Source organism: Arachis hypogaea, chromosome 6 (genome assembly GCF_003086295.3).
Source record: "Arachis hypogaea cultivar Tifrunner chromosome 6, arahy.Tifrunner.gnm2.J5K5, whole genome shotgun sequence".
Lineage (NCBI taxonomy): Eukaryota > Viridiplantae > Streptophyta > Magnoliopsida > Fabales > Fabaceae > Arachis > Arachis hypogaea.
Window position 1 is genome coordinate 24,669,299 of NC_092041.1, and position 72,089 is coordinate 24,741,387.

At 36.0% G+C, this 72,089-nt stretch overlaps 1 protein-coding gene and 1 non-coding gene across 3 annotated transcripts; one reads left to right on the forward strand and one right to left on the reverse strand.

Annotated features, from left to right (window-relative positions):
• Positions 1 to 40,336: 40,336 nt before the first annotated feature.
• LOC112696484 (APETALA2-like protein 3) lies at positions 40,337 to 43,579 on the reverse strand. Of its 2 annotated transcripts, none has more exons than XM_025749283.3 (10): positions 42,674 to 43,579; positions 42,486 to 42,511; positions 42,344 to 42,374; positions 42,165 to 42,252; positions 41,876 to 42,021; positions 41,614 to 41,658; positions 41,404 to 41,507; positions 41,154 to 41,296; positions 40,954 to 41,064; positions 40,337 to 40,847 (listed from the first exon to the last, which is right to left on the reverse strand). In XM_025749283.3, exons 1-10 carry the CDS (start codon positions 43,135 to 43,137, stop codon positions 40,605 to 40,607), a joined length of 1,401 nt encoding a protein of 466 aa, XP_025605068.1. In that variant the 5' UTR covers positions 43,138 to 43,579; the 3' UTR covers positions 40,337 to 40,604. The 2 variants fall into 2 exon arrangements, with proteins under 2 accessions (XP_025605068.1, XP_025605067.1); XM_025749282.3 differs by having other exon boundaries at positions 41,602 to 41,658.
• Positions 43,580 to 66,234: 22,655 nt separating this feature from the next.
• LOC112699606 (small nucleolar RNA R71) lies at positions 66,235 to 66,342 on the forward strand. Its single transcript, XR_003152551.1, has one exon. It is a non-coding gene; the product is annotated as a small nucleolar RNA R71 (small nucleolar RNA).
• The last annotated feature ends 5,747 nt before the right edge of the window (positions 66,343 to 72,089 follow it).

The window sequence follows — 72,089 nt, forward strand, 5'->3', positions numbered from 1 at the left end:
GTAAGAATTTTGATATGATTAGAGGGTAGAGTAATAATTTAAAACCAAATTTAACCCAATAAAATTATTTCAAGAATATTGTTTATTTGTCAACTTACAACTTATTTTTAAATAAATACTCTAATTTAAAATTTAAGATAACATAATTAATTTTCTTTTATTCATAAAATTAAACTAAAAATCTCAATTATTCAAATTAAATAATAAAATTTTCACTAATTTTAATTATCCAAATCTAAATTTTCATTAGGCAAAATATCTAACTAAATAGAATAAGATTCTTAATAAATTTAAACTTATTCTCATAAAAATTAATTTAAATACCTTGAATAAAATAATTTCTATAATAAAAAATTTAATTTAATAAAATAAAACATAACTTATTCATAATTAAATTTTTCAAAAATAAGGGTGTTACAACTCTGATCTTCAGTTTTGTGCTTTCCACATAAAAAAATATTAAGTTTACACATTGTTAGAAAATACCATTGAAAGACCAACACCAAAATTAAAAAGCGATTATTTTTAAATGGAATTCTTATTATTTCTTGTTTATACGAATTTTTTTTCACCGTTCTTGTTATTTATTTATTTATTTTTTGTATGGAGCTTATTTTGTTTTATTTTATTTGCTTTATACTGTGGTTCTATTAATTCTATTATAAAGATTAAATTAAATAAAAAACTAACATAAAAGTAATATTAGAATCATAAATAGTAAAAAATATAGCAAAAAGCATTTGAAAGAGTATTGAGAGTACTAAAAAAAGAGTATTAGAGTTTATTTAAAAATCTAAAATAAAATCATAAGATAATAAAATATAATAATTTAAATTCATGTCATTTTTAATAATTTTCATCTAAAAGTAATTTTGAATAACATAATCTAAACAAAATTTAATTTACTACAACTCATTTTAATATAAAAGTTATCCAACATAAACTACCTGCTTTAACACCAACTCACTTTTAATCAAAATCGAATTTGTAAAATCAATTATATAAATTTTTTGCAAACTTCCTTTTACAAATTTCGATCTAAACACACAGAAAAAGATACATAACAATTCATTGTCTTTCAAACACACTTATAATGTGATCATGGAACAAATATACTATATTATTGATATATCAATCCAACTTTTGACATGTCTGGACAACTGCCAATCGTCAGGTATTATCATTCAGTTGACCTATGGAATTCTAGATTCTGTATTTAGTTATATAATATTAAGCATGTCGCACTCATCGTATTCGAATTTATGTATCATTTAACGTTAGCGTGAGTTAGTAAGACAGATAAAATTATAGTAATCATAAGCACAAAAATAAACAGATTACAACACATAATATTGCTAAAGCTTCATGTAAACATATAAATGGTAAAATCAGTCATACATACCATACGACACGTCAACCAAGTTATAGACTCTATTAGTATATCATGTATATTTATTATACAGACACTTATGACAAATAAGACATCCCATGTTTAGGCCCATTCAGAAAGCCCTCAGTATAAAACCTGGTGTTACTAAAAATTAGTAAAATCTTATCCCTCAAAAAATGTTAACAAGTATAGGAAAAATACTATATTTTTCATAACTTTACTTGCATAGTAATGGGTGTTTTCCAAAATGCTAACCTACTCCATAGTATGGATTATAGCGAACAGCAACCTCAACGCTCAATGAACATCATCATCGGCTCCACTTGTAGGAAAAGTGAAAGAAACGGAGTGAGAATCTACGGTTTTCAGCAAGATACTAACAAAAAGAATGAACCGTATATCGGTCTTAGGGCACAGCTCTAGTAGTTTATATTGTCATGTGTTTCGTCGTGTTAATCCTAGGTTTAGGTCTTAGTCTCTGTTTATCTATCCTAGTCTTTGTTTCTCATTAACTAAACCCCAATTTATCATAATAAACAAGTAGAAATAATACTAAACATGCACAAATTAATTATAAAGAACAAAGAATATAATAACAGAGAATATGTATAGAGTATAAATACAAAAAAAATATATTAACCAAAATTATGCATGTCTGTCTTAAGTAGATCATGAACTCATCCGTCGGTTGACTACATGTATAAAATTTTGGATTTTTAAAAATTAAATGCAGAGTGATTTACTATTTATTATATTTGTTAATAATTACAAGGGAACCGGAAAATAGCGGCGGTTTCTGAAGTGATTTGCGGCGGTTTTAAACCACCGCCAAACGAGATTCCAGCGGTTTGTTAAGCGTCGCCTATTAGGGGGTGGTTATATGATTTTGCGGCGGTTCTCAAGAACCGCTGGCACAACCGCCGCAAAACCCAGGATTAGTGTCGCAATGTTTAGCGGCGGTTTGAAACCACCACAATATAGAAATCTGTGATCCACACGAAATGTTCGGCGGTTTGAAACCGCCGCTATTTAATGGCCACGATTTAAAGACTAATGCGTTTACCGGCGGTTTGAAAACGTCGCGGTTTAACGGTTTTGAAATGTAACTGGCGGCGGTTTTACCGCCGCTATCTCCTAACCTTAATTTTCAAATTTCTAACGGCTAGTTCGCAACCGCCACTATTTTCCGGCTAAATGGCCGCAAAAATACTGTTTTGTACAATGGCAATCCACGCTGTTTTTTATTTCAATGTACATTTTTTTCATTTTTTTTAATCGTTCTTAATATTAGTATGTTAAATTATTTAAAATCCCGAAAAATAAATTGCAGGGTAACCGACAATAGCAAAACCAATAATTTAATTAATATAATTATCCGAATATCAATAAAGTGTACTCCTTACTAAGAGTTACATAATCAACTAAATAAAAGTGTATATCTGAAAGAAGAAAAGGTTCCACAATCCTAAGATCTACTTTCTATTCTGTCCCTCCAACGCACTCATCTATGTGGCGACGTCTGATGGCAGCTTCCTACCTTGCCCTTGAAGTAGACATATCAAAGCACTCTCCATTGCCTGCATCCTGACCTTCCCAGCTGCTACTTCATCCTCCACTGCCTGTCTTTTGGTTTTCTTCCACTGCCTGTCTTTTGGTTTTCTCGGCTGCTACTTCATCCTCCACTGCCTTTCTTTTCAATTTCTCTACTGCCAACTCTGCTTGTAGTTCAAGCAGCACCCTTTGGGTCTCCTCCCTTTCAAAACCATTGCTCGGCTGATGGGAATTCATACCGAAGACTTGACTAGAAGTCGGCCCCAACCCCATTCCACGCACCCTACCCGGGCGCTCTTTTCCGAGAGCTTGAGCAAGCGAATCATTCTGGGATAACAGTCTAGATGATTCATCGCCTTGCTCAATAGCCTCAATTCTTTCCTACACACATAGATAAGCAATTAAGAGCATTTATTAGTTAGTCGCTAACCGCACAGACTTCCAATAAAATTTTAAAAATTAAAACATAGGAGAAACTATAGGAGAACATATTACTTACTCCAATAGCGTGAGCTGCATCATGGATATAGGAGCCATTAGTTTTTTTGTGCGTTAAGAGATACAACTCTCCTCTACTAACTATCCTCCCTTGTCGTTCAGACTGTACCAATAATGATGAAATGTTATATGGTAGAGGAACAGATAGTTAAAAAACATTCCCAAAATTAGATTACCTCTTCTTGTCCGAGCCTTGCCAAGCTTTTCGATCCACCGGTGTGGGTGTAAAGCTGCTTTGATCGATTCTCGGCATTTTTCTTACACTTATCCTGTCATGCCATCAAATTAAGAGTTACTAGACACTAGTTCTGACGAACTAAATGTGACTTAAATGGACTTTGTCTGTTATGAAACAAAACTATATTACCTGTGTCTCTTCGCTGTTGCGATAATCGAGAAACCTTTTCCAATGGTCTGCAGTAATTCCATCTGGACGGTTTTCAATATTTGATGCAAGTGAAAGTTCTGGGTCATAGCAGTAATGGTATAATCTGTTCCTCGTTTCCTTCCAAGACCTTCCTAGCATTTTGAATATTATACCTTTTATAATTCCTCTACTATCTTCTTCAAAATGGAACATTTCCTGTAACATTAAAATTAAGCTGTGAGTATTGTTCAAAGTATGAGTTTGGAATGGTACGAAGAAATAAAAATAACATTTTACCTTTACTATTTCATTATAGACCTTGTCCCTGGTGCGAACCTTTCTCTCCAGTCCCTCTTGCAGATTGGGAATTTGGTGTAGTCAGATCCTAGCAGTCCCATAACGCCGCTCAATAGACCTGCTTCATCCTCAACTGGTTGCAGTGCATTGTTAAACTTGAGTACGACCTTTCTTCCGTTAGGTGGCTTCATAGCTTCCTTCACACTCAGTTTGACCTGTTTGATTGTGCTATCGGATTCTGTAAAACATATTAATTCTTAGTTAGCTACCATTGGAGTCAAGCTACGAATACACTTAGAAAAATAGGGCAATGAAAAGTAGAATTAAATAAGTTCTCTTATACCAATTGTTTTAACATCCCAAAGTTCTGTGGTCTTGCGTCCCTTGCGCTTTTGAGCATCCTGTGCAGCCAAAAGGGTATCAACATGTTCGTCAAAAGAATCTACCTCATCTGCTGGATCTACCTCTTCGGCGTCCGGCTCCGAGTTTTGAACATCATTCATGGAAGCCCGTGGAGCAGGCAGTGGTTCGGTTCTGGGCGGGTGAAAGGGGCGTAAAGACGAGGACGTGGGGTCACTACTACCACTGGGCGGCGGAATTGGGCAGTCCGCCCTCTGCAAAGTTGAAGCCGCATGACCTACCCGAGGCATCTTTTTCAACTGTATTCGGATTAGAACGAAGTAATAACAACTAATATGTATATAATAATATAAATTAACTAGCAAAAAAACATTGATGTATTCACAATTTATCTATAATGCCTAGAATAAAATTATTAATTTATGTTAAATGTAATTATTCATGTTAAATATAATTATTCAATTATTTATGTTAAATATAATTATTCATGTATCATTTTTATTAACCCAAATATAGCTTAGATAAAAAAAATAGTAAGGCGGAAATAGCTAAGTAATAACAATTAATATGTACATCATAATATAAATTATCATCTTTCTCAATTGCATTCAAAAAATGCGAGAGTACATGAATACATCAGTTAAGAGAGTATATTAACAAGGAAATCAAATATGTTAGACACAAAAAAATATGGACGTACTCACAATTTCTCTATAATGCCTAGAACCAATTTCTATGAACAATCAATTTAATCAAAGGCTTGATAAGATTGCTAAGGGTTCCATTCAGTCTAATGAATTTCTAGGTCCCTTATATACTTTTTGTTAATAACATTGCCTAAGTTGGATGCTGTGAATATTGAAGGGAGGAACCAGGATTAATCGTGTGAATATTAAAGGGAGGAATTATGATTAATCGTGTTTACTTGCAGTGGGATGACTGGAGTGAGGGTGAGAGAGGAACCGCCGAGGATCGGGGTGAGAGAAGGGGCTCCAGGACGGTGGCAAATCGGAGAGACGGACGTGGAGGAAATAAACCTGGACGAAGCAAGCTACAATAAGGATTATTGGTATTAGGGGAAAAATAAGGATTTAAGGGGCGGTGGCTTATCTAATTTAAAATTTAAGTTTGTGTTTTTTGGTTTTTTGTAATTTTTTTAAAAGTATTAGTAGGTATTAAAAGAAAAATTACGTTAAAAAAATATATACTTAACGAATATATTAGTTTGTTATGTATATATTTATAAATAAATATTTATATTAATTTTATTAACTGATTTAAGTATATATTAATAAAAAAAAATTTCGTATATCTGTGTTGAATATTTTTTAGTCCGTAATGTTTTTAAAAGTATTATAGGTTATTAATAAAAAAATTACAAAAAACATAAATACTTACCTCCCATATTATTTTGTAAAGTATATATTAGTTTTTAAGAAGTATTTGAAACTATTTTGGTTTTTTATTTTATTCAAAATTAATTTATCTAACATTTTAAAAAGAGAATAATTTGTAAAAAAGATTTTATTCAAGACTAATTTATACATATAAATATTATTAGATACCAATTTAAATATTATTCTATTTAAAGTTATTAATTATTAATATAAGTGGAATTAATTTGAAATATAACTTGAACAAAACTCGAAAGAAAAAAAAAAGAATAGAATTGTAGAACTCAATCTCTTGGTTCCTAGCTACAGGATACACTTGTCGTAATAAAGCTACTTGCATAACTCAATCATTTCACTATAAAATTCTTCACATATACATTCATGAGGATAGAAAATTTACTCTAAAATAAACTGCAAATCACTATCTTAACTTTAAAAAAATATAAAATTTACATACATTATTTGCCAAACTCTGTGCTCTTTTAATAATTTAATTTCATCTACTTCATATATTATTATTATTTCATTTTTTTTATTCAGTGAGTTAAAAGGAGGCAGACATACTGTTGTTTATATTGATTCAATCAAAACGTTTATCAAAGTTAAAAAATATAATGTTAACGTTATATTTATTCTGTTATCTTTTTCTACAAGTTTAGAATTTTGGAAAGAATAATTTTATGACATGATATTAAAATTCTATATCTAAGAGATCTAGAATTTGATCACTGGTAAATTAAAAGTGAAAAAAAAATAGATAAAAAATAAAATAAGATAAAAAATAAAGTAAAAAATAAACTTATGCACGCAAAACTTAAGTAAATCTAATGTTAGATATATAGTAATTTGAGATTAATCTCTTCCAAATTCATTACTACTTCATTAAATTCAACACGCAAAGGAAAAATCACAAATAGTCACTTTGTTCAATTGAGTCCTAATATTTTGTGAGATAAGGCAGACTAATAATAAAGAGTTGAGTCAACAGATATCATTCTCCTCTGGAGATTTATTGAAGTCAAAAGTTATGATGGAAGGTTGGTGTCCTTTAGAGACAACCTTATCAGAACTATCTGGCGCAACGTCTTCTTCGAGTATTGAATCTTGAACTACCTCGCCAGTCTCTTCCGAAACGTCTTGAGTCTTTTCCCGAGACAAACCTAACGGATACACCGTAAGCAAACAAGTTATTAGAAGTCACAAATTTTACAAAAAAACAAAGAACAAAATAGCGCCATGTTATAAACTGCTGGTTTGGCTTACGTTCCCATAGTTTTGTAAGACCTCTTTCTATAAGAGTGAATTCCTCCCGAGACGCCGTTTCAAGTTCAACTTGCAAACTATTCTGATATCGTGCCTGCACAAGTTTAGAGAGGTTGCAGCTAATAAGGTGCAGTAGTTGGTAGCTAAAAGTCATCAACAACACTAACCAAAGGCAATTGCTATATACTTCAACAACATTTAATGCTTCACATCTCAAATTAAGAACATGCCAAAATCAGCCAGACCAAACAGAAATATAAATCAGTAATGAACATGCTTGACAAATTTGAATGGACATCGTGGTATAGATCAGAAATATAGGTCAGTAATATAGACTAACTTAAGAACATGCTTCACAAATTTAGCCATTACAAATGGATCTTCATTCAATAAAACAGAAAAAAAAGAAGAGCAAATTACGAGGCTGCCAGCAAGTACATACAGTCAACAAGAGCTAGAATCCAACCCGTTACAAAGGGATCTTTTTTTCTTCTCACCTTTGATTATTTCCTTAAAGTTGCTGTTGTTAACTCAAACTTTAAGAAGAAAGACTCTAAAAAGAACATAATTAACTCTAATAGTTAATTATTGAATCTTGTAAAATCAAGAAACTCGCATTAATTCTGAGATACTACTAGTGCTATATATGCTAATATAAAAAAATTAATAAGAAGTAAATTATTTAACAATTGTTTCATATATAATTATTCGTATTTTTTTATTTTTTCTATTAATTAAATTTGTTATAATAAGTAGTTTTATAATATGGTATCAAAATTTATAAAATATCTTATAAATTTTAGGACTTGTTAAAATTCAAAAAGTTAAAAAGAAAGTAATGAAATGCAAATATGAAATATGTTCCTCCATTTCTTTCTTTCTTTCTTTAAATAATATCACTGAAACTCATACTTAGGAGCGTCCAAGGACAATGCATGGTATAATTTCAGAGTGGTGATTTCTTAGTCGTCACATCAAATCAAAATGATGAACTAATTAATTAGTCCTTTGAAACTAACTAACAATTTCTAAAATACAAGAGAATCTCAATCTGTGAGGTCAAATTAGATTAACTAAAAACACCAAACAAACAAAAGTTTCTTAACGCGAATAAACAATGACAAAATAATTGTACCTAATAAATAACAAACATATTTAGTAAGCAATCATAAAGTCGTCACAATCAAATGGGAAAATGATGGGAGAGAAGATGGTAAACACCTCCCCCTCATAAGTAACGTACTGCCTCCTCCAATCTTTAATTAGAAGAAGAAACAACAAACAAAAACCGAAACCTGAAAACAAGCCACACCCATAATCACATAGACAGCATGTTCAAAAGTTTGAGAATTTTTTTCTTATAGGAAAATAAATATACTTATCAACAGACCAAAATACCTAACTCATCGGACAAAATTATTATAATCCCACTCACACTCTTTGCTTTTCTCCTCATTCACTTACTCCCTTATTATTATTTTTATTTATTTTCCTTAAATCATACAATCACTAGTTAAAAAGATTAAAAACGGTACCTGCACCTCCTCCAGTATTTGTTGCGAACAGTGCAGGTTCGTGCTAGTGACGAACCCGAAGCCAAATTTTTTGCGGTACTTTGTTGCGAATTGAAGCAATCCCTGCAATGTCCATTTTTTCAAATATGTTAGCCCCTTCAGTAAGTGCCTTTTAATTAAAGACAATAAAACATCTGAATTTGCTATGGCAAGTTGAAATAAAGCCAAGCAGCGGTTATACGAGCAGACACATGACAACTTACCGTCCTAATATCCCCACGCGCAATAGTAATAGCATCACATAAGTGCATGTGTGCTGAGAATGTGTCCAGCCATGACTGAATGGGCAACTTGTTGAACCACAAGTCTCTTGCGAATGACCTTGCGTGCTCCAGTGAGGAGAACGGGGAGGCCTCAATCATCGCCTTGCAAAACAAGACGCTAGAGGCACAAAGGAAGAGGTCCCTCTCTTCCAATTTCCCTGGCAAAAAAGATCATGTCAGTCAATATATAGGGTCAATTACAATCTAGTAACATCTTAATTGATTAAATAAATTCTGCAATACATATGTTTAAAAAATCACATTCTCCAGGTAAATTAATTGTAAATAAATAGGAAAATACATCAGGTGTATCCAATTTCTAAGATTCTATTATATGCTAGTTGCTAATTAATATTTATGCAATCTTATAACCCTCAACAGTGATATACACTATAAAAATAGCGCACATGTCCAGAATTAGTATCCGAATACATCTATATATAGGCAGCCTCGTCGCAATTATCGATGGCATCAGTGGTTGGTTCCTCCAAATCGTCGTCCCGTCTTAATGACAAACCTTCGATGTCAAACTCAGCCAACCCAGTCAGGATCGGTTGGGGAGAAAATTTGAAGTTACACTGTCCTATATCTTCACCCATTTCAAACATGTCCCTTGGGTTCACATGGATTACCACACTCCATTCTTTATCAGCGTCATCTTCGACATAGTATACTAGGCGACTCTCGGATGCAAGAATGTACGGTTCATCATCTTCTCGATCACCGGCATGAATTGGATGAGAGAAGTTAACCACCGTGTGTCCTAAAGAGTCTTGTTTTATACCTCTACCAGTTGTGGTGTTTGCCCAGATACATCTAAACAAGAAGACTGTGAATTGACCAGTGTAATTTAACTCAATGATGTCCACTAGTTTTCCGTAATACGAGACGCTACCAACGGCAACATTACTATCGCGCTTGCTTGCGTAACTCCTAGTGTCAGAAGTGACATACACCCCACTATTTTGGGTTTTCAACCCTTCCTCTCTCGATAGGGTTCTGAACTTAAATCCATTTACGTTGTAGGATGTATAGCGGCTAACTTGAACATTGGGCCCGCATGCAAGCCACTGCAATTCGTTTGGGTGCATGCTGCTTCCCAATGTAACCTGGAAGTGAACAAATTGAATATTCACTATCTTGGGATACGAATAATATGACACCATTATTAATATGTATGTGTATAAATGAAAACATGTTTCACCTTATGCTTGAACCAATTGGAAAATTCTCTGTGCACAACACTGTCTATCTTAGAGTCTGACCTTGTCCTACTTCGTAACTTTCTCTTTGTGATCGCCCTAAACTCACTACAAACGTCACAAAAATGTCACGTCAGGTTCTCCAACCATAGAAAATCAATACGAAGTAGATACTTTCAAATGCACTTACTCAAGATATTTTTCCACGGCCAGGCAATTGACCAATACGTGACGGTGAGCTTGTAATTTTTCAACTGGTGTGAGGGTGTAAAAAGAAGTAGCCCCGACCGCCTTTCCAACCTCTGGGAACATGGTTGCACTTTCATCGGGCATGACTTCACGCGGTCGATCGTCAACACGGGATGGTCGATTAATCATACTCTCAACATTATCTAAGTACCTTGAACAGAATACGAGAATCTCCTCGGATAAGTATCCCTCTGGTTGTGATCTGTTACGCACGTACTGCTTGAGACGGCATAGGTACCTTTGGGAATATAACACGTGTCATAAGCACTAATTAAATTGCAAAATTGATAATTCTGTTTGATAATTACCGTTCAATTATGTACATCCACCGATAATGCACTGGGCCACCGAGACGCACCTCCTCGACCAGATGAACTGTCAAGTGAACCATCACTGTGAAGAAAGAAGGAGGGAAAATCGTCTCCATGCGACACAGAGTATGAACCACGTGATTCTGAAGGAGAGGAAGTTGTTGAGGGTCTATGGATTTGCTGCATAATCGACGAAAAAATGATGACAAATCCGCCAGGACAGAAGACACTTGGAGAGGCAATGCATTCCTTAACGCGATTGGAAGTAGATATTCCATTAAAATGTGACAGTCGTGGCTTTTCAGCCCCGACAACTTGCGCTGTCGTAAATCCACACAGCGGGAAATGTTGCTAGCGTATCCATCTGGAAAGATTACGTTCTTGATAGTCCTTAGAAAGAGCTCTTTCTGTGGATTTGTCATAGTAAAGATGGTAGATGGGTATTTTCCATCTTCCTGTGGCCACAAATCATGCTTGATTCTCATCGACTGGAGGTCTCTTCGAGCTTTAATGTGGTCTTTAGACTTACCTTTCTTGTTCATTATGGTGAATACTATGTTGTCGCACACATTCTTCTCTATGTGCATGACATCAAGGTTGTGACGCAATTCATTGTTCTCCCAATATGGAAGCTCAAAGAATATACTCCTCTTCTTCCAAGGAGTCTCGTCTTGCATGGGAGTTTGCTATCCGCGTGTCCTTTTCCCCGTAACCGATTGCACCTTGCCAAATTGGACATGCACACCCTCTAACTGCCGGATAATGTCTCTACCAGAGACTCTAATAGGCGGACCTCTATCCTCTATCTTTCCATCAAAGGAGTACCGGTCTTTTCTGTATTTGTGGTCATGATTCAGAAAGCGACGATGACCCATGAAACACCATTTTTGGCTGTGTGTAAGGCGGTTAGTTTCAGCATCCAAATTGCACGCAGGACAGGCTCTCCCACCGTACGTGTTCCACCCAGATAAGTTCCCCAAGCCTGGAAAATCACTGATTGTCCACATCAACGCAGCATGCATCTTGAAGGTTTTTTTCTCGACTGCATCATAAGTTTCAACACCCCTCCATAATTGCTTCAACTCATTGATCAACGGCTCTAGGTACACATCTATGTCATTTCCAGGCATTTTAGGACCAGCAATAATCATAGAGAGGATACACGAAGTGGGTTTCATGCAAATCCAGGGCGGCATGTTATACGGGATAAGAACCACTGGCCAAATTGAGTACTTCGAGCTCATGTTCCCAAAAGGGTTAAAGCCATCGCTAGCTAATGCTAGGCGAACACTACGCGGATCACGAGAGAAGTCGGGATATCGTACGTCAAATGACTTCCATGCCTCGGCGTCCCTTGGATGCCTATACATACCATCAGAGTTAGGACCTCTCTTATGCCACAGCATGTCAACGGCTGTCTTACTAGACATATATAACCTCTGCAATCGTGGAATAAAGGGGAAGTAACGAAGAATCTTCGCAGCTTGTGGTTTGCCGTTCTTCTTGACAACCATCTTGATCCTCACCCTCTTGATCCTCACCCTAGAGTCTTATGCTTCCATCTCGATGTCCCACACTGCTTGCATTTTGTCAGCTCTTGGTCGTTGCCCTGGTATAGCATGCAGTCATTTGGACATGCATCTATCTTCTTGTACTCGAGTCCGAGTCTTCTTATGAATTTTTTTGGCATCATGCACAATGGATGGAATCCGGGCATGCTCAAACGCGTCCGCGAGCAACTCCAATATCATTCCGAAGGCCTTATCGCTCACTCCGCACATGGACTTAATGTGATAGAGCCTCACCAAGAAAGACAACTTAGAGAACTTTGAACATCCTGGGTATAACTCCTGCTTCCCGTCTTCGAGTAGGTCGTGAAAGTTGCGGGTCTCTCGACTAGGTTCATTGTATAAGTTAGGCAACTCATCCATAGCGTCGCCGTCCGGTTCATTCTCCGAGTCTTCTTCGGGACCGGGAAGTCCTGGGAAGTTGAATGCATCGTGGACCATATCAAGCATCGGGGCGTTAAAATGTTGTTCAGATTGATCTTCTTGTCCGTCAGAAGAGGGCTCGACCTCGCGTCTCTCACCGTGATGGATCCAAAATGTGTAAGTAGACGGGAAAGGGTTGATCACCAAGTGATCGAACGCATCCTCTCTATTTTGTAAGAGGCGGAAACCACACTTCGGACACGGACAACGTATCATCCCATCAGATGATGCATTGGCAAATGCAAAATCTAGGAATCTGGTCAAACCGTCCCTATATTCTGCACCAACCCGTGACTTTGAAATCCAGCTCTTATCAATATCTAGTTTGATGAAAAAATTGGAACGACGACAAATTGTAAAATAAAGTCCAACCACGAGAAAAAAGTAAGTAATTAACACTTGATATAGAATGGGCGATTGACTGTTAAACCGAATAATAAAACACGCATTTAATAGCATATAGGATAATACACAAGCACGAGAAATGTAGGAGAAATTTGCTTACTCATTGAAAAATGCTGCACTTTCAAAAAAAATTACTGGAAGAAAGAAACTCTGGGTCCGATGGCAAATATTTGAAATGGAAAATAAAATTCCTTCCTTAAAAACAGAAAAAGAAAAAGAGGAATATTATATTAATATGAAAAATAAAAATATATAAGTATATATAACTTGTAATAAATTAATCTTTGACCTACTGGAGGAGATTATAATATAAAAAAAAGGCTAGTTATTTTTCGAACCCACTATATATTTATGTGTCAATAAGCTAACATGGGCAGGAAAACTTTTTTTTTAACGTGTAATTTCATTAATCAAGCACCAAAGTACACACCAAAATGCATAGTTTTATTATCAAATATACTGCTATACTACTATTGTATATATCTACTAGTATACTTGCATTTTTAACCTATTTCTGATACAAATGGATAATGATATTTGGACAAGCTTTTAGGTTTTTCAACTAAACATACCTACTTCCCATGATATTATACTGATGGAGTCTACTTGGCAACATTTGAATAATACTGCAGAAATGAAAATTACAATTTTTCCCTAACTGATGCATCTTATTATGTTAGCTTAGACTATTAATTGTTTAACAGTTCACCCACAGATATACGTTATATATTTTTCACTACAAGTTATAAAAGAATGAGAAATTAGTATACTATTAAAATATAATGTATGAGTTGGCGAAGTCACTATTATAGAAATGGAAAGGGGTAAATCAAAATGGTAAAAGTGATGACATGGAGGATAGTTTTATGCTTGACAAATTGGTTCTACTCTATTGATAATACCTGTCACAGCTGCATGTACAGGAATACACCCCAAGTAAATTATTCCAGAGCTCTGATACACCCGCTCATCAGAGAACCTGATTCAATGCAAACAAATTAAGTTCAGAGAAAGTCTGAATTTAACTCCGAGAATTAGAGAAAACATTGAACAATGGTAACCAAGATATTGATAAGCTGATGAGAGATCTTGAGATTAAAACCATGGAAAATAAACATTCATAACAGATTCTGGAAAAGATGTTACTAAGCTGGTAAATGATCTAGTAAAGAAACAGATTCTTGAAAAAATATCCCCTGGTTGGTCAGTTTATCATCCAATAAAGCTTGTTAGAGAGCGAGTAAGGCCATTGCCTTGTGGTGGAGAGCTTTCACTTGGAGAGTTGTTGCAGTACAAATCACAAGATGGTCTTAGAGTTGTTATGCTCATTTGGGATGACAGAACTTCACATGACAAGTTCCTTATCAAAACTGTAATTGCTCTTTCATTCATTCATTCATTTCTGTTCAAGTGCAAGATGGGTTCTAAAGCTGATATTGTTCATTTGCAGGATGGAGTGATGCAAACTCATGATGAGGAAACCAAACAGTTCTTTAAAAACTTAGCTGTTCATTGCGTGCTATCTCTGCGTTATGCAAGCAATAAGCTCAGTATTTTCAAGCAACAGGCATGGATTTCCTGCACTTGATATCTTCCTTCACATTCACATTCACATTATGACATTAGTCCTAGTTTAATTGATTGAGTCTCTTGGTTCAGGTTCTGTGAACCCTCTTTACTCATCATCAGAAGTGTGTGCTTGTTGACTCATAAGGTGCAGGGAATAATAGGAAAATATCTTTGGAACCATGGTTGTTATTCAATCAAACTATTTCATAATCCTACATTTCAAGTTAGTGCTCACTTTGCTTCTTTGGAACCCTGGTTCTTATTCAATCAAACTATTTCATAAAACATTTCAACTCTCGAAAATGGTTTTATCTTTAATGTATTAATAAGGTTCTTAAATGTGAAACAGACTCAGAAATTATTTTAAAAGAATTCATAACCTCTCCAATTTGTTCAAATTTTACAAATATATATATACAAATCCATGAAAAATTCTGCCTTGCTTTTTCTTATCCTTATACCAAACACAGCCTTGACTTTCACTTTGAGAAGATAACAATGCAATCATGAAGTGACAAAACAAGAAATAAATTTAAAATACTTAGTACATACATATATAAACCTGCTCCAAACCAAATATAAAAGTTTGATTATGCAGAAAAGGAAAAAAAATGTGATGCATCTCCGCGAAATTAACCTTATTTAAGAATTAAGAGCTCTTAGTTCCTGAAGTTATAATACATTACCCTAGCATTGGGCTCTATAAATATGAACATCAAACAGATCTTTTTCATTGGTGAGCTCAAAAACACAAACATCTCCAACTTCAAAACATGAAGACTATTCAGAATCTTATTAATCAACACTATAAAATATAATTTCATTAATACTATGTCAGTTGTTCTACTTTGATTTTAAAAGATAACGTTGTATTGTAATTAGCTCAAATTAAAACTCATACAAAAATTTCGAAAAAAAAAGGACTTGACTCGATCCCCATGTTATTCCAAAATTATCGCCGATTGATAACGTGAACAGAACACAAAACCAGAAACATACATAGTGAAACCCACACAAGCAAACGGAAGGGAAAGTGCAACAACCCCTTTACTCAACACGACCTTAGTTGCAAAACCTAATCGAAGCAGCTATTGAACTGCCACACCGAACAATAAACGCAAAAAGAGCAATGAACTCACCAGAAGCCCTCGCCACACAAATTCAACTTCGACCCAGAAAAGATTGAGAAATATAAATGGAAGAAATTAAAGGATTACAAAATAAATTCAGATAGCCAGTGCATGGGTCTTGATATGAAAGAAAGCAATCACAGGTTCTACGCAAAGCGAGCAGGTTTTTCAGCATTTAACAAGTAAATCAACTAACTCCTAAAAACACATCAAGACTCAGGGGTTCAGATATTGGGGAAAAATTCAATCTGAGTGTTAAATTGAAGAAAAAATTGGCGAGAATTAATCAAAATACGTTGTTCAGACTAAAATTAATAAAGCATAAAGATTAAATTGATGCTCGAGTAGTTTTCTCAAGAGCTCCGAAACTTAAATTGGGACGAGAGAGAGGAACTAACCACTTAGAGGGGAATCTATTGCAATCGGCAATGCGAAGCACCGCCAAAGGGGAGAAGGCTGCCAAGGATGACACAGGAACGGATGGATTGGGATAACGCCGACGACGACACACACATACACAGCAGAAGGAGAAGACTCCGACGACCCATTCTTCTTGACCTTTGTGTACGGGAGCTACACGGCTGAGGGAGGAGCCTGGTGACCGGAACAACGATGGAGCGGACTCGGTTGGATCTGACAGAGGGAAGGGTAAGGACGGCGGGGAAGGAGCCTTGTTGATTGCTATACCTTGGCCCTGAGGAAGGGTTCTCGCGCTAAATACTTGAAGGTTATGGCGCGAAATCAATTTGCTCTGGGTATTTTAGTGAGGCAAAATCCCATTCTCCCCAATGTCATCTGCTGCGGTGAGGGCCCAATACCGCCTCGGTTCAGTTTATTTGGAGCGGGGGAGTATTCACGCAGCAGGAATCACAACAAAATAGAGCAATCTGGAGCAGTTGGGGAGAACGGCCGGCAATTTGGGCCGCCAATAAAATTATTAGATGCGGACCTTCAAACCGCATGAAGAACGGCAGCAGATCCCTCGAACAGCAGCGCTCTGGAAAAGAGGCTGGTGTTTTAGCGCAGCTAACACCCGGTTCTTTTGTAGTAATTTATTTAAAGAAAATTATTTTTTTAAAATTAATTAAATTAAATTTTATGATATTTTGAGTTTAAAATTTATTAATTTTTTTAAATTATTTTTATTATAATGAGATATTTAAAAAAAATAAAAAAATTGTTATTATTATTATTAGTAGTAGTCATCGTCCATTATATATATATATATATATATATATATATATAGGAAAAGAAACATGGCTTAGCTTAATACATATGTATATATGAATAACGATGACACATGTTCTCTTTCATTTTTTTAAAACATGACACCTAATTAGCTTTCATTAAATTAATCATCATCGTCATCAATGTTTCATAATATCTCTTTAGCGTTACAAGAAGAAAGAAAAGAGAGAGAAATGGACCGTGAGTGAGAAAGAAAATTCATGGCACCTCCGACTTCGATTTTTTGCGATATGTAATTTCAACAAAAAATCTGATTTAATAAAAATGTTCGTATTATTTTTTTTTATACGTTAGCGTTATTTTCATCTAGTAGAAATTGATAGTGACGAACTCCTCTTTTTTTTGAGTTTGACTAATTAAAGTTTTAGGAGATATAGACGATTTCTGACGTTTTTTTTTTCAGTAGCTCGGTCATAAAACTTTTTCGAAGCTCCTATTGGTTCGATTTCGTACGAAAGTAGGGTTTGGTAATTTTATAATAATTAAATATAAATTTGATAAGTAAATGTTGATTTGGTTGATAATTGTTTGAGTTTAAATGAGTTTATGTTGAATTATTGTTATTGCTTGTGATTTGTTGGTTTGGCTTTGAAAAATAGCTCAGCGATGGTTGTTTTAATGATTTTGGGACTGTTGTGATATGATATTTTTGAGAAAATTGATGAGATTTAGTAGTTGAAAGATTAAATTAAAAACTAAAAAAAATTGGTAAAAATAAAGCTTAAAAAATAGACTTAAAACTTGAAGAATTTTGGAAATGAGATTTAGTTCTTTGATAAAGTTATAATCAGAGAATTAAGATTTATATTTGAGAATGAAATAGTAATTTTATAAAAATCGAAGTTAGTTGTGTAATTATATACGTTTTTTGAGTATTTTAGGTAATAAGTAAAGTTTAATGTAACACCCTAACTACCAAAGCTCACGCTTCCGGCTGCGTCACTCTGATAGTTTGGACATTACGACGACACTTATACTATTTAATACTAAAATATGAGCCTGTTTAAAACTTTTTACCGCAATATCGCTTCCAAGATACTTCATTTGATAACATACATCTATAGATAGCATACAACTTACAAAAACTCATAAAGAGTACATCCATATATATAAGCATTAATCAATATAATTCCTACCCCTCTTACAGAATAAATCAAGATAAAGGCGAGGGTACAATAAACCATAACTAAGACAATACAGAGCATCACAACAATAACTAAATAAACTCTTTGTGACTTTTGCGCCCATATCCTGAAAGGGAAAAAATGTAGGAGGTGAGAACATCATCCTCGAAAGGGTTCTCAGTAGAGGGTTTTTGGGAATTACTGTAATATGATACGTGAAGATAAACCGCACCAGTGATTAATAACCATCTTATGCCTCTTTTCAAAAACAATGATTTTTAATAAAAGTAAAGTCGGAAATCTTTTCTGAAAGAGAAACCATTCAATTCTTAAAAACATCAAAAGCCTTTCAAAATGTTTATCTATGCTGGACCAATTTAGCCTTTCATACTTTTCCAAACCAGAAACACAAAACCGAAACCAACCATCGGTCCATCTCAATTCAACAACGGCCCTAGGCCCAAACAATCTAATAGAGTCCCAGTCACAAACACAAGTAGGAAGGTTCAAGAATAAACAACAGTTACAACAAGTAGAACAATTAACAGTTAATCTCAAGTAATCACACAGGCAAACCAAGTACAATATGCCCACCCAAACAATGTCACATAGATGCATATGATGCATGCCTGTTTCTAGTGGCTGATGATATCATTTGTCGATTATAGAGTCAACCCGACAAGTCCTGTTAGCTAACCATTGGACTGTCCCTCTGTCATGCATCCCCAACTCGAGTTATACTCATCATAAACTTGATCATAATCATGATCCATATCCATCACCCTCACTGGTGAATATTTACGGGGGCGAGCTTATCTGGGGCTTTCACAATGCCTGGCCACACTTACGACACAGGGTCAGCAGAGTCTCGAGTCTCCATCTAGAGCACGTGGTGGCTAGCCACTGCTTTCTTCCAGGGAACTCGTGTCTCTGATAGTGGAAGTGCAAATAACAATTATCAACAAACAGCATATATGCATTCATTCTCAGCCATGGATCAACATCCATCTCAACCATCCGGCTCACAGTTCAATCCAGAACCAGCCAATATTAATATCATACACAGCCATTTTGGCTCACGGTTCAATCCAGAACCAGCCAATATTCATAATCATACACATCCATTCCGGCCCATAACAAAACAGCACTTCCACCATTCAACATCATCAAAGTCATAAAATCATCATTTAAGCCATAAATCACTTTTTCTCAATTTATTTCACTTTGAAATCAAGTTTTAACTCTTTTCAGCCTTGGCTTTAAAGATCTTATTTCTCAAATCATCTCAGACTCATAAGCCACTTTTTCTCAAGGTAAATTCCCCTTTGAAAACAATGCTACTCTCGGCATCCTCTTTCTAAAACTTCCATAACCATGGCAAGTTAAAGATTTATTTTGAAATATTCAAAATCATCCATCCAATAATGAAATTTTATAATAAAAGTTTCTCGGCAGAGTCTCAAGTTTTTAGGGAAGAATAACATAACTCAATTCGCCAAATTCATTTAAAATCATTAAAACCTTGGCTTTCTGATTTGAGTAATAAAAATAGGATCTAAGCCAAACCGAGTCACGTAATCAATTACTCTTTTCAAAGCCATTTCCTTTACTTAAACAAAAACCAGCTTCAACCCCCATGGGAAAATTCTAAAGTGTTTCAACTGCTCAAAGATTGTTTTAGTCTTGCAAAAACTCAAAACTCAAAGAGTACTTAAAACCTTTCCCAAAACATTTCAAAATGAAACTTGTCAATAGACATTCAGGTTCTTTTAAAGTCATTAAAACTCCTCTAATTGAAACCCTCAAGTCAAATTCAAAGGCATTACCCTTGTCACATTTAAAGCAGCTTTAAAACATGAGTTTCATCTAAATAACTTTCTCCTGAAAGTGATACAATGCCTTTCTTAAGAAGAAAGACTAAATCACAATTTCCTCTTTAACAATTCGTTTCAAAAGCATGAATCATCATTTTCTTGATAATTCAAATAAAATAGTAGAAGTCTTTAACTCATCATTCTTTCAAACAACATTTCAATAAAGACTCGGATTTTTATAGAAATTTTGGCAGCACCTCTCCTAAAACTTGGTCTTTGCCACCCAATTTGGGTCCCAACAAAACCATTCTACAATCCTTTTCAACAGCTCAAAATCCAAAATCAGTTCAAAGGCAAGCCGAAATCCAATAGTCATCTCAATTCCATATTTCAAGAAAACCGTTTCAAAAATCAAATTATTATCATCCGAATAAACTCATTTCTAAAGTTTCAAGAAACGGCTCAGTAATAACCATTTATCAAAAACCATATCATTTAAAGCAAGACAGGTTGAATTCAAGAGTGTATTCTATTTTTCACCTTCTTAAGAAAATCCTACAACTCAAATCAATTTCCAAAGGATTAAACTCGATCTCAAAGCTTTAAGGGAATCAACTTCAAAAGCGTTTTGTTCCACAAAGCCGCACAACAACCCATTCATCAAAACCAAATAATAATCCATTCAAACATATAATTACATTCATCCAGGAGAATCAACATCACATAAGGCTTATACAATCACCAAATACATTGTCTCACATCAGTATCCATATGTAATAATTCCAATATATAAAAATATAGTTTTTGGAAAGCGCCCCTACCTCAAAACGTTGAAACCACATCCCAAACTCGTTAACTAACTCCTTTTCGCTCACCTATGAACACGTGATTGACAACCACTTCCGTTCTACTTTAGACCGAACGAATATCTCTTGGATTCCTTAATCAAAATATTCGTGGTATAAGCTAGAATTATTCGCGGCCATTCTTGAGAATTCGGAAAGTCTAAACCTTGTCTGTGGTATTCCGAGTAGGATTCAGGGATTGAATGACTGTGACGAGCTTCAAACTCGCGATTGTTGGGCGTGGTGATAGACGCAAAAGAATTAATGGATTCTATTCCGACGTGATCGAGAACCGACTAATGATTAGCCGTGCTGTGACAAGAGCATTTGGACCATTTTCACTGAGAGGATGGGATGTAGCCATTGACAATGGTGATGCCTTACATACAGCTTGCCATGGAAAGGAGTATGAAGGATTGAAGGAAGGCAGTAGGAAAGCAGAGATTCAACAGGGACAAAGCATCTCCATACACTTGTCTGAAATTCCTACCAATGAATTACATAAGTATCTTTATCTTTATTTTATGCTTTATTTATTATTAATTTCGAAAACTCCATAACCATTTATTAATCCGCCTAACTGAGATTTACAAGATGACCGTAACTTGCTTCATACCAACAATCTCTGTGGGATCGACCCTTACTCACGTAAGGTTTATTACTTGGACGACCCAGTGCACTTGCTGGTTAGTTGTGCGAAGTTGTGAAGAATGTGAGTGAACCATAGTAGTGTGCACCAAGTTTTTGGAGCCATTATCAAAAATTGTTCAAGTTATGAAAAGTGTAAATCACAATTTTGCCTATCAGCCACTTAATTTCTTGAGAAGAGAAGTTGCGCTCTTGAAAATAAAAGAGAAAATTATGTGAGTAGTGTGAGTGTTTATTCTCTCTTTTCTTTCTTTCAAAGCTTGTGCACTCTCTTTTTTTCTTTTTATTTATTTTTTCCCTCTCACTCTTAGTAATTTGGTGTTATTTTGTGGTGCAGAGTTAAAAACAACTTGGTAAAAGAAGTATGCTTTCAAAGTTGGAAAGAAAAAGAAAGATAAGGTTAAAATTAAGGTAATACCCAATTTGGTCCCTGAAATTCCCAACTCGCTTCAGATTAGTCCTCCACTTTTTAAAATGACCAAATAAGTCCTCCACTCTCAGAATCGTGAATCCCCGTTGGTCCAAAAGTTAAGAGACGTTTTAACGGTACTGAGGTGTACAGTTAACTAAACGACATTGTTTAGTTTGCCCCCATAATCTATTCTTCCCAATTAAAAAGCTCCCAAATGGTCCCCCTCTTTACCTTCCCACAAAAAATAGTAATACGTTCTTATCACCTTCATCACCTCTTCATCTTCCTCAAGTCAGCGTTGTCGTGGCTCACCAGCAGTTGTCCGTTGTTCCCTCATTTGATTAGCATAATTCTTCATCTCTGTCAACATCATCCGCCTCAAACATTTTCTACGGTGAACAGTAAGAATTTAGGTTTTCTTATTTTATTTTTTTCACTTTGTTGATATTAGTTGGGTGATTAACATGATATGTTGTGATTCTGTTACTTGCATTTAACTTTTTTGAATGTACTTTATGTTATTTATTTTTTGGTGGTTGTGTTCTAGGGTTTAGGGTTTCTGTTTTAGCCATAGTGATAATTTTTTGTGGTGATATTCTATCTTGCAAAGTTAAATGTATGTAATAGTGTGTAGTTAACAGTTTGTTAGTTAATGGTTTGTTAGCATGTGATTGTTTAACATTTTTTGAAAATTAGAAATTGATGTAATGGTGAATTCTGGTATATGTTGCTGTATTTTTTCAGATAAGTGATCGGCTGAGGCTTATTTTCCACCATGGAGGGAGGTTCGAGACCTAAGTTTCTGATGGCAGATTTGTATACACATCAAGTCGCACTGATGAATGGCTTAAAGCTGATGCAGATTACCTGGATGTTTTTACCATAACTGGTTACTACAAGGAGTTGGGCTATGATAAAGTTAATGCTTGCTGGTACTTGGACCCAAAAGATGGTTTAGAGTACGATTTGAGGAAGTTGAATCTGGACCAGGATTTAAGGGATATGGTTAGTCTCTGCCGCCAACATGGTAACGTCATCCATATCTATTTTGAACATGGTCCCTCTATCCCTGAGTTTATAGATTATATGGAACTGTCTGATGATGATGGATGTGTTGGTGGAGGAGGTGACAAGAATGACTTAGAGTAACATAATTGTGTTAAGGAAACTAACATAATTCTAAGTCAATTGTGTGCCCCTACTGAGCAAGAGACTCCAACACTCCAACCCACACCACAGCCCACATCACAGCCCATACCACAGCCCACACCCAATCCCATACCGCAACCCACACTGCAACCCACACCCAAGCCCACACCACAACCCACTATTAGCATGCCCTTGTCACAGCCGAATCCCATTGCTTCTGAAAAAAAAATTCATCAGCACTAAACCATTGTCTCAACCAAATCCGATTACACCCATTCTCTCAACTCAGAGAAAAACAAATATAAAAACTACACAAACTATTCAAAAAAATTCTACCACCAAACCAACAAAAAAATTTGGTGGCTTCAAATTTAACACTTCAACAAAGTCACCTAAAAAACCTGTGATAAGATCTACTAGCAAGAAGACACCTCGAACGCTAATCATTGGGGTTGATGGTGAATCATCCGATTCATATGAATCTGCAGAAGATAACCTTTACATGCCATATCTGCCACCTAAATTTTCAAAATCTAGCACTGAATCTGAAATAGAAACATCTAATAAAAGGAAGAAGCAAGCTGCCAGTACTTTAAACAAGAAAAAAGAAAAAGTTGTACAAGAAGAAGAGTTAATCCCCCATGATGACTCGAACTTTGAGAAGGATGGAGGATATGAATCGAATAAACAGAGTCTTGGTAATTTATTTAGTTGTACTTTATATTATTTTAGTAAATCATATTTACTTATATTTATTTTTTGTATTTTATTTAGTTTAGTTTAATACAATCTATGGTTTGCTAAAGCATATTTATTTGGAGTCATTTTATTTATTTAGTTTATTGTACTCCATGTTCTTTTGCTAAATCATATTTTTTGGACTTATTTATTGTATTTATTTAGTTTAGTTTAGTGTAATCTTGGGTGTTTAAAGCATATTTATTTGGAGTCATTTTATTTATTTAGTTTAGTGTATTCTATGTTCTTTTGATAAATCATATTTTTTTGGACTTATTTACTGTATTTATGTAGTTTAGTTTAATATAATCTTTGGTTGATTAAAGCATATTTGTTTGGAGTCATTTTATTGATTTAGCTTAATGTACTCTATGTTCTTTTGCTAAATCATATTTTTTGGACTTATTTATTGTATTTATTTATTTTAGTTTAATGTAATCTTTGGTTGTTTAAAGCATATTTGTTTAGAGTCATTTTATTTTTTTAGTTTAGTGAACTCCATGTTCTTTTGCTAAATTATATTTGTTTAGATTTATTTATTGTATTTATGTAGTTTAGTTTAATGTAATCTTTGATTTGTTAAAACATATTTGTTTGGAGTCATTTTATTTTTTTAGTGTAGTGTACTCTATGTTCTTTTGCTAAATCATATTTGTTTGGACTTATTTATTGTATTTATGTAGTTTAGTTTAATGTAATCTATGGTTTGCTAAAGCCTATTTGTTTAGAGTTATTTATTTAGTTTAGTGTAATTTGATAAGCAGGTTCATTTTTGGATAACTCTTGGAAGTCAGATGAGTTGAGGACTCCACCAAATTCTGATGACGAGGCAGACCTGGTTGTAAATCTAATTTTCAATGATGCTGCCAAGTTTGGCCATGTCAGATTAGAATTAGGGATGAAATTTACAACTAGGAAAGCTTTTAAGAAGGCTGTTACAAACTATACTTTACAAAAGGGAAGAGGAGTAAGATATTCAAAGAATGACACTACTAGAGCTAGAGTTGTTTGTAAAAATGAAGAGTGTCCTTGGTTAGTCTATTGTTCTTATAACAAAAGGCATGTATGCTGGCAGATTAAGACATTTAATGATGACCATACTTGTAAGAGAAAAACAAAAATAGGTGTGCAACTAGGAAGTGGGTTACTGAAATCCTAATAAAAAAAGTAAGAAAGTAACCTACTTTTAGGCATTGTGAGGTATTTGACTATTTCAAGAGAAAAATTGGAGTTCAATTGTCTAGAACGAACATTACAAGATCTTTAGGAGATGCTAGGAAAATTATGAGAGGTGATGAAGCAGCCCAGTATGCCAAGCTTAGGGATTAGGCAGAGGAGTTGTTGAGGTCAAATCTAGGATCTACTGTGAAACTAGGTGTAAATACACAACCTGAGGGAGACCCTATCTTTCAGAATTTCTATGTATGTCTTCAAGATTATAAGCAAGGGTTTGTGCATGGATGTAGACCCTTGATTGGTTTGGATGCAGCGTTTTTAAAGACTTTTTATGGAGGATGGCTGATGTGTACCGTGGGACAAGATGCAAACAATCACATCTACCCCATAGTATGGGCTATTGTTCCTGTTGAGAACACAACAACTTGGAAGTGGTTCTTGGAACTTTTGCATGAAGACATTGGTTCCTATCAGGAGCATAATTGGTGTTTCATGAGTGACATGCAAAAAGTACGTATAATGTACTATATAGATGCACGATATATGATATATTGGACTGTTTAGATTTAATGATGGTTCTGTTAGGGACTATTTGGATTTAATGAATGTATAGTCAGGATATATTTTAAGCATTAGACACTTGTGAATTCTGAACTGGTACCATTCTCATGGCCATTCTGAACTGTTACTATTGCCACTTGTGAATTACAGAGACTCATACTGGCACTACAAGAGGTTATGCCCAATGTGCATCATAGATTTTGTGCATGGCACTTGTGGCATAACTTCCAAAAGCGATGGAAGGACAAGCACCTGAAATCATTATTGCGGACATGTGTTAGAGCACAGATAGTTCTTGAGTTTAATAAAAACATGCAAACCCTTAAGACTATTAATGTGATGGTATGGGAGTATCTGGACAATATTCCTAGACAATCTTGGACCAGAGCAAACTACAAAGACACCCCAAAGAATGACAATGTATGCAACAACATGTGTGAAGTCTTCAACTCAGCCACCAAGCCATATAGATCAAAGCCAATACTTACACTACTAGAGGAAGTTAGGAGGATTGCCATGACAAGCATGGCCAGAAACAAACTCAAGCTAGCCAGTCATATTGGACATTTACCTCCTATACAACAAAGTAGGCTTGCAAAGGAGAGATATTTCAGTAAATACCAAACACCTATATGGTCTGGGAGTCATGTTTAAAGTTCATGGTGAGCCTCACAACGTGGTTGTTAATTTGGGAAATCACACATGCAGTTGCAGGTCTTGGCAGCTATCAGGTAATAGACATGTAGATTTTTTGAATTTATTTTTCTAAATACTGCAACATATTCACTTAATTATCTTTCTTTTAGGATTACCTTGTCGTCATGCCATCGCAGCTATTGCATGTATGAATGATCGGCCTGAGAACTTTGTTCATGGTTGACAATGGGATCTTACAATAAGACATATGAGTTTCATATCAACCCAGTAAGAGGAGAAGAGATGTGGGACAAGTCTGAGTACTCTCACTGCTTACCCTCGGCAAGACCAAAACCACGTGGGAGACCAAAGCTCTATGCAAGAAAGAAGGATGCACATGAGGCCTGATAAACCACTATTTTATGATTTATATTGTGCTAAATTGAGTGATTTTTCATCCATTATTTTCACGCTTATTCATAGAAATCGCATGTTTTGCATTTTTCTTCCTGATTTTGTGCTATGATTAAAAACATGTTTCTTTAACCTTAATTTTATTAATTTTAATCCTTTCTTCATACCATTCGATGCCGTGATATGTGTGTTAAGTGATTTCAGAGATTACAGGGCAGGAATGGCTTAGAGGATGGAAAAGAAGCATGCAAAAGTGGAAGGAATACAAGAAACTGAAGGAACTGCTAAAGCTGTCCAGCCTGACCTCTTGGTACTAAATCGACTATAACTTGAGCTACAGAGGTCGAAATGATGCAGTTTTAGTTGCGTTGAAAAGTTAACATCCGGGGCTTCACAACGATATATAATTTCCCATAGCTGTCTTGAAGCCAGGTGACTCGAATGCATGGATCACGCGGACGCGTGACCTGGCAAAAATCCAATCCGCGCGAATGCGTGGATGACGCTTCCGTGTGACTTTATAGCGACCTGTACGTACCAGAAAATGTTGAGGGCGATTTCTAGGCTATTTGTGACCTAGTTTTTGGCCCAAAAAACACATATTAGAGGCTATAAAGTGGGAGAATGCATCCATTCATGATACAACAAGGACACAACATTCATTATTCACAATTTTTAGGTTTAGATGTAGTTTTTAGAGAGAGATGCTCTCTTCTCTCTCTTAGGTTTTAGGATTTAGGATTTCTTTTAGGATTAGAATTTCTACTTCTCAATTTCCAGGTTCAATGTTCCTTTTATTTATTTTCCCAATTTAATTTATGAACTTTTCCATGTTAGATTTGATTTCTTTTATTAATGCAATTTGAGATATTTCAGATATATGATTTTTATTTAGCTTTCTATATTCTTGGCTTTCGTTGAGTAACTAAACACTCTTGAGTTATCAAACTCTTTTGTTGGTTGATAATTGGAAGTTGCTAATTGACTTGAATTCCACTAACTCTAGTCTTTCTTTGGGAATTGACTAGGACTTGAGGATTCATATTGATTTATCCACTTGACTTACCTTCAAAGTTAGAGGTTGACTAAGTGGGAGCAGCGAGCAATTCTCATCACAATTGATAAGGATAACTAGGATAGGACTTCTAATTTTCATATCTTGCCAAGAGTTTTCTTAATTATTAATTTATTTTTCTTGTCACTTAAATTACTTGTTCCTTATTTCAAAAAACCCCAAATAAAATATATCTTTTTTCATAACCAATAATAAATCATACTTCCCTGCAATTTCTTGAGAAGACGACTCGAGGTTTAAATACTTTAGTTATTTATTTTTATTGGGTTTGCTTAAATAACAAACAAAACTTTTGTACGAAAGTATTCTCTGTTGGTTTAGGAACTATACTTACAATGCTATTATATTTGTGAATTTCTTTACCGATAGAAACCCGTTCGTCAAAATGGCGCCGTTGCCGGGGAATTGCAAACGTGTGCCTTATTATTGGTTATTGTAAATATTTTTCTTGTTTGTTTTCTTATTATTGGTTATTGTAAATATTTTTCTTAGTTTATTTTCATTAATTTTTATTAGTTTTTATTTCATTTAGCTACCATGAACTCTCACAACTTTGGCTATGAATATGGTTACAATTATGTTGTAGGGAGAGGAGATTACAATGAGAGCATGCATCAAGGATGGGACAACCAAAGATGGAAGGAGCCACAAGGATTTGATCAACCCTCTTGGCAACAACCCCCACCAACATACTATGGTCAAGAGCCATTCCGAGGTGTATACCAAGATGACGGCTATGGTGAGCACTCTTTTGATTATCAACAACCACCACCATACGCCTATGAACCCCCTCCTCAGCATAGGTTTGAACCACTATACTCACAAGCCCCCTACAACCAACCACCTCCATATGATCCTAACCCATATCCACCATACCAACCACCCTATGAACCGTATGAACCATACATAAAGCCACTCCAATTCCAACCCAATTACTCTCAAGAACCACCACCTCAATATACACCATGTCCATATCCATCAACCCAAGAATCAAGGGAGCGTCTCAAAGAAACAGTAGAAAAACCTCATGCAACCCTTTGCCAACTGGATCAAGCGATAAATCAATTACCTTCCTGACGTTCGGATACTCAAGGAACCTCCATGGCTTCATGTGGGCAATCTAACAAAGAACGTAGCATGAATGAGATACTAGAAACTCCAATGGATAGTAAGAAGCATGACTTGTACTGGAACAATTGGAGGAAGCCAAAATTATCCAAGAAGAAGTCGAATTGGTTGAAGACTTAGGAGATGCTGAACCTCCATGGGAAAGTCAAGTTATAGAGCCTCCTTCAAAGACGTTTGAAATTGATGTTGAGGAGGGTGTACAACCTCCAAGGCATATCATAGTTGAAGACTTTGAAGGGGATGATCAAGAGATGGATTCAATCATTGATGAATTCTTATCTACAATTGAATCCTCCCCCCATTGGACTTGACATGGAGATTAAAGAAAAAGAAGCACAACCTCCTATGCTCTTGGTGAACAATGAAGAAGAGATCAAATTGGAAGAAAGCTACCAAAAAGAAAAGGTTGGTATTGAAGAAGCTTGCAAAGAGGTGGAAGTTGTCAAAAAATAGCACAAGGGAGTGGAGCTTGTAAGATCATTAGAAACACCTCTCCCAAAGCCGTCACCATCCATTCCTTCATTCAAGTGGGTAAATCTCTCATCTCTAAGCTTAATTAGCTCACTTGAATATGCTTTACTTGAGACAGATGGTCAGCTTAGAGCTCTTTGTGGTATTAAGAGTAAAAGGAAGATGGTTAGTGGTTGGAGTTGTCAAGCAAGGTTCAACATGGTTGTATGCTCCAAGTTGAAATGTAAGGTTTGGTGTAAAGCTCAATTGAATGGGTCTAGCAAGTTGTTTGGATGTCTCTGTGAGAATTCAAATTGCGAGCCACCCGGAAGGCACAATGGTGACCCACAAGAAGACGGGTGCAAAATCAAGATTTGGGATCCCGGCATACAAGAGGATCAACTTTGGGAGCTCGAAGCTTGTGAAGGACCTCATCAAGGCTTGGTGAATTCACTTGGAGATGTTAGAGCTTATTGGAAGTCCAAGCATTGGTGGAAGTTTCAAGACAAGTTCAAGCACAAGCCACCATGACAAGGAGCTCACCAAATGTCCAACTTAAGGACTTTAACTAAAAGTGCTAGGTGGGAGACAACCCACCATGGTATATTCTTTCCTTTTTATTCTTAGTTTTATTCTATTTTATTTTCATTTTTATTAGTGGTCATTCATAAATTTCTGCATAGTCATATGCATTTTGCATTTTGCATTTTGCATACTGCATAATAAAAAAAAGGGGAAGCACGAGACGCGCCAGCGTCGCTGACGCGTCCGCGTCAAAGGAGAATTAGCGATAAAAGGGAATTGAACAGAAAGTCACGCGGGAGCATGGCTGGAGGCGTGCCCTAGGCACTAACACGCCCACGCGAACACGTCCCTGACGCGTCCGCGTCGTTTGCGAATCTAGCCATCCACGCATGCGCGTCACCCACGCGCATGCGTGACCCCGCGAAATCGACGAAAATGGGTGTATGGCAACAAGTTGTGATGGAGTGGGGCTGGAACCATGCTAGAAGCACAAGTCCTACCACACGAATGCGTGCTCCATGCGTCCGCATCATTTTCAAAATATGTTCATTCATGCGATCGCGTCACCCACGCGACTGCGTCTCCCAGATTTTTGGCAAAATGAGTTTGAAACAGAGAGTTACGCAAATGCGAGGCTGCATTCACGCCAATCACACAAATCAGGCCACGCGATCGCGTGACCCACGCGTCTGCGTCACCTGACCTTATCGCACACCACGCAACCGCGTCACTCACGCGTCCGCGTCCCCTGCGCCGCACAACTTATCCAGATCAGCACCACTTATCTTATCTTTTCTTTTCTAATCCTAATTTCTTCTATCTTTTCTTCTTTCTTCTTTCTTTCTTACTTTATCTCTTTAACTTCTCATCCCTCTTCACTTCAATTCTATTTTACTTAATTTATTTGTATATTTTATTCATTGTATTTTAATTTTGTGCATATTTTTATTTTCTTTCTAAATTTATTATTTTTCCATTGGTGTTAAAATTCTCTTATTCAACTGTTGCATCTTTTCTTGAATTATTCTGGTATTTCATGACTTGGTTTACACTGTTGGGTAATATTATTTAAGTCAATGCTAATCCCTTATAATATTTGTAATCCTTTTGTATTGACATGCACCTATATTGTCTTTCATTACCCACACTCTCTCCCCCATTATTGCACTTTTTGCACTATTGATATGCCCTTTGCTTCTACTATTTTTCCACTTGCATGTTGTAGCTACCATGTGTTTGAGACCCTCATTATTCGGCATAAACCCACCCATATTTTATTTGTTTTTATCTTTGCTTCTGGGTTACTTTTCCTCCTTTTCCTCTTCTTTCAGGCTGGCCACCGAGAAGGGAAAGGAAAAGCTTTTCAATGGGACAACAAACAAGTCCATCTGCACATTCTTTAGAGAAAGAGCAGCAGTTGTAACTCACAACCCTTCCACTTGCACATCTTAGCATGCACCGAGGACGGTGCAATCTTTAAGTGTGGGGAGGTCGATACCGATCTCCGTGGGTTAGTCACTTTCTTCTCAACACCAATTTTTATTTTTTCTTTGTTAGTTCATTGTTGCATTTGCATGTTTGATTGCATGTTTGCTTGATTTTGTGCATATTTTACCACTTGGTTGAAGTAATATTTTCTTTTTCAAGAAACTTTTTATAGCATTCCACTAATTTGAATTAAAATTTTTATTGAACTTGTTTGAAGAAATATTATTTTGGAACATGGTTTAGAGCTCGAACACACAAAACCTGTGAGATTTTGAGCTTATTTGATTGGTTGTATTTTATCAACCAATATTTTATTTTTGGTGTGTGTTGTTCTCTCTAAAATTATGATCTTTGTCTTGCTTAATTCTATATTTCCATTGTTTGATGTATGCATGCACTTATATGATTGAGGCCTTTGTTTCACTAAACTTACATACCCATATGGCCTTACCCTTTCATTATCCCTTGCAAATCAATTTTGAGCCTATTATACCCCCTTTGTTCTTTACTTTAACTCATCACTAACTCTAAGCGAAAAACAATAATGTCCTTAATTTGAATCCTTGGTTAGCTTAGACTAGTGAGAGTGCTCATGAATTAAGTGTGGGGAAAAGTGGGTTTAGAAACGTTTGGTTAAAGAATTGGGTGTTATATATCTTTATGAAAATGTGAAAGAAATATTTAGGACATATTCATGCATTCAATAATTTAACATATGCATTGAGAAAATTAGAAAAAAAATAAATAAATACAAAAAGAGGAAGAAAAAGATAAAAAGAAAAGAAAAAAGAGCAAATAATAAAAAGGGGACAAAATGCCCCCAAAGTAAATGGTGATAGCAATGCATATGTACTGTACTCAAATCAGGATGCATGAATATGTGGAAAATATGGTTAATGGATAGTTAGGTTTTGTATTGTGATTACATGGATTGTCTTAAGCTAGGTGGAAAGTTTAGATTAATTGAGGATTCAAATTTTAGTCCACTTGACCAAATACAATCCTACATTGACCCTAACCCCATTACAACCCTTAAAAGACCTCTTGATATGTGTATTTGTGCATCAAATTTGTGTTGATTGGTAGAAAAAAGCAAGACTTAGAAAGCAAGGTTAGTTGAGAATTGAGCGAGTCGAACCTCAAACACTTGAGTAATTAGAGTGTATACACTTCCAGTGAGGGTTCGATGCTCAATTCTTTGTTCCCGGCTTTCATGAGCTATTTTCTTCTGCAAGTTTACTTATACTTTATTTTGTGATTTGAATTAGTGAAATCCAGTTCATATTTGTTCTTGAAAGATTTATTTACTTTTCACCAAGTAGGTATAATCATTTTTGCATGTAGTTGCATTCATATAGATAGGTTGCATTTCATACATTCTACCATTTCCCTTCACTCTTTTAGTTCTCTTGAGCTTAGCATGAGGACATGCTAATGTTTAAGTGTGGGGAGGTTGATAAACCACTATTTCATGGTTTATATTGTGCTAAATTGAGTGATTTTTCATCCATTATTCTCACGCTTATTCATAGAAATTGCATGTTTTGCATTTTCCTTCCTGATTTTGTGCTATGATTGAAAACATATTTCTTTGACCTTAATTTTATTAATTGTAATCCTTCCTTTATACCATTCGATGCTGTGATATGTGTGTTAAGTGATTTCAGAGATTACAGGGCAGGAATGGCTTAAAGGATGGAAAAGAAGCATGCAAAAGTGGAAGGAATACAAGAAACTGAAGGAACTGCTAAAGCTGTCCAACCTGACCTCTTGGTACTAAATCGACCATAACTTGAGCTACAAAGGTTCAAATGATGCGGTTCTAGTTGCGTTGGAAAGCTAACAGCTGGGGCTTCGTAATGATATATAATTTGCCACAGCTGCCTCGAAGCCAGGCAACGCGAACGCGTGGATTACGCGGACGCATGACCTGGCAAAAACCCAATCCGCGCGAACGCGTGGACGACACTTCCGCGTGACTTTGCAGCGACCTGTACGTACCAGAAAACGCTGGGGGCGATTTCTGGGCTATTTTGACCCAATTTTCGGTTCAGAAAACACAAATTAGATGCTATAAAGTGGGGGAATGCATCCATTCATGATACAACAAGGACACAACATTCATTATTCACAATTTTTAGGTTTAGATGTAGTTTTTAGAGAGAGAGGCTCTCTCCTCTCTCTTAGGTTTTAGGATTTAGGATTTCTTTTAGGATTAGGATTTCTACTTCTCAATTTTCAGGTTCAATGTTCCTTTTATTTATTTTCCCAATTTAATTTATGAACTTTTCCATGTTATATTTGATTTCTTTTATTAATTCAATTTGAGGTATTTCAGATATATGATTTTTATTTATCTTTCTATATTCTTGGCTTTGGTTGAGTAACTAGAGACTCTTGAGTTATCAAACTCTTTTGTTGATTGATAATTGAAAGTTGCTAATTGACTTGAATTCCACTAACTCTAGTCTTTCTTTGGGAATTGACTAGGACTTGAGGATTCATATTGATTTATCTACTTGACTTACCTTCATAGTTAGAGGTTGACTAAGTGAGAGCAACGAGCAATTCTCATCACAATTGATAAGGATAACTAGGATAGGACTTCTAATTTTCATACCTTGCCAAGAATTTTCTTAATTATTAATTTATTTTTCTTGTCATTTAAATTACTTGTTTCTTATTTCAAAAAACCCAAAATAAAATATATCTTTTTTCATAACCAATAATAAATCATACTTCCCTGCAATTCCTTGAGAAGACGACCCGATGTTTGAATACTTTGGTTATTTATTTTTATTGGGTTTGCTTAAGTGACAAACAAAACTTTTGTACGAAAAATTCTCTGTTGGTTTAGGAACTATACTTACAACGTGATTATATTTGTGAATTTTTTTACCGATAGAACCTGTTTGTCAAGGCCCCTGTTGGAGGCAGTCAAGAGAGAAAGTCCACAAAATTAAAGAGGCAATATGGCAAGTTCATTTGTGAAACTTGTGGCGATGTTGGTCACACTACAAGGAGGTGCAAAGTTGCAAAAAAGCTAAAGGCAAAGGAGGCAGCAACAGCTGCAGAACAAGCTAATGATGAAGCTGGTGAAGAAACTCCACAAAATGCTCAAGTTGATAATCAAGTTGGTGATGAAGCTAGTGCCCAACAAGGTACTGTTGTAGAAGATGTTGCTGCTGCTCAAGATATTGTTGTTCAAGGTGTTGTTACTCAAGGTGTTGCTAAGGTAATTTATGTTACTAAAATTATTTACAAGCCATAATTTGAACAATTTTATTGAGTAATACTATTAATGTTGTAAATATTAGCATTGTAGTTGATTCCTGTTGTTATGATCGACAGTTGCCCAAGCGAAAGATAACTAGGCGAACAAACTTTCAATTGTCAGGCCATCTGTTGATGCAGCCAGTTCTCCAAAATCAAATGTTGGTGTTGCTGATGTGGTTTTAAGGGAGACAATGGAAGGAGCAAGTGCAGGAACATCTAAAAAGATGAAAGCTTTGTTGAAGTTTGTTCCAACACCTGGATTTAAGGCACCAAGAAAAAAAGCTTAATGATGTCATGAAGACTTTAGTTATTACTTTATGATAGTCAGAACAATTTGGTATTGTTGCTTTTAATTTGCGTTGTGATGGATTAAGTATAAACTTGTATTTTGTTAGTGTTTGTTCATGGTGGTATGGCCCTAACTATAAATTTTTGGCCTAATTTATATTTTATATTTTGGACTATGTTGTTGCATAATTGACACTATTATGTGATTTTGTTAAGACAACACCATTGTCATGGTTATTATAATTATAATGATATACTACAAGTTGATTTAGTTAAATATGTGTATTTATTAGTTTTATTTTGTCATTATATTATCCTTCATTCAGGTTAATATCCAGGTTAATGAGATACAAAGTTGAGAGAAACTTAACTTCATTCATTTATAATCATAAATCATTACAAATTGATCATGAACACACTCACACTATACTATTTTTTAATTAAAAACCAAAATAACCAAATACCAAAATCAATCCCAGTAGTTATTACAATACACAACAGCAGCAACATCAGTATCTTTAATGTGCTAACACTACTCTTTAAAGATTCTATTCTCCAATTGAGTTCATTAAAAATTTCTTGTGCAACCAGAACCACACCTTGTTCTTCAATCTTCATATCCATCAGCCCAACAAAAGAAATTACAGTGAACTCCAAACTACAATAATCCAAAAAGAAACATTAAACTAACAATCACCAAATAATCTCTTTAAACCCGTATCAACTTAACAATTCTATTAAATAGAGAATTTTACCTCATAGTTGGGGCACCTATGAAAAGGTCTTCTTGAATTTTCTGGTGTCGCTGAGTACTTAATCACCGTACGCAACCCACAATTGCAGAATACACCGTTTTTACCCCTGGTTCGAATTTCCTGGTTACTGTAGTTTCTCCCACTGGAATTGTTCTTGCTTGAACTTCTTTGACTTCTATCACCGCCGCCCATCATGCCTCACCCAAAAGAGCGACTTTTCAGAGTTTCACAAGATAAACAACAACAAGGAAGAGAAGAGTGGAGACGAAGAACAAAAATGAACAACAACGAGGAGGAGAGGAGTAGAGACGAATAACAAAGATGAACATTTAGGGGGTTAGAATTTTATAAGTGTGAATGGATCAATTTGGGTGTTTTAATCAAATTTGGGACACCAATTTGGGTTGAACTCATCGTATGTCCACATCAGCGTACAGTTAAGTGCCAACTTGGCACTTAACTGTACACCTCAGCGCCGTTAAAACGTCTTTTAACTTTTGGACCAACGGAGATTCACGATTCTGAGAGTGGAGGACTTATTTGGTCATTTTAAAAAGTGGAGGACTAATCTGAAATGAGTTGAAAATTTCAGGGACCAAATTGGATATTACCTCGGTTAAAATTTAATTTCTTTTTTTCTTTTCTTTTCTTAATCTTTTCTTCTATGGTAACTAAGATAACTGATTTCAACATGTGATTGTTTTAAAAGAGTGAGAGAGGGTAGAAGTTGAGAAGAGAAGAGTGAAAAATTTGTATCTCATGATGTAATCTTGATAACATAGATTTAGTTTGGTAAAATTTTTATTTTTTAAAAATAGGTTATAAAAGCTAACTTTTAAAAGTTGTAGCATCTGTATTTAATAAATTAAATTAAAAATGGCTTTTGATAGGCATAAGCAACAACAAGTGTATTTAGTAAAATAATTGTTAAAATTTAAAAATACTATAATAGACATTAATGTAAAAATTAAATTTAAATATTAATTAATGTATAAGTTATATTTGATTTTTTAATTTTGATAAGTACAAACCAACTTTAAAAAGTTCTTCCTTATGTGCTTTTAAAAGCACTCCTAACTTGTGAAAGCTATTAACATAAACACATGGTGAATTAACTCCTCGTAAATAATGAATGAAAAAAGAGGGATGAATATATGAGTGGTTATGTGGTTAGGATTGATTTTTAGAAGATAATTATCAAAAGTGGTAATTATTTTATCACTTATTTTTACTCTATCAGATAAAATAGATAATTATATCAATATGAATGATATTGATATCATATATTATCTCAACTCTAAAATATCTTTAAAATATTTTAATGAACTAAAATAATAAAGAATACCAGTAAAAATTTCTTATCAAATAAATTTAGACCTGATAATTAAATGTCATTCTTAGAAAATACTATTTTGTCTTATATAAAAAATAATATTTTATTAAAGAATTTTTTTTATACTTTATCTGGGTCCACCTTGTTAATATGAAGTGAACTGTAATTTTCGATGAATTCTAGCCGCAAAAAATTTGAAAAATTATTTTATGCAAAGTCAAGTTCTTCCAATTGACATGATAGTTTTATACTCTTCCTTCAAACGAGTAGTTGTATGTAATATGTTTTTTTGTTTAAAATAATGATTTTACACATATTTTGTCCTTATTAAGGACAACATAATTATAATTATGCATATATTTTGTCTTTGTTATAGACTAGATACATTTAAAAATGATTGTAGTGTCTTATTTTGTGGTAAACTAGATACATGTTTATTTTTCTTTATTTATCCTATCCTTAAGGATGGGATATGTTTATATTCAGAGCAAGATAAGTAATAAGGTTTAAAAACATAAAATTTTTTAACATATGTCTATAAATTCGTATATGTAATTTTAGTATTTATTTTACTTATTAAAAAAAATCTTAAATAACCCTCATTGCTATATTATGCATGATGGGATAATAAAACAAGACAAATAAAGTTGACCCAAAAATATACGCTACAGCCCTTTTCTTTCTACCCTGATCCAGTGATCTTACATTTTTTTGTACTGTACACTGTAAATCTCGAGGTCATTCATTGCGTACACTGCATGCACAGATTGGCTAAGAATTATTTACCGATATCGTTTAGATAGCATCATACATTGTTTTTTTTTAATATTAAAAATAAAGAGTTTCGAATTGACGATTTTTTTAGATGAGTATAAAAAGATTATATTATTTAAATTATAATTTATTAGTAACAACGTACATTGTTGTTAGTTAATTTTTTCTTAAATTTTTTTTTAATATTTATTCATCACTTGTTTTATTGGTTATAATTGTCGATTGACAAAAAGATAATTTCTGCAAAAATCATATTTGAATTTATACACTTTAAATTAGCTAGCCAGATTCATCCTATATATGTGGCACATTAGAAAGGAGATAGAAAACTGGTGGACACATCGTATTGTATAATATTTATCTATATATGCCATATATAGTGGGATTCTACTTTCTTCTTTTTCAATTTAATACTTATTTTCTCAAAAATCTTACAAATAGTAGTAATATATAATTGACTTTCACTTTTGTTTTTTGCTTTTATTTTTTTGAACTTTTTTTTTTTGAGAATTTCAACTACAAAATATTAGAAATAAAAACAAACATAAATTTAAAAATGTTGTTTAATTTTAAATTTAGATGTCAAATATGAGGTTTATGTAATATTACTCGTTATCAATTATATTATATGTAGACAAAATTAATTATTTGTATATAAATATATTAAAATATAAAATATACATTAAAAATGTATAAAGTAATCTATGACATATACATAGTGATTAATTTTGTGATTGATTTTTAATATATACATAATATTTTTTACTTTTCATTATTCAAAAGTATTCTATGTACAATACACTAAATAATAATTACTATGTATTTTTTTTACAATTATGCTATGTGTATATAAAATTTATTTACTAATCAATTATTCATAACTAATACAAACTAAAATACTAAATATACATTAAAATATGTAAATATATAAATATATATAAATAATGATTGATATAATAATTAATTATTTATATATACATAATATTTTTGATATTTCGATATGTTATTTCTCATAGTTTTTAAATATATATTTTTTATTTTATCCTATAGTGGTCTCTGTATGTGATACTAAATTGCATTGCAATATTTTAGTAGAACAAGCAAAGTAGCTTTTAGGTAAAAAATATAAAGAAAAACAAGGTGTGTAAGGAGGAGAGCAGCTAGGTAATGGTGTTGCTATGGCATAGATGAAGTGAATGAACGAACAAATAGAGGGTTCAGAGATGAGTGAAGAGATAGTGCACTCATTGCATGTAATAGAAGAGAGGCATAGAGCCCAACAAAGGTGAAAACAAAAACCAAAGAGAAGTAGCGAACCCCAAGTCACAGTATGAGATTAGCCCATTCATTGGCAGCCTTGAAGTTTGGACTTTATTTGGAGAGAGAGAGAGACTCACTCCACTGCTAACATTAAAAGTGACAGAGATATGTATATATAGGGTCAGTCCAGTAGTAACTTAGTACGGATTTGATAGGTCTGTGTCTCTCTTGTGATCTGCTTTATGAGAGAGTGGAAAAGAGGGTAACTGGTGGCCCCTGCCAGAATAATCAACTTTTTACTATTCACATATAGAAACTAGAAAGTACAGTGCAGTGGTGAGAGGGGTCAGGCTTTTTGATGCTGGCTCATAATACATGACAGCTGAACATGATGCTCTCTCTCTCTCACTCTCTCAGTCTTCCCTCTTCACGTTTGGGGTTTGCAGGTGTACCAGTTGGGTCACACTCCTAATCCTAAGCCACTGCCAAAAGCCGATGAATCCGGAAATTACTTTAAACCAAGGAAAGGGACGAGACCTGCCCAGTACCCATCTTCCCCCAATTCTACACGTGCCCTCCTATTATGCATTGCTTTAGCATTACTCATACGACTACACCAATCTTCTTCCTCATTTCTCTTTTTTTTTTTATTTCTCGTACTTGTTACTGTTAACCTTTTTATAAGGGTACCTTTTACGTTTCTCGCTCGTTTCTTCCCCCTAGTTATGTTGACGACAGCATTTTAAAAATTTTCTACGCAAACAATTGTTTTCCCGTTTGGTCGTTGTATTAGACACTGTATATGAAACATGCATTTGCCAAGACCAGAAACAAACTGGGCGAAACAAAAATTGGAAAAGGTGTTGGTTCGGTTTGCTTTGACAAAAATATGAAAACAAACATGCTTGGATTTGGGGCGAAAGTTAAAGGCAAGGCTTCCTTCCATTATCTACTCGCACAGTGGTCTTTGAACTCTGATGACTGTGCTGAACAGTGGAAAAATAAAATATATCCTACCATAGAATCTTGTTTTGTGAGGCAAACGAAGAACATGCGAAAGAAAGTTAAGGAATATAAATACATTGGACATAGGAATAATATCATAATATAAAGTGATATGGACGTCCTACCATACGCACAAGACAAATGTTGGCTTAGGGTAGACCGGTATCATTAGGAAAAATCTATCTACCATTAATGTGCCTCTTAAATATAAAAGTAACCATGTGATGTGATACAAGGCAATAAATTAAGAATAGTACTATGTCGGCAAAAACATGCAACAGATGATGCATCAAACAAGAATTATTAGTTTTCGTAAAAATCTTAAATTTCTAAAAGCATACGAGCAAATGGCCCACATCATCGTTTGGAATTTCATAGGAAGTGAATGCTGCACTGCATATCAAAGAAAATGCTTGCCCATTGCAATAGTGGTCAACCAGATCAAATTAAAGAAGAAGGCAGTTACAATATTGATTCAGTTAAACCTACCATGCCTTGTAGCCATATAGCAATTACAGTTAAGAAAATTAGCTTGAAAGGACAATCGGTGAAAGGTCTTGAATCAATTGTTACATCTTAGTAACATACTACTTTATCAACTATCCAAGACAAGAAAAAAGGATTTGGAAATGTTGCATTGCCCTACCTGGGTTGAGGTTTCAGCTTCTTTAGTAGAAGGGCGATATGGTGCCGGAATTGGCGATCGATGGAGGGAAGTTAGGGTAGAGGAATGTCTTGTTTGGAAAATGAATTTGATTATCCGCAGCTGATGGCATTAATGTTGAAGGGAATCCTGATGATGCTGCAGCAGAGACAGGTGGAATTGGAGTTGCCCCGCCACAATGACCTTGGACTTGCCATGTCCAATTTTGCAAGGGATTGGCTTCCATCATATTCTCTATTGCTCTTTCCTGTATATGGAAATCAAAATTGAAATGACAGATCATAACTCTAACACATAAGAAACTAATGTAATCAACATGGTGATGGTGGTTCATCATTGTATGAGAGGATTACCTTGTAGATGGGAAAGAAATCAGTACCGCCCCAAGCAGAAGGATGCTGAGATGGTATGGAGAATCCATGAGGTGGCTGAGTATTCAGTGATCTTGATGCAGAGTGCTCAAACTATCAAGCAAATATGATAATATGCAATGGAAGCCAAGTTAAAATCAAAACAAACGTGAGGAGGACTGTGCAACAATTATTGACCTTACCATAAATCTCCTATCAATAGGGATGTCATCCCAGCTAGGCTGATATTGGAAACCAATCCCATTGTTGTGAATGTTATTGACTTGTTCTTCAGAGAAAGAAGGGGGAGCTATGCCCAAATTAAGATCAAGACTTTGCCCGTTATCTAAACCACGTGTCACAAGTCAACCAATACCTTGTTAATGCATTTTGACTTCATAATTTAATCAAAAAGGAAAAAGAAAACAAGCATCATGAATGAACAAGTAGTACCTTCATTCTCATCATGAGAATTTACCTTTCCTTCATATGAGCTGGGCTCAAAGTTAGTAACTGCTTCCCTTCCATTGCACTTTATAGCAGCCCTATCATATGCCCTGGATTCATCAAACACAGTATCAAACAAATATACTAAGACAGAAGGAATCCAAAATTTTTTTAAGGCAATTAGTGTAAGGAATTTCGATATACGATTGGTAAAACCTTGCAGCCTCTAGTTCGCTATCGAATAGGCCAAGATAGATATATCTGCAGGCAAGCCAAAAACCCAGCCAGTGAAAAAACAAATGAATTATAACTAACTTATCACAGAACATACCAAAACTGCTAACACTGAAGTGCATCGAACAATTATGCTTCACTTTGTAGAGTTAATTATAAGTATTAAAACCTCAATAGTCTCAAAGTGTGTGAGATCACTAAGGTTCTACTATGATTGCTATATCAGAATTCAAATGTTTCTCACTTTTTTCCGAGAAACTGCCCCATGCGTGCTTCCCATCTACCACATTTGTGCAGGGTAACTCCCCTGTATTTGGAGCTACCCCTCGAAAAACCAGTGCTCTGCCTACGCAGAATATGCACAAACTCTTCCTTTGTAAAGTTACTCATCTGCATCAGAAGGAAAAAAAAAAAAACAATCAAAGATGATATGACTACAACTTCCATCAAAGCTTTTTCAATTTTTCTTTACAAAGAAAAACCCTCAAACTTGCTCAAAACTATGATGAAATCAAACTATTAAGTATTAGAACCTGCTTTATATCTTCATCATAATCGCTGACATTGAAATTGATATCTGCATCAACGCCACGGAACTTGATCGCAGCTCGATCGTATGCCCTGAAAATTAAAATCAAACTTACACACTAAAATCAAATCCATGAGATATTTTTCATTAGCAAAAAAAAAAAAGAACCCATAACAAAATTACCTAGCTGCAGCATGTGCTGTGTCAAATCCACCTATTAAAATATATAAATAAATAAATTCATAAAAAAAGAAAAGCAATATACATCATTTAAAAAGAGAAAAAATGTTTGAATTCAACTACAATCATAGCTGCGTTTTCTCACCCAAGTACACTTGTTTCCCACAGTCCCTGCACAGAGCACCAAAACACATGCAGCGAATTCAGGAAATAAAAAAAGATAAAATAGAATAAAATAAAATAAAAACAGCATCAAAGATAAAACGATCAGAATAGAGAAATGCAAAATAAAAACTAAACAAGAAAGATATAACGGAATCATTGATTGCTAACCAAATATGCGATTCCCATCGTCCGGTCCTTCGATAAAACGTGACGCCGCGATACTGCGAGCTTCGCGACCTCGGTCCACGCCGACTCTTCTTCACCTGCTGCGCCCTCTGAGGAACCATTCTCTGCTCCGCCGCCGTCGCACTACCACCGCCGCGATCCTCCTTCGTCTCAAATTCCAACACTGATGACGAGCCACATAACTGCTCAGCTGCAACACCATCGCCGGCTCCGACCATCGGAAAAAGCTGGATTGTCCGTACACATCCGTCGTCTCCGGCAGCTCCAGCGTCTCCGTCCCCGCCGACGGCGTTCTTGAGTATCGCGAAGTTGTATGCTACGGCGTCAGCCCCGCCGTAGGAGCATGAGTCCTCGGTGTCGGCATTGGCGAGGGAGGAATTGAAGCTTCCAGAACTTTCCATTTGGATGCCGGAGGCGGAATCGGCGTTGAGATTAAGATCCAACATGGGTTCGGTGAAATGATTGAATTATCGACGTCAAGAGCAAAAAGAGAAAAAGGTTAATTAATTAATTAGTTATTACTTATTAAAATGGAAGCTAAGGGATCCACGGAAGATAGATCGCGTTGAACTGGAAGAAGAAAAAGAGAAAGAAAAAGAAGCATTAGAATCACATCATGCATATGGATGAAGAAGGAATGCGTACAGCCATGACTGAACAAATATATAGAGAGAGAAAGTTTGAGGAAGGAGTTTTCATGCAGCTAACAGCTACTACTGAGTGAGTGAGTGATCAGTGAAATGTGAAAAAGGAGAGACCGTAGGTTTTATTTGTTTATTTTATTTTTATTTATATTATATTTTGGTTGGTTTGGCTTTTAGTGTGTTTAGGGAGTGTGATAGTGGTGAACTGGTGATTGGTGAATGGAGATGAAGCAAATGCAAAATGAAATAAATAAAGCATGAGAACCCTAACAAAGGGAAGAAAATGGTGGCCCCCCTTCTTTATTTTTTGCTTGCCTTGTTTATGTTTAAATGTTTTTTATTTTTCTCTTTTGAACCTTTTGAGGTCTATATTTGGAAAACTTAATATTTTCCAGATATTTGTAGAGTTTCTAATAATTCAACACAAAAGAGGTGTGAAATATTATTATTTTATTTTTGTAGGTACATAATAATAATAAGTGGGTGAATGAGAGGGTGGCCTGGCCTCCTTTCGCTGACAATTGTCACTTTATCAGTGCATTAGCCTCCTTTTGTTCCTTTGGCAACCTCCTTTTGTCCACTGTTTCTTCCCCAATGGTTAATGTAATAATAATAATAATAATAATAATAATAATAATAATATTATTATTAAATATTATTATTATTATTATTATTATTATTATTATAAATAAATTGTTGATAACTAAAAACAGAGTTTACTTCTCATGCATGCAAACCACCCCGTTTACGATGCATTAACATGTATTAGCGAATTACAATATGGTTCGGAATGTATCATCGGGCATTCATTAAGCTCCGTTTTGAAGTTTCTTGCTCGATTACCTAATTTTTCCCGAGAATGTAGAGTAATATGACAACAAGTTAGTGGCTTTAATAGAGAAAAGTTAAAGGACAACTAAAATTTATTGATTTTGAGTAGTATTAATAATAGAGGAGTGCTACACATACAAGTCTTTTTGACTTACAAGTCTTACAAGTTACTACACATACGGGCCTTTTAATGCGTTATTCAACCGCTTCCTATTTTCAAAGCGCTACACTCAGAACGGTTCTTCTTCTTCTTTCTCTTCCTCTTCCTCTTCCTCCTCTTCTTCTTCTTCTTCGTTTTTTTTTCGATTTTCCTGTTTTCAAAGCGCTACACTCAGAACGGTTCTTCTTCTTCTTCCTCTTCCTCTTCCTCTTCCTCTTCCTCTTCCTCGTCGTTTTTCTTCTTTCGATTTTCATGGTTTCTGAAATTAAGCTTTGAAATCGTTTTGAAGAAGAAGAAGCAGCAGAAGATGAGGGGAAAAAGAAAGAGTTCTGAATTATGCAACGAATTTTGGGTATATTTCTTAAATCTTTTGGGTGTATTTTTGTAATCCTTTGGGTGTATTTCTATAATCCTTTTGAAGATAATGGAACTTCAGAAATACACCCAAATGATTACAGAAATACACCCAAACGGTTACAGGAATTCACCCAAAACGATTATAGGAATACACCCAAAGGATTACAGAAATACACCCAAAAGATTACAAAACTACACCCAAAGGATTTAAGAAATACACCCAAAATTTGTTGAAGTACATCTTATGCATAATTCAAAACTCTTTCTCTTTCTGCTCCTCATCTTCTGCTGCTTCTTCTTCAAAAACGATTTCACCATGAAAAATCGAAAAAAAAAGAGAAAACAGAGAGAAAAGAACGTAAATGAAGAAGAAGAAGAAGAGGAAGACGAGGAAGAAGAACGTGCAGAAACGAAAGAAAGGAAGAAGAAGAAGAGTAAGAGGAAGAAAAACGTGTAGTAAGAAGAAGAAGAAGAAGGAGAAAGAGAAGGCAAAAAACGAAAGAAAAGAAGAAGGAGAAGACGAAGAGGAAGAAGAATGGTTCGAAACGCGTTTTGAGTTAGTTTTAATTGAACTTGTAAGGTTTACAAGCTTTAATCGCTTGTATGCGAAGAATAACTCTTAATAATAATCGATTTAATTTTTTTGACTAATAATTTAATATAATATATTTTTAGTTTATATTTTTAAATATTATTTATTAATTATTAGTTAAAATTAATAGATTCTAGTGTAGTAATTTTTGAGTTAATATATGACATAAATATGAAAAAAATTCATAACAATTTTTAATAATTATTTTGAAAGACAACGAGATTTTTAAAAAAAATCTCTTTTTTGGCTTTGATCTTTATTTTTTTGAGATTAATTAGTTTTTCTGTCAATATTTTTTTTTGTATTAATGGAATAAATCTTTATGACATGTTAAACTGTTGATTTATGTGTTAAGAGTTAATTAGGATTGACAGATTCTTTTTTGTTGGGAGTCTCGTTGTCTTTTGAGAATAATTGTCAAGACTATTTAGCTTTTTTTATTTTTTTAAAAATATATTAATTAAATTTATTGTGTAAAATTGAAAAATATTAGTGATTTTTAAATTATTTTTACTTATTAAAATTAAATCGAAAATATATTAGTGATTAATGTGTCAAATAAACATCTTCTGAAGAGAAATTATTAAAAGAGAGAGTAATTAATCAAATTTTTTATTAGAGACCTCCTAAATCATGATCTTTCAAAGAAATTATGAGAGTTTTTTTTATTAAAAATAAAAAAATTCGAATTCATAATTTTTTAGATAAATACAAATAAATTATATCAGAAGTTGAAATAGGTATTTATTCTATATACATAAAATATCTAAAATTTTAGTGTATTATTATTATTGTTGTTGTTAGACAAGAAAAAATCTTGGAAAAAATCGAGTGAGCGTGTTCATTAGAGGGGGAATAGCTAGAGTAGTTTGTTGAATAACAATAATAACGGTATGTGAATGTAGATGCAATTTTAACATTCAGAGATCCAGAACACAAAACAGAAGAGGAAAATGTCTTTTGTAACGTGTATATAGTTATTTTATACATTTTTTATGGTATGAAAAATAACTTTTATTTTCTCTTACTTTTAATGCAATATATAGAGCAACTCACCTAAATTAAATGAGATTTAATTTTATATGAATATTCTAAAATAAAAAAATTATTTGTGGGAGTTTTAATATTATGTAAATCGAATTTAATAATGCTGATTTAAGGGTTTGTATGTAAATCGAATTTAATGTATTCGATTTATGTGATTACATAATAAATCAAATTGATAACATTTGATTTAGGACATTCAGTAGTAAATTGATCATGTTAGCTTCGACTTACATGGGAGATTGAGTGGACAATAGTAAATTAAATAGATTGAATTCGATTTATTCCTTAACATCTTTACTAGGTAAATTTATTATACAAAATTTGATTTACCATTTGCAATCACCTTGCGTAAATCGAATTAATATAATTCGATTTAGTGTACGTGTACTATAAAAAATGTTAAATACCATCAAATTTATTATCGGAATTAGCGTCAGACGTTAGCGACGGCTTTATCGGCAGATTTACAGGCAGATATGACAATAAATTCGTCGGGTAAAAATGTTACTGTCGGATTAGATTTTCCGACGGTAAATCCACCGGTAATATTTGGAGGGATAAAAGGAAAATTTGGTGTGAGAATTACCGGCAAATTTATCCGCCTGTAAAGCTCAATTAATAAAACGTTGTGTTTTGGTCATACGCAATGCATTACCGTCGAATTTATCCGCCAACAGTAAACCTGATCTAAATTCAAAATGTGCGGCCCTCTCGCCTCACTTTTGAGAACACTCTTCTCTCTCCTACATTTCCTCTCTCTTCTCTCTCCCCTGCAACTACCTCTAGCAACCCTTTCGGCCACCCTCCGCCAGCGCTGTCCACCTCAATTCTCCTCCAAAGTCTGTGTCAAGTCGCCTGTATCGTATTTTATTGGCTCAAACGGAGTTGCTCCCTCTGTCTTCACCCACGTTGGAAGAGCTGCCGGTGCCACTCCCTTTGTTGCCGGACTTGTGTCTCTCCTCTGTCGTCTAGGTAGGTTGCCCTCATCCTTCTCTCTATTCCATCTTATTTTTATTTTTTAATAAAAAATCCTAACCCCTTTTTTGACATGTACTTGATTGTTGATATTATATTTCGTACACTCTTTGTGATTTCTGTATGACTCCAGATTCTTGAAAATTAAATAATAAATTATTTATGATTTATTATATTTATTTAAGATTATATTTTTAGATATTTTTATATATAAATGGGGAAATTTTTTATTTAGAATTTAAAGTTTTAGTAATTAAAAAATAATATGGCATTTATTTGCTTCAATTTGAATATTTAGATTTTGAACCTTATTTTATGAATAAAGAAAAACTAATTTGATTATCCTAAATTCTTATTGAATTAGTATTTATTTGAAAATAATTTACAAGTTGATAATTAAAAGGTATTTTAAAGATAATTATTTGTATTTAATTCGGTTTTATAATATTACTCCATCCTTTATTTTTATTAAAATTTTTACTCTACCAAATCCCAAAATTCCTAATTTCATATACATACCCTACCCCTAATACAACACACTCACACTCACTCTCTCACTCATACCCTGCTGCCACCCTTTTTCTTACACACACACCCACATGGCCAAAAAAGAAAAAGAAAGGAAAAAGAGAAAAGAGGGAGCTGCGAAGAGGGAACCGATGGGAGAAGAGAGGAAGGAGAGGAGAAGGACGATGCCAGTGGGTTGGGTGCCGCCGTCGTCGTCGCCGACTGTGGAGAGAGAGAGACCAATGCGAGGAGAGAGAGAAGGAGCACGCACCACCAGCTTCGTCAGATCTTCGTCATCGTTGTTGAGAGAAGGAAGCAGAGGGCGTGCGAGAAGGAGCTGCCGTGGGGTCGCGAGAAGTTGTCCCTATGCACGCCGTCGTCGGAGAAGCAAAACGCAATGGGAGGGAGGAAGCCCGCGCCACGGTACCACCGTGGAGACGTCGCCATCGCCATTCTGCCTTCTATCGAGGCCTGGCCACCGTCATCGAACTGCATGTGTCATTGTCGTCGCCATTAAGCTGCACCATCGCCGTTCTGGTCATCAGCAAAAGCCACGATGTTGGAGCTCACTGGAGTCAATCGCTGGAGCTACGGCTGCGCTGTACTTGGTTCCTTTTGGTACAGTAAGTTGCCTTTGCTCCGAAAATTTTTTTAGTCGTTGTTTTGTGATATGTTCCTAAGATTTTTGTGGAGTTATTGTCATAGGGTCAAGTTTCGGTTATTGCATGTCGCGATTAAAGTTGCTGCAAAAATAGTAGGAAGTTGTGGTTGTTGCTGCTGCTGTTGCGAGCCGGGAGAAAAAGAATTTCGACACGTTTTATGGCTTACGAGTTTCGACTATTCGAGGTAGGATTTTTCTTAAAACATATTTTATATTACGGAATTGTTATAAATTTATATTTATATAAAAAATATAAATATTTGGTGATTATCTGAGTCTTATGGATTGTCTGGTTTGTTTTGGATAAATATGAATGTTTGCTTGATTGAATTGGTAATTGATTGAGTTGACGTGTGGTAGTTAATGAAAGTTGATTTGGAAAGCTGATTTGAATGTATATATTGAAAAGTGGTTTTATGTTAAAAATTGGATTTGTATATCTATATTGAGGAAAATGGTTTTGTATTTAAATTTTGATTTATGTTATATTGAGAAATGGTTTTATGTTAAAAAATCTAGTTTATATATATATATATATATATATATATATATATATATATATATATATATATATATATATATATAGAGAAAGGATTTTGTATTGAAAGTTTAATTTGTACATTTATATTGAGGAATGGTTTGGTTTTGAAACTGTTGAGAAGGGTTGAGAAATGTGGTTTGGATAGAACTCTTGAAGGGTGGTAAAGTCCGAGTTTTAGGAAAGGTGCTGCTGAAATTTTTATAAGTGTTTAAGTGACATTTAATAATAAGAATTAATTTGTTTTGGGTTTGATTGATTATGAAAAGAATCATGTTTTGCGGGCACTTTAAGAGAAAAACGAGGTAATGAAAATGGATATTTGAGAATAAACGATTTTTGAGTATTTGAGAAAAAATTTTGAGTTTGAAACGAAGTTAAAGTATTTAAATTTGATTTGGTGAAAATAAAATGGATTTTGAAACTTTTTAAAAATGTCTTAACTTAAAAGTGAAGTTGAAAATTATTTTGGGAAAACTTGGTTAAATCGAAATTGAGTTTATTTGATTGCTACTGATTAAGGAGTTATGACTTAAGGATTTTAATGAATTTAAAATAATGAGATTGATTGTTCAAGGTTAAACAAGGATGAGTTTTATGATTTTGTTAATTTGAAAACTTGGTTTATGATTTAACTTATTTAATTTTGAGATTTTGATTTTTGAAAAATTTTTTGTAAGTGTTGTGATAGGCAAAATTATGACTCATACTTTTCACAACTCGAACAATTCCTAGCAATGGCTCCGAAAACTTGGTGCACAATACTATAGTTCACACACATTCTTCACAACTTTGCACAACTAACCAGCAAGTGCACTGGGTCGTCTAAGTAATAAATCTTACGTGAGTAAGGGTCGATCCCATGGAGATTGTTGGTATGAAGCAAGCTATGGTCATCTTGTAAATCTCAGTCAGGCGGATTCTAATGGTTATAATGGTTTTCGAATATAAAGATAAATAAAGCATAAAATAGAGATAGAGATACTTATGTAATTCATTGGTGAGAATTTCAGATAAGCGCATGAAGATACTGTGTTCCTTCGGAATCTCTGCTTTCCTACTGCTTTCATCCAATCATTCTTACTCCTTTCCATGGCAAGCTGTATGTTGGGGGATCACCGTTTTCAATGGCTACTGTCCATCCTCTCAGTGAAAATGGTCCAGGTGCGCTGTCACCGCACGGCTAATCATCTGTCGGTTCTCGATCATGCAGGAATAGGATTTACTATCCTTTTGCGTTGTCACCACGCCCTACAGTCGCGAGTTTGAAGCTCGTCACAGTCATTCAATCCCTGAATCCTACTCGGAATACCACAGACAAGGTTTAGACTTTCCAAATTCTCAAGAATGGATTCTAGCTTATACCATGAAGATTCTGATTAAGGAATCCAAGAGATATTCATTCAAGCTTATTTGCATGTAGAACGAAAGTGGTTGTCAGGCACACGTTCATAAGTGAGAATGGTGATGAGTGTCACATAATCATCACATTCATCCGGTTCTTGGGTGCGAATGGATATCTTAGAATAAGAATAAGCGTGAATTGAATAGAAGAACTGGTATGCAAAATTGTGATCAATACTTTTCACAAATCAAATAATCCCCGGTGATGAAACCAAAAACTTGGTGTTCAATACCATGGCATAAACACAACTTCGCACAACTAACCAGCAAGTGTACTGGGTCGTCCAAGTAATAAACCTTACGCGAGTAAGGGTCGACCCCACAGAGATTGTTGGTATGAAGCAAGCTATGGTCATCTTGTAAATCTTAGTCAGGCAAACTCAAATGATTATGAATGATGAATAAAACATAAAGGTAAAGATAGAGATACTTATGTAATTCATTGGTGGGAATTTCAGATAAGAGTATGAAGATGCTTGTCCCTTCCGTCTCTCTGCTTTCCTACTGTCTTCATCCAATCCTTCTTACTCCTTTCCATGGCAAGCTTATGCAAGGGTTTCACCATTGTCAGTGGCTACCTCCCATCCTCTCAGTGGAAATGTTCAACGCACCCTGTCACGGCACGGCTATCCATCTGTCGGTTCTCAATCAGGCCGGAATAGAATCCAGTGATTCTTTTGCGTCTGTCACTAACGCCCCGCCTTCAGGAGTTTGAAGCTCGTCACAGTCATTCAATCATTGAATCCTACTCAGAATACCACAGACAAGGTTAGACCTTCCGGATTCTCTTGAATGCCGCCATCAGTTCTAGCCTATACCACGAAGATTTCGGTTAAAGAATCCAAGAGATATTCACCCAATCGAAGGTAGAACGGAGGTGGTTGTCAGTCACACGTTCATGGGTGAGAATGATGATGAGTGTCACGGATCATCACATTCATCAAGTTGAAGAACAAGTGATATCTTAGAACAAGAACAAGCGGAATTGAATAGAAGAACAATAGTAATTGCATTAATACTCGAGGTACAGCAGAGCTCCACACCTTAATCTATGGTGTGTAGAAACTCCACCGTTGAAAATACATAAGAACAAGGTCTAGGCATAGCCGAATGGCCAGCCTCCCAAAGAGGGTTCAATCATAAAAACATGATCAAAAGCCCCAAATACAATAGTAAAAGGTCCTACTTATAGAGAACTAGTAGCCTCAGGTGTACAGAGATGAGTAAATGACATAAAAATCCACTTCCGGGCCCACTTGGTGTGTGCTTGGGCTGAGCAATGAAGCATTTTCGTGTAGAGACTCTTCTTGGAGTTAAACGCCAGCTTTTATGCCAGTTTGGGCGTTTAACTCCCATCCTTGTGCCAGTTCCGGCGTTTAACGCTGGGAATTCTGAGGGTGACTTTGAGCGCCGGTTTGGGCCATCAAATCTTGGAAAAAGTATGGACTATCATATATTGCTGGAAAGCCCAGGATGTCTACTTTCCAACGCCGTTGAGAGCGCGCTAATTGGGCTTTTGTAGCTCCAGAAAATCTACTTCGAGTGCAGGGAGATCAGAATCCAACAGCATCTGCAGTCCTTTTTAGTCTCTGAATCAGATTTTTGCTCAGGTCCCTCAATTTCAGCCAGAAAATACCTGAAATCACAGAAAAACACACAAACTCATAGTAAAGTCCAGAAAAGTGAATTTTAACTAAAAACTAATAAAAATATACTAAAAACTAACTAGATCATACTAAAAACATACTAAAAACAATGCCAAAAAGCGTACAAATTATCCGCTCATCACAACACCAAACTTAAATTGTTGCTTGTCCTCAAGCAACTGAAAATCAAATAAGATAAAAAGAAGAGAATATGCAATGAATTCCAAAAACATCTATGAAGATCAGTATTAATTAGATGAGCGGGGCTTTTAGCTTTTTGCCTCTGAACAGTTTTGGCATCTCACTCTATCCTTTGAAATTTAGAATGGTTGGCTTCTTTAGGAACTCAGAATCCAGATAGTGTTATTGATTCTCCTAGTTAAGTATGATGATTCTTGAACAAAGCTACTTATTGAGTCTTGGCCATGGCCCAAAGCACTCTGTCTTCCAGTATTACCACCGGATACATACATGCCACAGACACATAATTGGGTGAACCTTTTCAGATTGTGACTCAGCTTTGCTAGAGTCCCCAACTAGAGGTGTCCAGGGTTCTTAAGCACACTCTTTTTGCCTTGGATCACAACTTTATTTCTTTCTTTTCTTTATATTTTTTTCGAATTTTTTTCTCTTTTTCTCTCTTTTTTTTTTCACTGCTTTTTCTTGCTTCAAGAATCATTTTAATGATTTTTCAGATCCTCAGTAACATGTCTCCTTTTTCATCATTCTTTCAAGAGCCAACATTCATGAACCACAAATTCAAAAGACATATGCACTGTTTAAGCATACATTCAGAAGACAAAAGTAATGCCACCATATCAAGATAATTAACTGTTATAAAATTCAAAATTCATGCAATTCTCTTTCTTTTTTTTTCAATTAAGCACGTTTTTTTTATTTAAGAAAGGTGATGGATTCATAGGACATTCATAACTTTAAGGCATAGACACTAAGACACTAATGATCACAAGACACAAACATAGACAAACATAAGCACTAAAATTCGAAAAACAGGAAAATAAAGAACAAGGAAATTAAGGAACGGGTCCACCTTAGTGATGGCGGCTCTTTCTTCCTCTTGAAGATCCTATGGAGAGCTTGAGCTCCTCAATATCTCTTCCTTGTCTTTGTTGCTCCTCTCTCATGATTCTTTGATCTTCTCTAATTTCATGGAGGATGATGGAGTGTTCTTGATGATCCACCCTTAGTTGTCCCATGTTGGAACTCAATTCTCCTAGGGAGGTGTTTAGTTGCTCCCAATAGTTTTGTGGAGGAAAGTGCATCCCTTGAGGTATCTCAGGGATCTCATGATGAGTGGGGTCTCTTGTGTGCTCCATCCTCTTCTTAGTGATGGGCTTGTCCTCATCAATAGGGATGTCTCCCTCTATGTCAACTCCAACCAAATAACAGAGGTGACAAATGAGATGAGGAAAGGCTAACCTTGCCAAGGTAGAAGACTTGTCCACCACCTTATAAAGTTCTTGAGATATAACCTCATGAACTTCTATTTCTTCTCCAATCATGATGCTATGAATCATGATAGCCCGGTCTATAGTAACTTCGGACCGGTTGCTAGTGGGAATGATTGAGCGTTGGATAAACTCCAACCATCCTCTAGCCACGGGTTTGAGGTCATGCCTTCTCAATTGAACCGGCTTCCCTCTTGAATCTCTCTTCCATTGGGCGCCCTCTTCACAAATAACTGTGAGGACTTGGTCCAACCTTTGATCAAAGTTGACCCTTCTAGTGTAAGGATGTTCATCTCCTTGCATCATGGGCAAATTGAATGCCAACCTTACACTTTCCGGACTAAAATCCAAGTATTTCCCCCAAACCATAGTAAGATAATTCTTTGGATCCGGGTTCATACTTTGATCATGGTTCTTGGTGATCCATGCATTGGCATAGAACTCTTGAACCATTAAGATTCCGACTTGTTGAATGGGGTTGGTAAGGACTTCCCAACCTCTTCTTCGGATCTCATGTCGGATCTCCGGATATTCACTCTTTTTGAGTGAAAAAGGGACCTCGGGGATCACCTTCTTCAAGGCCACAACTTCATAGAAGTGGTCTTGATGCACCCTTGAGATGAATCTCTCCATCTCCCATGACTCAGAGGTGGAAGCTTTTGCCTTCCCTTTCCTCTTTCTAGAGGTTTCTCCGGCCTTGGATGCCATAAATGGTTATGGAAAAACAAAAAGCAATGCTTTTACCACACCAAACTTAAAAGGTTTGCTCGTCCTCGAGCAAATTAAGAAAGAAGAGAGTAGAAGAAGAAGAAATGAGGGAGATGGGAATGGCTTTTGTTTTCGGCCAAGAAGGGGAAGAAGTGGTGTTTAGGTTGTGTGAAAATGAAGGAGTGAAGATGGGTTTATATAGGAGAGGGGGAAGGGTAAGGTTCGGTCAAGTGAGGGTGGGTTTGGGTGGGAAAGTGGTTTGAATTTGAATGGTGAGGTAGGTGGGGTTTTATGAAGGATGGATGTGAGTGGTGAAGAGAAAGAAGGGATTTGATAGGTTAAGGGTTTTTGGGGAAGAGGTGTTGAGGTGATTGGTGAATGGGTGAAGAAGAGAGAGAGTGGTGGGGTAGGTGGGGATCCTGTGGGGTCCACAGATCCTGAGGTGTCAAGGAAAAGTCATCCCTGCACCAAATGGCAAGCAAAATCTCGTTTTGTGCCAATTCTGGCGTTAAACGCCGGGCTGGTGCCCATTTCTGGCGTTTAACGCCAGCTTTTTGCCCTTTTCTGGCGTTTAACGCCAGTCTGGTGCCCCTTTCTGGCGTTAAACGCCCAGAATGGTGCCAGACTGGGCGTTAAACGCCAACAGCTAGCCTCACTGGCGTTTAAACGCCAGTGGGTTCTTCCTCCAGGGTGTGCTGTTTTTCCTTCTGTTTTTCATTCTGTTTTTACTTTTTTCATTGATTTTGTGACTTCTTATGATCATCAACCTACAAAAAATATAAAATAACAAAAGAAAACAGATAAAATATAACATTGGGTTGCCTCCCAACAAGCGCTTCTTTAATGTCAGTAGCTTGACAGAGGACTCTCATGGAGCCTCAGAAATGCTCAGAGCTATGTTGGAACCTCCCAACACCAAACTTAGAGTTTGAATGTGGGGGTTCAACACCAAACTTAGAGTTTGGTTGTGGCCTCCCAACACCAAACTTAGAGTTTGACTGTGGGGGCTCTGTTTGGCTCTGTTTTGAGAGAAGCTCTTCATGCTTCCTCTCCATGATGATAGAGGGATATCCTTGAGCCTTAAACACCAAGGATTCTTCATTCACTTGAATGATCAACTCTCCTCTATCAACATCAATCACAGCCCTTGCTGTGGCTAGGAAGGGTCTGCCAAGGATGATGGATTCATCCATGCACTTCCCAGTCTCTAGGACTATGAAGTCAGCAGGGATGTAATGGTCTTCAACCTTTACCAGAACATCCTCTACAAGTCCATAGGCTTGTTTTCTTGAATTGTCTGCCATCTCTAGTGAGATTTTTGCAGCCTGCACCTCAAAGATCCCTAACTTCTCCATTACAGAGAGGGGCATGAGGTTTACACTTGACCCTAAGTCACACAAGGCCTTCTTGAAGGTCATGGTGCCTATGGTACAAGGTACTGAAAACTTCCCAAGGTCCTGTCTCTTTTGAGGCAGTTTCTGCCTAGACAAGTCATCCAGTTCTTTGGTGAGCAAAGGGGGTTCACCCTCCCAAGTCTCATTTCCAAATAACTTGTCATTTAGCTTCATGATTGCTCCAAGGTATTTAGCAACTTGCTCTTCAGTGACATACTCATCCTCTTCAGAGGAAGAATACTCATTAGAGCTCATGAATGGCAGAAGTAAGTCCAATGGAATCTCTATGGTCTCATTTTGAGCCTCAGATTCCCATGGTTCCTCTTGGGGGAACTCATTGGAGGCCAGTGGACGTCCATTGAGGTCTTCCTCAGTGGCGTTCACCACCTCTCCTTCCTCCCAAAATTTGGCCATGCTGATGGCCTTGCACTCTCCTTTTGGATTTTCTTCTGTGTTGCTTGGAAGAGTACTAGGAGGGAGTTCAGTAATTTTCTTGCTCAGCTGACCCACTTGTCCCTCCAAATTTCTAATGGAGGACCTTGTTTCAGTCATGAAACTTTGAGTGGTTTTGATTAGATCAGAGACCATGGTTGCTAAGTCAGAGTTATTCTGCTTAGAACTCTCTGTTTGTTGCTGAGAAGATGATGGAAAAGGCTTGCTATTGCTAAACCTGTTTCTTCCACCATTATTATTGTTGAAACCTTGTTGAGGTCTCTGTTGATCCTTCCATGAGAAATTTGGGTGATTCCTCCATGAAGGATTATAGGTGTTTCCATAGGATTCTCCCATGTAATTCACCTCTTCCATTGAAGGGTTCTCAGGATCATAAGCTTCTTCCTCAGATGAAGTTTCCTTAGTACTGCTTGGTGCATTTTGCATTCCAGACAGACTTTGAGAAATCATATTGACTTGTTGAGTCAATATTTTGTTCTGAGCCAATATGGCATTCAGAGTGTTAATCTCAAGAACTCCTTTCTTCTGACTAGTCCCATTGTTCACAGGATTTCTTTCAGAAGTGTACATGAATTGGTTATTTGCAACCATTTCAATCAGCTCTTGAGCTTCTGTAGGCGTCTTCTTCAGATGAAGAGATCCTCCAGCAGAGCTATCCAAAGACATCTTGGACAGTTCAGAGAGACCATCATAGAAAATACCTATGATGCTCCATTCAGAAAGCATGTCAGAGGGACACTTTCTGATTAATTGTTTGTATCTTTCCCAAGCTTCATAGAGGGATTCTCCTTCCTTCTGTCTGAAGGTTTGGACTTCCACTCTAAGCTTACTCAATTTTTGAGGTGGAAAGAACTTTGCCAAGAAGGCATTGACTAGCTTTTCCCAAGAGTCCAGGCTTTCTTTAGGTTGAGAGTCCAACCATGTCCTAGCTCTGTCTCTTACAGCAAAAGGGAATAGCATAAGTCTGTAGACCTCAGGGTCAACCTCATTAGTCTTGACAGTGTCACAGATTTGCAAGAATTCAGCTAAAAACTGATGAGGATCTTCCAATGGAAGTCCATGGAACTTGCAATTCTGTTGCATTAGAGAAACTAATTGAGGCTTAAGCTCAAACTTGTTTGCTCCAATGGCAGGGATAGAGATGCTTCTCCCATAAAAGTCGGGAGTAGGTGCAGTAAAGTCACCCAGCACCTTCCTTGCATTGTTGGCATTGTTGTTGTTTTCGGCTGCCATGGGTTCTTCTTCTTTTAAGATTTCTGTTAGGTCCTCTACAGAGAGTTGTGCTTTGGCTTCTCTTAGCTTTCTCTTCAAGGTCCTTTCAGGTTCAGGATCAGCCTCAACAAGAATGCTTTTGTCCTTGCTCCTGCTCATAAGAAGGAGAAGGGAACAAGAAAATGTGGAATCCTCTATGTCACAGTATAGAGATTCCTTTAGGTGTTAGAGGAGAAGAAAAGTAGAAGACAGAAGTAGAAAATTCGAACTTATCAAAGGAGATGTAGTTCGAATTTTGCATTAAGGAATAGTGTTAGTCCATAAATAGAAAGATGTGAGAAGAAGGGAAATAATTTTCGAAAATTAAGTAAAAGAGTTTGAAAATATTTTTGAAAAACACTAATTGATTTTCGAAAATGAAAGTGGAAAAGAAATCAAGTGATTTTTGAAAAAGATTTTGAAATTAGAAATCAAAAAGATTTGATTGAAAACTATTTTGAAAAAGATGTGGTTAAGAAGATATGATTAGTTTTAAAAAGGTGTGATTGAGAAGATATGATTTGAAAAACATTTAAAAAAAAAAGATTTGATTTTGAAAATCAATGACTTGGCTAATAAGAAAAGATATGATTCAAACATTAAACCTTTCTCAACAGAAAAGGCAACATACTTGAAATGTTGAATCAAATCATTAATTGATAGCAAGTATTTTTAAAAATAGAAAGAAATTGATTTTGAAACAGATTTGATTGAAAAGATATGATTTGAAAAAGATTTGATTTTGAAAAAGTTTGAAAACTGAAAAAAATTGCATTGAAAAACAGAATCTTCCCTCTTGTGCCATCCTGGCGTTAAACGCCCAGAATGGTGCACATTCTGGCGTTTAACGCCCAAAGCTATACCCTTTTGGGCGTTAAACGCCCAACCAGGTACCCTGGCTGGCGTTTAAACGCCAGTCTGTCCTTCTTCACTGGGCGTTTTGAACGCCCAGCTTTTTCTGTGCAATTCCTCTGCTGTATGTTCTTAATCTTCAATTTTCTGTATTATTGACTTGAGAAGACACAAATTAAAAATATTTTTGGATTTTTAATAATCAAAATGCAACTAAAATCAAATAACAATGCATGCAAGACACCAAACTTAGCAGTTTGCATACTACTGACACTAATGAGAATGCATATGAGACACACAAAACACTCAAGTCAAGAGAATTTAAAGATTAGAGTAAGAAATCATCAAGAACATCTTGAAGATCACTAAGACACATGAATGAATGCATGCAATTAACACCAAACTTAACATGAGACTAGTGTCTCAACAAGAAACATAGAATATTTTTTTTTGTTTTTATGATTTTGTAAAATTTTTTTTGTGCTTTTTCGAAAATTAAGTGGAAAAAGGTATCAAAATTCTTAATGAGAATTCCAGGAATCATGCAATGGTTAGTCTAAGACTCCGGTCCAGGAATTAGACATGGCTTCACAGCCAGCCAAGCTTTCAAAGAAAGCTTCGGTCCAAAACACTAGACATGGCCAATGGCCATCCAAGCCTTAGCAGATCACTGCTCCAAAAGCAAGATTGATAGAAATCATCAAGCTCTTGTGATGATAAGTTGAAACCTCGGTCCAATGGAATTAGACATGGCTTCACAGCCAGCCAGATTTCAACAAATCATCATGAAACTCTAGAATTCATCTTCAAGAATTTTGAAAAAAAAAATACCTAATCTAAGCAACAAGATGAACCGTCAGTTGTCCAAACTCAACAATCCCCGGCAACGGCGCCAAAAACTTGGTATGCGAAATTGTGATCAATACTTTTCACAAATCAAATAATCCCCGGTGATGAAACCAAAAACTTGGTGTTCAATACCATGGCATAAACACAACTTCGCACAACTAACCAGCAAGTGTACTGGGTCGTCCAAGTAATAAACCTTACGCGAGTAAGGGTCGATCCCACAGAGATTGTTGGTATGAAGCAAGCTATGGTCACCTTGTAAATCTTAGTCAGGCAAACTCAAATGGGTATGGTGATATGCGAATAAAACATAAAGATAAAGATAGAGATACTTATGTAATTCATTGGTAGGAATTTCAGATAAGCGTATGAAGATGCCTTCCCTTCCGTCTCTCTGCTTTCCTACTGTCTTCATCCAATCCTTCTTACTCCTTTCAATGGCAAGCTCAAGCAAGGGTTTCACCGTTGTCAGTGGCTACCTCCCATCCTCTCAGTGGAAATGTTCAACGCACCCTGTCACGGCACGGCTATCCATCTGTCGGTTCTCGATCAGGCCGGAATAGAATCCAGTGATTCTTTTGCGTCTGTCACTAACGCCCCGCCCTCAGGAGTTTGAAGCACGTCACAGTCATTCAATCATTGAATCCTACTCAGAATACCACAGACAAGGTTAGACCTTCCGGATTCTCTTGAATGCCACCATCAGTTCTAGCCTATACCACGAAGATTCCGGTTAAAGAATCCAAGAGATATTCACCCAATCGAAGGTAGAACGGAGGTGGTTGTCAGTCACACGTTCATGGGTGAGAATGATGATGAGTGTCACAGATCATCACATTCATCAAGTTGAAGAACAAGTGATATCTTAGAACAAGAACAAGCGGAATTGAATAGAAGAACAATAGTAATTGCATTAATACTCGAGGTACAGCAGAGCTCCACACCTTAATCTATGGTGTGTAGAAACTCCACCGTTGAAAATACATAAGAACAAGGTCTAGGCATAGCCGAATGGCCAGCCTCCCAAAGAGGGTTCAATCATAAAAACATGATCAAAAGCCCCAAATACAATAGTAAAAGGTCCTACTTATAGAGAACTAGTAGCCTCAGGTGTACAGAGATGAGTAAATGACATAAAAATCCACTTCCGGGCCCACTTGGTGTGTGCTTGGGCTGAGCAATGAAGCATTTTCGTGTAGAGACTCCTCTTGGAGTTAAACGCCAGCTTTAGTGCCAGTTTGGGCGTTTAACTCCCATTTTGGTGCCAGTTCCGGCGTTAAACGCTGGGATTTCTGAGGGTGACTTTGAACGCCGGTTTGGGCCATCAAATCTTGGGCAAAGTATGGACTATCATATATTGCTGGAAAGCCCAGGATGTCTACTTTCTAGAAAATCCACTTCGAGTGCAGGGAGGTCAGAATCCAACAGCATCTGCAGTCCTTTTCAGTCTCTGAATCAGATTTTTGCTCAGGTCCCTCAATTTCAGCCAGAAAATACCTGAAATCACAGAAAAACACACAAACTCATAGTAAAGTCCAGAAAAGTGAATTTTAACTAAAAACTAATAAAAATATACTAAAAACTAACTAGATCATACTAAAAACATACTAAAAACAATGCCAAAAAGCGTACAAATTATCCGCTCATCAAGAACAATAGTACTTTGCATTAATACTCGAGGTACAGCAAAGCTCCATACCTTAATCTATGGTGTATAGAAACTCCATGTTGAAAATACATAAGAACAAGGTATAGGCATGACCGAATGGCCAGCCTCCCTAAATGGCATATGAATTCGAAAATAGGGAAAAAGGACCCCCAGTACAATAGTCAAAAGTTCTACTATACTAAACTAGTTACTAGGGTTTACAAAAATAAGTCTAAGTGCAGAAATCCATTTCTGGGGCCCACTTTGGTGTGTGCTTGGGCTGAGCTTGAGATTTACACGTGCAGAGGCTTCTCTTGGGGTTAAACGCCAAGTTGTAACATGTTTTTGGCGTTTAACTCTGGCTTGTGACGTGTTTCTGGCGTTTTACTCCAGAATGCAGCATGGAGCTGGCGTTGAATGCCAGTTTGCATCATCTAAGCTCGAATAAAGTATAGACTATTATATATTTCTGGAAAGCCCTAGATGTCTACTTTCTAACACAATTGAGAGCGCGCCATTTGGAGTTCTGTAGCTCTAGAAAATCCATTTTGAGTGCATGGGAGTCAGAATCTAACAGCATCTGTAGTCCTTTTTCAACCTCCTATCAAATTTTTGCTCAGGTCCCTCAATTTCAGCCAGAAAATACCTGAAATCATAGAAAAACACACAAACTCATAGTAAAGTCCAGAAATGTGAATTTTATATAAAAACTAATAAAAACATCCCTAAAAGTAGCTAGATCCTACTAAAAACTACCTAAAAACAATGCCAAAAAGCGTATAAATTATCCGCTCATCACAACACCAAACTTAAATTATTGCTTGTCCCCAAGCAATTGAAAATCAAATAGGATAAAAATAAGAGAATATACTATAAATCCCAAAATATCAATGAATATTAGTTTTAATTAGATGAGCGGGACTTGTAGATTTTTGCTTCTGAACAGTTTTGGCATCTCACTTTATCCTTAGAAGTTTAGAATGATTGGCATCCATAAGAACTCAGAGTTCAGATAGTGTTATTGATTCTCCTAGTTAAGTATGTTGATTCTTGAACACAGCTACTTTTATGAGTCTTGGCCGTGGCCCTAAACACTTTGTTTTCCAATATTACCACCAGATACATAAATGCCACAGACACATGACTGGGTGAACCTTTTTAGATTGTGGCTCAGCTTTGCTAAAGTCCCCAGTTAGAGGTATCCAGAGCTCTTAAGCACACTCTTTTTGCTTTGGATCATGACTTTAACCACTCAGTCTCAAGCTTTTCACTTGGACCTACATGCCACAAGCACATGGTTAGGGACAGCTTGATTTAGCCGCTTAGGCCTGGGTTTTATTTCCTTGGGCCCTCCTATCCATTGATGCTCAAAGTCTTGGATCCTTTTTACCCTTGCCTTTTGGTTTTAAGGGCTATTGGCTTTTGCTGCTTGCTTTTCTTTTTCTTTCTCTTTTTTTTGCAAGCTTTGTTATTCATTGCTTTTTCTTGCTTCAAGAATCAATTTTATGATTTTTCAGATCATCAATAACATTTCTCTTTTTTATCATTCTTTCAAGATCCAACAATTTTAACATTCATAAACAACAAGATAAAAAATATGCACTGTTTAAGCATTCATTCAGAAAATAAAAGGTATTGTCACCACATCAATATAATTGAACTAATTTCAAGGATGAATTCGAAACTCATGTACTTCTTGTTCTTTTGTATTAAAAACATTTTTCATTTAAGAAAGGTGAAGGATTCATGGAATTATTCATAGCCTTAAGACATAGTTACTAAATACTAATGATCATGTAGTAAAGACGCAAAACATAGACAAATATATAGCATAAAACTGAAAAACAAAGAGATAAGAACAAGGAAGTTAAGGAATGAGTCTACCTTAGTGAGGGTGGTGCCTTCTTCTTGAAGAACCAATGGTGTTCTTGAGCTCCTCTATGTCTCTTCCTTGCCTTTGTTGCTCCTCCCTCATAGCTCTTTGATCTTCTCTAATCTCATTGAGAATGATGGAGTGCTCTTGGTGTTCCACCCTTAATTGGTTCATGTTATGACTCAATCCTTTTAGAGAAGTATTGAGTTGTTCCCAACAGTTGTTTGGAGGAAAATGCATCCCTTGAGGCATCTCAGGGATTTCTTGATGATGAGCTTCCTCATGCATCTATTGAGATCCATGAATGGGCTCTCTTGTTTGCTCCATCCTCTTCTTAGTGATGGGCTTGTCCTCTTCAATGAGGATGTCTCCTTCTATGACAACTCCAGCTAAGTTGCATAGATGGCAAATGAGATCAGGAAAAGCTAGCCTTGCCAAGGTAGAGGGCTTTTCAGATACTTTATAGAGTTCTAGAGGGATGACTTCATGAACTTTTACTTCCTCTCCAATCATGATGCTATGGATCATGATGGCCCAATCTACAGTTACTTCGGATCGGTTGCTAGTGAGGATGATGGAGCGTTGGATGAATTCCAACCATTCTTTAGCCGCAGGCTTAAGGTCTAGTCTTCTCAATTGAACCAGCTTGCCTTTTGAGTCTCTTTTCCATTGAGCTCCTTCCATACATATGTCCATGAGGACTTGGTCCAACCTTTGATCAAAGTTGACCCTTCTAGTGTAGGGGCGTGCGTCTTCTTGCATCATAGGCATTTCCCTCGAACCATTGTAAGCCAATTCTTTGGGTTTGGATTCATGCTTTGATCATGGTTCCTAGTGATCCATGAGTATGCATAGAACTCTTGAACTGTTAAGATTTCGACTTGTTGAATGGGATTGGAGAGAACTTCCCATCCTCTTCTTTTAATCTCTTGTCAGATCTCCAGATATTCTCCCTTTTTGAGCTTAAAAGGGACCTCAGGGATCACCTTTTTCTTGGCCACAACTTCATAGAAGTGGTCTTGATGGGCTTTTGAGATGAATCTCTCCATCTTCCATGACTCAGAGGTGGAAGTAATTGCCTTCCCTTTCCTCTTTCTTGAGGTTTCTCTGGCCTTAGGTGCCATCAATGGTTATGGAAAAACAAAAAAAGCTATGCTTTTACCACACCAAACTTAGAATGTTGCTCGCCCTCGAGCAAAAGAAGAAAGAATAGAAGAAGAAGAAGATATGGAGGAGAGGGAGAGAGGTGTGGGTTTCGGCCAAGGGGGAGAAGAGAGGGTAGTGTTGTGTGAAAATGAAGAAGGATGAAGGGGTTTATATAGTGGAGGGAGAGGGGTTTGGGTTCGGTCATTTAGGGTGGTTTTGGGTGCGAAAGAGATTTTGAATTTGAAGGTAGGTGGGGTTTATGGAGAAGAATAGATGGATGTGATCGGTGAAGGGGTAATGGGGAAGAGTGGATGGATGTGATTGGTAAAGTGGTAATGGGGAAGAGAGATTGAGGTGATTGGTGCAGGGTATAGTGTTATTGGATTGTGTGAAGAAGAGAGAGGTGGGGTAGGTGGGGATCCTGTGGGGTCCACAAATTCTGAGGTGATCCTGTGGGGTCCACAGATCTTGAGGTGTCAAGGATTTCTCATCCCTGCACCTTTTAGGCGTGTAAAACACCCTCTGTATGCAATCCTGGCATTTAACGCAAGACTGTAGCTTGTTTCTGGTGTTAAATGCCCAAAGGTAGCCTGTTTCTGGCGTTTAATGCCAGCCTGATGCTTGTTTCTGGCGTTTAAATGCCAGACAGCTCTTCCTCCAGGGTGTGCTTTTTCTTCTGTTGTTTTTTATTCTTTTTTAATTTTTGCAATTATTTTGTGACTCCATATGATCATAAACCTAATAAAACATAAAAAATAATAGAAATATAGATAAATAAAAATTGGGTTGCCTCCCAATAAGCGCTTCTTTAATGTCAATAGCTTGACAGTGAGCTCTCATGGAGCTTCACAGATGTTCAGAGCATTGTTGGGACCTCCCAACACCAAACTTAGAGTTTGAATGTGGGGGTTCAACACCAAACTTAGAGTTTGGTTGTGGCCTCCCAACACCAAACTTAGAGTTTGATTGTGGGGGCTTTGTTTGACTCTGTATTGAGAGAAGCTTTTCATGCTTCCTCTCCATGGTTGCAGAGGAAGATCCTTGAGCTTTAAACACAAGGTAGTCCCCATTCAATTGAAGGACTAGCTCTCCTCTGTCAACATCAATCACAGCTCCTGCTGTGGCTAGGAAGGGTCTTCTAAGGATGATGCATTCATCCTCATCCTTCCCAGTGTCTAGGATTATGAAATCAACAGGGATGTAAAGGCCTTTAACCTTCACTAACACGTCCTCTACCAATCCATAAGCTTGTTTTATTGACTTGTTTGCCATCTCTAATGAGATTCTTGTAGCTTGTACCTCAAAGATCCCCAGTTTCTCCATTACAGAGAGTGGCATAAGATTTATACCTGACCCCAGGTCACACAGAGCCTTCTCAAAGGTCATGGTGCCTATGGTACAGGGTATTAAGAATTTACCAGGATCTTGTTTCTTTTGAGGTAAAGTTTGCTGAACCCATGTATTTAGTTTACTAATGAGCAAGGGAGGTTCATCTTCCCAAGGCTCATTACCAAACAACTTGGCATTCAGCTTCATGATCGCTTTTAGATATTGAGCAACTTGCTCTTCAGTTACATCTTCATCCTCTTCAGAGGAAGAATAGTTCTCAGAGCTCATGAATGGCAGAAAGAAGTTTAATGAAATCTCTATGGTCTCTATATGAGCCTCAGATTCCTTTAGGTCCTCAATAGAGAACTCCTTTCTGTCTAGGGGATGTCCCATGAGGTCTTCCTCATTGGGATTCACGTCCTCCCCTTCCTCTTTGGCTTCGGCCATTTTGATAATATCAATGACCTTGCACTCTCTTTTTGGATTCTCTTCTGTATTGCTTTGGAGAGTACTAGGAGGAGTTTCAGTGATTTTCTTACTCAGCTGACCCACTTGTGCCTCTAAGTTTCTAACGGAGGACCTTGTTTCATTCATGAAACTTAAAGTGGCCTTAGATAGATCATAGACTATGTTTGCTAAGCTAGAGGGGCTCTGCTCAGAATTCTCTGTCTGTTGCTGAGAAGATGATGGAAAAGGCTTGCTATTGCTAAACCTGTTTCTTCCACCATTATTAAAGCCTTGTTGAGGCTTTTGTTGATCCTTTCATGAGAAATTTAGATGATTTCTCCATGAGAGATTATATGTGTTTCCATAGGCTTCACCCATGTAATTCACCTCTGCCATTGCAGGGTTCTCAGGATCATAAGCTTCTTCTTCAGAAGATGCTTCTTTAGTACTGTTAGATGCATTTTGTAATCCATTCAGACTCTGAGATATCATATTGACTTGTTGGGTCAATATTTTATTCTGGGCCAGTATGGCATTCAGAGCATCAATTTCAAGAACTCCCTTCTTCTGAGGCATCCTATTACTCACAGGATTCCTCTCAGAGGTGTACATGAATTGGTTATTTGCAACCATGTCAATGAGTTCTTGAGCTTTTGCAGGCGTTTTCTTTAGGTGAATGGATCCACCTGCAGAATGGTCTAGTGACATCTTGGAGAACTTAGATAGACCATCATAGAATATATCTAAAATGGTCCACTCTGAAAGCATATCAGAAGGACACTTTTTGGTCAACTGCTTGTATCTTTCCCAAGCTTCATAGAGGGATTCACCATCTTTTTGCCTGAAAGTCTAAACATCCACTCTAAGCTTGCTTAGCTTTTGAGGAGGAAAGAACTTGGCCAAGAAGGCCATGACCAGCTTATCCCAAGAGTCCAGGCTATCTTTAGGTTGTGAGTCCAACTATGTTCTAGCTCTGTCTCTTACAACCAAAGGGAAAAGTATGAGCCTGGAGACTTCAGGATCTACTCCATTAGTCTTGACAGTATCACAGATCTGCAAGAACTCAGTTAAAAATTGATAGGGATCTTCTGATGAAAGTCCATGAAACTTGCAGTTCTGTTGTATTAGAGCAACTAGTTGAGGCTTCAGCTCAAAATTGTTTGCTCCAATGGCAGAGATTGAGATGCTTCTTCCATAAAAATTGGAAGTAGGTGTAGTATAATCACCAAGCATCCTCCTTGCATTATTGTTGTTGTCATTATTTTCGGCTGCCATCTCCTATTCTTTTTCAAAGATTTCTGTAAGGTTTTCTCTGGATTGTTGTATTTAAGCTTCTCTTAGTTTCTTCTTCACAGTCCTTTCAGGTTCAGGATCTGCTTCAACAAGAATGTTCTTGTCCTTGCTCCTGCTCATATGAAAAAGAAGGGAACAGAAAATAATAATAGGGATCCTCTTTACCACAGTAGAGATATTCCTTTATGTGAGTAGAAGAAAATAAGAAGAAAATCCGAACGCAGGTAGAGGGGAGAAGAGGGTTTGAATTTTGAGTAGAAGAGAAGTGTTAGTAGATAAATAAATAAATAGAAGGAGATGAGAGAGAGGATTTCGAAAATTGTTTTTGAAAAAAAAAGTTAGTGATTTTCGAAAATTAAGAGAAGAAATAAAATTAAAATAAAATTTGAAACAATTAGTTAATTAAAAGAGATTTTTGAAAAAGAGGAAGGTGATTTTCGAAAATTAGAGAGAGAAAAGTAGTTAGGTAGTTTTGAAAAAGATAATAAACAAACAAAAAGTCAATTAGTTAGTTGAAAAAGATTTGAAAATCAATTTTGGAAAGATAAGAAGTAAGAAAAGATTTTGAAATTGATTTTGAAAAAGATATGATTTGAAAAAGATATTTTTGAAAAGATATGATTAAAAAGATATTTTGAGAAAGATTTGATTTTTAAAATTAAAATTGATTACTTGACTAACAAGAAACTAAAAGATATGATTCTAAAATTTAAAGATTGAACCTTTCTTAACAAGAAAGTAACAAACTTCAAATTTTTGAACCAATCTCATTAATTGTTAGTAAAATTTTCGAAAATTATGAAATAAAATTAAGAAAAAGATTTTGAAAATCAATTTTAAAAAATTTTCGAAAATACAAAAGAAAAATGAAAAAGATTTGATTTTTGAAAAAGTTTTGAAAAGATAAGATTTTTAAAAATGAAATCTTGACTTGACTAACAAGAAACAACTTATTTTAAAATTTTTTGACTAAGTCAACCCAAAGATTTCGAAAATTATGAGTAAAACAAGGAAAAGATATTTTTTTTGATTTTTAATGATGAGAGAGAAAAACACAAAAATGACTCACAACATGAAAAATTAAGATCAAAACAAAGAAAACATGCAAGAACACTATGAATGTCAAAATGAATAACAAGAACACTTTAAAGATCAAGATGAACATCAAGACTTATTTTTGAAAAATTTTCAAGAAAAGAAAAATATGCAAGACACCAAACTTAGAAATTTTTCATGTTTAGACACTATGAATGCAAAAATGCATATGAAAAACAACAAAAGACACAAAACAAGAAAATATGAAGATCAAACAAGAAGACTTATCAAGAACAACTTAAAGATCATGAAGAACACCATGCATGAATTTTTCGAAAAAATGCATAAATTTTAAAAACATGCAATTGACACCAAACTTAAAAATTGACTCTAGACCCAAACAAGAAACATAAAATATTTTTGGTTTTTATGATTTTATTAATTAATTTTTTTCGAAAATTATATATTTTTTTGAAAGATTTTTGAAAACTTTTTGAAAAGAAAATTACCTAATCTGAGCAACAAGATGAACCGTCAGTTGTCCAAACTTAAACAATCCCCGGCAACGGCGCCAAAAACTTGATAGGCAAAATTGTGACTCATACTTTTCACAACTCGAACAATTCCTAGCAATGGCTCCAAAAACTTGGTGCACAATACTATGGTTCACACACATTTTTCACAACTTCGCACAACTAACCAGCAAGTGCACTGTCGTCCAAGTAATAAACCTTACGTGAGTAAGGGTCGATCCCACAGAGATTGTTGGTATGAAGCAAGCTATGGTCATCTTGTAAATCTCAGTCAGGCGGATTCTAATGGTTATAATGGTTTTCGAATATAAAGATAAATAAAGCATAAAATAGAGATAGAGATACTTATGTATTCATTGGTGAGAATTTCAGATAAGCGCATGGAGATACTATGTTCCTTCTGAATCTCTGCTTTCCTACTGCTTTCATCCAATCATTCTTACTCCTTTCCATGGCAAGCTGTATGTTGGGAGATCACTGTTGTCAATGGCTATCGTCCGTCCTCTCAGTGAAAATGGTCCAGGTGCACTATCACCGCACAGCTAATCATCTGTCGGTTCTCGATCATGCAGTAATAGGATTTATTATCCTTTTGCGTTGTCACCACGCCCTACTGTCGCGAGTTTGAAGCTCGTCACAATCATTCAATCCCTGAATCCTGCTCGGAATACCACAGACAAGGTTTAGACTTTTCGGATTCTCAAGAATGCTGCCAATGGATTCTAGCTTATACCACGAAGATTCTAATTAAGGAATCCAAGAGATATTCATTCAAGCTTATTTGCATGTAGAACGAAAGTGGTTGTCAGGCAAACGTTCATAAGTGAGAATGGTAATGAGCGTCACATAATCATCACATTCATCCGGTTCTTGGGTGCGAATGGATATCTTAGAATAAGAATAAGCGTGAATTGAATAGAAGAATAATAGTACTTTGCATTAATACTCGAGGTACAGTAGAGCTCCACACCTTAATCTATGGTGTGTAGAAAATTCACCGTTGAAAATACATAAGAACAAGGTCTAGGCATGGCCGAATGCCCAGCCTCCCAAAATGGCATATGAATTCGAAAATAAGGAAAAAGGACCTCCAGTACAATAGTCAAAAGTTCTACTTATACTAAACTAGTTACTAGCGTTTACAAAAATAAGTCTAAGTGCAGAAATCCACTTCCGGGGCCCACTTTGGTGTGTGCTTGGGCTGAGCTTGAGCTTTACACGTGCAGAGGCTTCTCTTGGGGTTAAACGCTAAGTTGTAACGTGTTTTTGGCGTTTAACTCTAGTTTGTGACGTGTTTCTAGCCTTTTACTCCAGAATGCAGCATGGAGCTGGCGTTGAACGCCAGTGTTTGTCGTCTAAGCTCGAATAAAGTATGGACTATTATATATTGCTGGAAAGCCCTGGATGTCTACTTTCCAACGCAATTGAGAGCGCGCCATTTGGAGTTCTGTATTTCCAGAAAATCCATTTCAAGTGTAGGAAGGTCAGAATCCAACAACATGTGTAGTCCTTTTTCAGCCTCCTATCATATTTTTGCTCAGGTCCCTCAATTTCAGCCAAAAAATACCTGAAATTACAAAAAAATACACAAACTCATAGTAAAGTCTAGAAATATGAATTTTGCATAAAAACTAATAAAAACATCCCTAAAAGTAGCTAGATCCTACTAAAAACTACCTAAAAACAATGCCAAAAGGCGTATAAATTATCCGCTCATCATGTTGCTCCCTTAAAGTCTAGAGACCTGGTGCACGAAATTGCAATCACACTTTTGCAATCCCGCACAACTAACCAGCAAGTGCACTGGGTCGTCCAAGTAATACCTTACGCGAGTAAGGGTCGATCCCACGGAGATTGTCGGCTTGAAGCAAGCTATGGTTATCTTGTAAATCTTAGTCAGGATATCAGAAATTATCAGGATTGATTGTGAAAAGAAAAAGAACATGAAATAAGTACTTGTTTTGCAGTAATAGAGAATAGGTTGGGGTTTTGGAGATGCTCCATCTTCTGAATCTCTACTTTCCTACTGTCTTCTTCTTCAAGCACGCAAGGCTCCTTCCATGGCAAGCTATATGCAAGGGTTTCACCGTTGTCAGTGGCTACCTCCCATCCTCTCAGTGGAAATGTTCAACGCACCCTGTCACGGCACGGCTATCCATCTGTCGGTTCTCAATCAGGCCGGAATAGAATCCAGTGATTCTTTTGCGTCTGTCACTAACGCCCCGCCCTCAGGAGTTTGAAGCTCGTCACAGTCATTCAATCATTGAATCCTACTCAGAATACCACAGACAAGGTTTAGACCTTCCGGATTCTCTTGAATGCCGCCATCAATTCTAGCTTATACCACGAAGATTCCGGTTAAAGAATCCAAGAGATATCTACTTAATCTAAGATAGAACGGAGGTGGTTGTCAGGCACACGTTCATAGTTGAGAATGATGATGATTGTCACAGATCATCACATTCATCCGATTTAAGAACAAGTAGTATCTTAGAATGGAAGCAAGCATGATTGGATGAGAAACAGTAGTAATTGCATTAATCCATCAAGACACAGCAGAGCTCCTCACCCCCAACCATGGGGTTTAGAGACTCATGCTGTGGAAGGTACACAAAGAAACGTGTAAAGTGTCATGAGGTACAGACACAATGTCAAAAGATCCTATAAATAGTAAACTAGTAACCTAGGGTATACAGAAATGAGTAAATGACGTAAAAATCCACTTCTCGGTCCACTTGGTGTGTGCTTGGGCTGAGCATTGAAGCATTTTCGTGTAGAGACCTTTTCTGGAGTTAAACGCCAGCTTTTATGCCAGTTTGGGCGTTTAACTCCAAGTTTTATGCCAGTTCCAGCGTTAAACGCTGGAATTTCTAAGGCTGTTTTGCCACGCCGGTTTGGACCATCAAATCTCGGGCAAAGTATGGACTATTATACATTGCTGGAAAGCCCAGGATGTCTACTTTCCAATGCCGTTGAGAGCGCGCCAATTGGGCTTCTGTAGCTCCAGAAAATTCACTTCGAGTGCAGGAAAGTCAGAATCCAACAGCATCTGCAGTCCTTTTCAGTCTCTGAATCAGATTTTTGCTCAGAACCCTCAATTTCAGTCAGAAAATACCTGAAATCACAGAAAAACACACAAACTCATAGTAAAGTCCAGAAAAGTGAATTTTAACTAAAAACTAACTAGATCATACTAAAAACATACTAAAAACAATGCCAAAAAGCGTATAAATTATCCGCTCATCAAGACCCTGCCGTGAGTTTAATTAATAAATTCTGATTTAAATTAATTAAGTGATTGATTTAAGAATAAATGATTTTTTTGTCTTTTGAAAGAGGTTTAAACTTGAAATAGTTTTGAAATTAGTTTGGAAAATTTTGGTTAAGTGAGAATTAAGTTTTATGAAAGAAGAACTGATTTTAAGTGAAGTTGCTTTGGAGGTTTTGGAAAATGTTACAAAAAGTGGTATTGGTTTTAAAGAAAAATGATGTAAGGAAAAGGTGATTCTAGCGTGATGTGAATTAAATGGATATTGCTATTGAAAGCAAATGTGCCAAGAATGATTTTGAATCGGGATAAAGATGAGTATAAAGACTTATGTTTTGATTATGATTATGAATTGAGTTTGATTGTGATTGAGAAGTGTGCCAGACATGATATCTTGAGAGTGTGCATGGGCACTATATCCCAGTTGGAATTTGTTCTCTCTGATCGTAAGGGTGGCCGGGCACGCATCCTGGATAGCCCTGCCTCTA

Excerpts from the sequence above, each read along its gene's own strand:
- LOC112696484 (XM_025749282.3), bottom strand. The coding sequence starts at position 43,137 with ATGTTGGATCTTAATCTCAACGCCGATTCCGCCTCCGGCATCCAAATG. Across the intron at positions 42,512-42,673 it reads CGATGGGAATCGCATATTTG|GGACTGTGGGAAACAAGTGT; the intron begins GTTAGCAATCAA and ends TGCTCTGTGCAG. Across the intron at positions 42,253-42,343 it reads ACAGCACATGCTGCAGCTAG|GGCATACGATCGAGCTGCGA; the intron begins GTAATTTTGTTA and ends TTTAATTTTCAG.